Here is a 71718-nt window from a genome sequence, read left to right as displayed (position 1 = left end):
TGATGTGAAGCCTGTTTCTGAAAAAGTTTCCTTTAAATGCACCTTACTTTTTTTTAACCTCACTTTTTTTTTTTTTTTTTAGATTTTGTTTATTTATTTGACAGAAAGAGATCACAAGTAGGCAGAGAGGCAGGCAGAGAGAGAGAGAGGAAGGGAAGCAGGCTCCCTACTGAGCAGGGAGCCCCATGTGGGGCTCAATCCCAGGACCCTGACCTGAGCCAAAGGCAGAGGCTTTAACTCACTGAGCCACTCAGGTGCCCCTCACCTCACTTCTTGTACTGCTTCTTTAAAATGGCAGAAAATTGCCCTGAAAAATATTTTGTTTGAATATTCCATTTTTAATTTAAATGTTTTCTACTTTGAGACTTCTCTTTGTTTTAACTTTATGGTCACGTTTGTAGGATTCTATGAGAAAATAATCACAGAGGCTAATAGGCTGGATTTTTTTTTTTTTTAAGATTTTACTTATTTATTTGACAGATAGAGATCACAAGTAGGGAGAGAGGCAGTCAGAGAGAGAGAGAGAGGAGGAAGCAGGCTCCCTGCTAAGCAGAGTAATAGGCTGGATTTTTATGTGATTTTATTTTTAGCCCCAGAATATAGTTTATTCTTACACATCAGGCATTTGTTTGTACCTCCCTTTGTGAAGAATTAAACTTTATTTAAAGATGGTTTTATTCTCCCGTGTTAGTTTATCAGTTTAGATATTTAGGTAATATTATGACCTCTGGACCTTCATAAGACAGAAGATGTTTTTATTTTTGTCAGTGCTTAGTTCTTAGAGAAATTGGAAGTATTGATAAAATATTTGGTCATGCGCGCCTGGGTGGCTCAGTTCGATAAGCAACTGCCTTCAGCTCGGGTCACGATCCCAGAGTCCTGGGATCGAGTCCTGCACTGGGCTCCCAGCTCCATGGGGAGTCTGCTTCTCCCTCTGACCTTCTTGTCTCTCCTGCTCTCTCACTGTCTCTCTCTCAAATAAATAAATAAAATATTTTTTAAAAAATTTGGTCATACCATCTATTTCCCCACATCTGGGATTTTCTTTTTTCTTTCCTTCTTTCTTTCTTTCTTTTTTTTTTTTTTAAGACTTTTATTGATTTATTTCACAGAGACAGTGAGAGAGGGAACACAAGCAGGGGGATTAGGAGAGGGGAAGCAGGCTTCCCACTGAGCAGGGAGCCCCATACGGGGCTCTATCCATGTGGGGCTTGGGGCTTGATCCCAGGACCCTGGGATCGTGACCCAAGCTGAAGGCAGACGTCTAACAACTGGGCCACCCACCCAGGTGCCCCACATCTGGGATTTTCATATGCTTTTACCTACCCAGGAGAGTGTAGACAGAATATAGTCAACATGGATAGAATCTCTTAAGTTTGTATTCCAAACACATATACTTCATTTCTCACCTCAGGTTTCTCAGATGTTCATCCGAGTTGAGGAATTACTGCAAGTGCATTTCAATCTAATATTTTTTTGAGGGTCCTGTCCATATTTGATAATTTTGGTTAGTGATACTTTGAGATGTGATAATCAGAAATAACTTACTCTCTACTTTATAAAGTCTCATTTAGTCTGAACTAATAAAATTAATAACCACAAAATAATTAAAAAAGAGTTAGTGGCTAGATACTCAACCTTCAGTTAGCCAAGTATCCAGACCACATATCACCTTGGCACTTAGCAATGAGCAAATTCTGAGAGACCAGTTTTCAGATGTTGTAAGTAAAACAAATTTTTTCTTATAAAGGCTCTTTTTTCCTTAACAGTAAAACCAATACAATATGCAAGAAATGTGCTCAGAATGTGCAGTTATATGGAACGGTAAGTAGGGTTTCTCTACCTAACAGTGAGTACTCAGGTCCTTGGAACCTTATATTCTGTGGATTATTAATATAATTACTATATTTTTATTAGAACTTGTTATGTGTAAATTCTTTCTCAGTGAACTTTATCCAGTATTTGAGCTTTCGAGCTTAGCTAATAGTATTGAGAAGGTCTGTGTTTATGGTCATGATGGCAGGATTGTCATAATTTTCCTTGAGAGCTTCAGTAACCAGTGTGAAAAGAGGAGGAGAAAGATGGATCCTATGATGTGACCTCTTTGGTAGCATTTGACTTCATTTGGATGAATGGATTTTTTTTTTTTTTTTTTTGTCTCTCAGTGTTAGGGTTCTGGATATTATGTCCTTGCAGGGAATCTCCTAGCCTGTGATACAGTGATAATGACAAAGAGGTCTTTTGAGAAATTTGGAAGCACTTGCTGGTTTCTTCAAAGTACTCGTTCTGTTGAATTTCTCAACGTCCCAGCATATACATGAATGGGCTTTTGCTATTTGTTCATTTATTTGTTTTAAAATCAATAGTCTTGTGCAGAAAAACACCTTACATAGCGTTGGGAATTGGGCTTCATTCGATTGGTGTAGAAGGAAATTTATGAAGTTGGGAATACATTTTTACAGTGACTAATGAACAATGTAATAGGAATGATTGCTTTAAAAAATGCACTGGTATTTTATAATATACTCAGTTGACACTTTTTCTCCCTTTAAGCCCAAACCTTGCCAGTACTGCAACATAATTGCGGCATTTATTGGCAACAAATGCCAGCGCTGCACGAATTCAGAGAAGAAGTATGGGCCACCATATTCGTGTGAACAGTGTAAGCAGCAGTGCGCATTTGACAGGAAAGATGACAGAAAGAAGGTAAAGCTCTGTGTTTTTGTTGATTTTTTTTTTTCTTTCAGAGAAATTAAGGTGGGTCACTTATGTCAAAAAGACATAAACAAGGGGCACCTGCTGGGCTTATTGGGTGGGACCATATGACTCTGGATCTTGGGGTTGTGGGTTTGAGCCCCATGTTGGGTGCAGAGATTACTTAAAAATAAAATCTTAAAAAAAAAAAAAAAAAAGAGGGCGCCTGGGTGGCTCAGTGGGTTAAGCCGCTGCTTTCGGCTCAGGTCATGATCTCGGGGTCCTGGGATCGAGTCCCACATCGGTCTCTCTGCTCAGTGGAGAGCCTGCTTCCCTTCCTCTCTCTCTGCCTGCCTCTCTTGTGATTTCTTTCTGTCAAATAAATAAATAAAATCTTTAAAAAAAAAAAAAAAAAGAGAGGCTTCTGGGTGGCTTAGTCACTTAAGCCTCCGACTCTTCATCTTGGCTCAGGTCTTGATCTCAGGGTTGTGAGTTCAAGCCCTGACTTGGACTCGGTGCTGGATGTGGAGCCTACTTTACTTAAAAAAAAAAAAAAAAAAAAAAAAAAGACATATGACAGAGAAAAGAATTCTCAGTTCCTCTTCTAGATGTTATTGACCTTGAAAATTTTTAGCCTTTATTTTCTGCTTTTGCTAAATGTGGACCATTTTATTCTCTTTTTTTTAAAAAAATAGCATATATATTTTTTTAAGATTGTTTGTTTATTTAAGTGATCTCTATACCCAAGGTAGGGCCCGAACTCATGACTCCAAGATCAACAGTTGCATGTTCTTTTGACTGAGCCAGTCAGGTACCCCCGGAGCATTGTATTCTAGTATCTCATGAGTTAGTATTTCATGAGAATCTGAATTACAGTGATCAATAAATATCCCATGTAAGTGAAGTGATGACTGGCAAAAGTCTATTGAATTCTGTAAAGGAAAGATTGTGATTTAAGCAGGATGCATGACCAGTTTCACTATCTGACTCTAAGTGTTTCTATGTGTTGAAGTTAAAAAATCACAAGATGACATGGAAGAGAGCCCCATGTGGAGGGAGGGGATGTTGGTAGGATAAAAGTGGTTTAGATTTGTTCTGTTTAAAACCCAGTGGCTTTCAGCTGCACTTAGAATAAAGCCCAAACCCCTTCCCTGGCCTGCATGGCCCACACCTGCCTCTCAGTCTCATCTGACCTCATACCTCCCGCCCCTCACCTTGTTTCAGCCACGCTTGCTGCCTTTCAGCCCTTTAGACATGCCAGTATCATTCCCATCTTTGTGCTAGCTGTCGTTTTGGCTGATACATCCTTCTCCAAAGCATCTTTAACTGGTTCCTCATGCTCAGATGCCTCTTCTTCATAAAGACCCTTTACTAACTCCCTCACTCACCCCTTATCATATTACCCTGTTTTATTGTCTTCATAGCATGTAACATTGTGAGAAATTAATGTTGTTTATTTGCTTATATGTTTGTCAACCTCCACTAGAACATGAGCTCTGTCTTGTTCTTTGCCACATTTCCAGTGGCCTGGCATATAGTAGGTGTCCCCTCCAATATTATTATATATATAAAATATATGTGTGTGTATGTATATATAATATATATGTTACATAAATGTATATGTATATATTTAGATTGATAAGAGTTATACTTTATTGAGAAATAGTTCCTTTCTCTTTTGTTTTACCAAACATGGCCAAAATATTAGTCTGAAATATATCTCCAGCTTGCTGTTACTTACTGAGAAAAAGTTTACTTCTCATTTTCTACTTTTTAAAAGGTGACTGAAAAAGTGATTCTTTTATGTATCTTTTTATTTTTTATTTTTTTAATTTTTTCACTTTTTATTTATTTGACAGAGAGAGAGATCATAGGTAGGTAGAGAGGCAGGCAGAAAGGAGGAAGCAAGCTCCCTGCTGAGCAGAGAGAGCCCGATGTGGGTCTTGATCCCAAGACCCCGAGATCATGACCTGAGCCGAAGGCAGAGGCTTAACCCACTGAGCCATCCAGGCGCCCCTGTGTATCTTTTTAAATTGAGGTATAACATACCTTATATTAGTTTCATATGTACAGCATAACGATTAGGTATTTGTGTATATTGGAAAGTCATCACACAATAAATCCTTAACATCCATCATTATGCACAGTTAACAGAATTCTTTTTCTTGTGATGAGAACTTTTAAGATTTACTCTCTTAGCAACTTTCAAATATGCAATGTAGTATTATTAACTGTAATCATCATACTGTACATTATATCTCTGTGACTGATTTATTTTATAACTAGAAGTTTATACTTTTGACTACGTTTACCCATTTTACCTACCCTCCACTCCCTACCTCTGGCAACTATCAGTTTGTTCTCTTCAATAAATGTTCTTTTTTTTTTTTTAAGATTTTATTTATTTATTTGACAGAGAGAGATCTCAAGTAGGCGGAGAGGCAGGCAGAGAGAGAGGGCAAAGCAGGCTCCCCGCCGAGCAGAAACCCTACGTGGGGCTCGATCCCAGGACCCTGGGATCATGACCTGAGCAAAGGCAGAGGCTTTAACCCACTGAGCCACCCAGGCACCCCCAACAAATATTCTTTTAATGAAAGAATGCAGTACAGAAACTTTCAGTGTCCAGAGCTACTTTTTGGAGATGCTTAGGCTCACAAGAGCTAACTCTTACTAACCAAATCCCATTAATATACAATGGGAGGATGTAACTATCCAGTGACCAGAATACTCCTGCCTGCCAACGAGAGCACATTTTCCCTGAATCAAGATACTGGAGAAGCTGACTTAGGAATCAGGAAGTAGCACGTAATAATAGTTGGAGTATAAGCCTCGCAGTCCCATAGACCTGGGTTAGCTGCATGATCCTGGGCGAGTTAGTTTCATCTTTCCAGTGGGAAACAACAGTAGCTGCTTCACAGGACACAGGGAGATTTAGTTGAGGTAGAAGACTTGCCTAAGTTCACACACCTCATAAGTGGCAGAATTGGGACTTAACCCAGAGGTTCTAGCTCCCAGTACCTATATTCTGTAGTACCCATGTACTACATTCTCTTTTCTTTATCTTTGTCTCCTTGTCTTTCAGGTAGATGGGAAATTGCTGTGCTGGCTTTGTACACTTTCGTACAAACGAGTCCTTCAGAAGACCAAAGAGCAGAGGAAACATCTGAGCAGCTCTTCCCGTGCCAGCCACCAGGAGAAGGAACAGTATAGTCGACTGAGTGGTGGCAGCCATTATAACAGGTAACCCCAAGATGCGTAAGATAGGACTGGAAGTACTGGTTCGTCCGATAGAATACACAATTAGCGACGGGAGATACCATTTAGTATACATTTTCCTGGTCTTCTCTCTCTAGTTACTAGCCTCTACCACATTTTACAGTTCGTATATCTTCCAAGTGCCAGAGAGCTTTCCATAAGGTATCAGGATTTCCTGACTTCATTTGCACTGTCTGAAAAGTTTGTGGAACTTTCCCTGTAATGTTCTCCTCACCTTTGGAGTGGGCTATCTCCTTAGAAGTTTGGACATTTCACTTTCTGAGGAATGCAACATTTTTATGCATATTTGATCAGGAGGTTGATAGATGTTCTAGGTTTTTCCTTGTGGGATCTAGTCAAAAAGATGTCCTTTAGCTGTAGCCTTAGCTTTCTTTCAGAGTATCTGAAGTGTTGTTAAGTGAGTTCTGGGTCTGCTTTGAATCCCAGCTCTGTCTGGTTCTCTGTGTGGGATCTTGGGCAAGCTTTTTTCATCTTTAAAATAGGGAAATAATAGTATTACCTCATGGAATTGTTGTGAAGACAAATTATATAGTGCATGCATAGTGATTAGTTTTATAACTGGCATGTAGGAACCATTCACTATATTTTAGTTACTGTTTGTTACTGTTACCGTTATGATTTTGTTTGTTCATTTAGCAAACGTTATTAAGTACTCTCCATGAGCCAGCGACTCTGCTAGGAAGGCAGAGATGAATACAAGAATCAGGCTGCTCATTGAGAGTATGCAGTCTGGTAGGGAAGACAGACCTGTAATCCAATCATTGCAATATAATTCGATGAGCATGAGAAACATTGAGATACAGGCACGAGAGGCAGTAGTAATTAACTACCTTCGAAGGTCAGGCAAGAGAGCCTCAGAGAAGAGCTGGTGTTAGGCCTGGAGCTTAGGATGAGTTGGAATCCTCATAGAGGGAATGAGCAGAGGCTTCCTAGGCTGAGGGAATAGCGTTTGCTGAGACATGGAGGTTGTGAGACAACATGGAACCTGGGGAACTACAGGTCCTTTTATGTTGCTGGACCTTATGTTCGAGAGCCAGGAAATGGGAGAAAAGAGGGCTTTGCAGACATGTTAAGGAGCATGAACCTGAACCTGGCGTCCTTAAAAAAAATTAACTCTGATTATTGTGGAGAATACACTGGAAGAAAAAGAGACTAGGGTCTATTTAAGAAGCTTTTCATATGAGTCCACGATAAGAGATATTAATATTAGAATCTCAGCTGAGGCCATGGCACCGGAGATCAAAGAAGCAGATTCAGGAAGATAGTTTAGAGGGAGAATTATGAGAAATTTAGATAATTTGGTGAACAGGTAGAAGGGCAGGAGCTCTTCTTTAGGTTTCTTACTTGGGTGAATAGGTAGATTCTTAACTGAAAGAGAATATAGGAAGAAGAGAAGTTCAGTTTTTAAAAGTTGAGTTTGTGGGGCGCCTGGGTGGCTCACTTGGTTAAATATCTGCCTTCAGCTCAGGTCCTGATCTCAAATCCTGGGATGGAGCCCTGTATCAGGTGCCCTGCTCAGCAGGGTGTCTGCTTCTCCTTCTCCTTCAGCTTCTCCACCCACTCGTGCTCTGTCTGTCTGTCTCTCAAATAAATAAATAATATCTTTTTCCAAAAATTTAAAAAAAAATTAAAAGTTGAGTTTGCGGCATCAAGAAGAATTATTTTATGGGAGCTTAGCCTAGAACTGAGAAGAAAGGTTCAGATGTGGCCCATTGGTAGCAAGGAAGAGTCAGTGGGAATAGAAGTTGGTATAAAGTGTGGATTCCTGCTGCTTCACCCCAGACTTTAATTCATTGGGATGTAGGATAGAGTCCATGAAGCTGCATTTGGGGAATACCATTTCCAACCCATATGATAAGTAGTTGTTAAAACCATGCTCTTGGATGATGTAATTCAAGTTGGAGGCTGAGAATAGAACTCTGGAAGCCCTCAAGAAGGATGGAGTAGGGGTGACTGGGTGGCTAAGTGGCTTTAGATGGTGCCTTCGGCTCAGGTCATGAACTCAGGGTCCTGGGATCCATCCCCGAATCAGACTCTTTGCTCAGCCAGGAACCTGCTTCTCCCTCTCCCTCTGCCTGCCTCTCACCTACTTGTGATCTCTCTTTTTCTCTGTCAAATAAATAAAAATCTTAATTAAAAAAAAAAAAGAATGGAGTATTTGCAAACCATGTATCTGATAAGGGGTTAATATAGAAAATATATGAAGAGTTCATACAACTCAATAATTAAAAAAGCAAATCATCCAATTTAAAAATGGACAAAGAACCTGAATAGACATTTTTCCAAAGAAAACATACAAATGGCCAGTAGATACATGCAAAGGTGCTAAATATCACTAATCATCAAGGAACTGCACATCAAAACCACAATGAGCTATTACCTCACATCTTTTAGGATGGCTATTACCAAAAAGACAAGAAGGGTGCCGGGCTGGCTCAGTTGGTGGAGTGTGCGATTCTTGATCTCAGGGTCATGAGTTTGAGCCCTACATTGGGGATGGAGCCTTAAAATTTACTTAAAATTTAAAAAATTAAGAAGATTTCCTAGAAAAGTACTTTTTAAACCGTAATATGAATTATACTTCTTATTAAGATTTTATTGACTCTGGGGCGCCTGGGGGGCTCAGTGGATTAAGCTGCTGCCTTCGCCTCAGGTCATGATCTCAGGGTCCTGGGATCGAGCCCCGCATTGGGCTCTCTGCTCCACAGGGAGCCTGCTTCCTCCTCTCTCTCTGCCTGCCTCTCTGCCTACTTGTGATCTCTCTCTCTGTCAAATAAATAAATAAAATCTTTAAAAAAAAATAAAAAAGGAATCAGGTTGCAAAATTCTTAAAAAAAAAAAGATTTTATTGACTCTGTTCCCATAGTTATTAATAAAGCAGGTAATATTTAGTTAAAGCTAAGAATTTTGGGGGCCTATGAAAGAGAGCTAGCCATGCATTCAGGACCTATGAAATCAACACGTTGGTGGATTTTAATAATCAAGAATAGGGGCACCTGGGTGGCTCAGTTGGTTGAGTATCTGCCTTCAGCTCAGGTCATGATCCCAGGGTCCTGGGATCAAGCCCCACATTGGTCTCCTTGCTCAACGGGAGGCCTGCTTCTTCCTCTCCCTCTGCCTGCTGCTCCCCCTGGTTGTGCTTTCTTTCTCTCTCTTTTGTCCAGTGAGTAACTGAAATCTTAAAAAAAAAAAAACAAGGCCGATTAGCTCTTGTATAGAAGAGCTAGGATATCATGTTGGTCCCATTTAACAAACTTTTATTGTGATGTTTTATAAATCTTTGATTTCTAATGTGTGTCTCTCTATTTTTGCATTAAAAGCCAGAAAACACTTTCTACATCTTCAATTCAAAATGAAATCCCAAAGAAAAAATCCAAGTTTGAGTCAATCACAACCAATGGAGACAGGTAAGCCAGTTGGTGTGTGTGCTTCCGTTTGAGCTCCTGATCCAGTTCCTGAAACAGGACATTCCAGGGTATGCGTTGGACCTAATCTAGGGTTGTTATTGAGCCTCTGAGCATCATTACATTTAGCCGCTGGGTATCTTATCAATAAACGGTGCCAATGTTTGTTTATAACTAATCCTGTCAGTAAAAGACAAGCACATATAACTGGATTTAATAGCACCTGAATTCTGTAGTCCACAAATAACTTCCCCACACTGATTCTAAGAAGTCAGGAGCTGTATGCTTTTCACTGTGATCTGTGCCTGTGGCCTCCTCCAGGCAGGACAGGAGTTGGTCTTGAGAGGTGGAACAGAGACCAGTTAGAGTTAAGGCAGTATTGCTCAGTCTGTGAGGGGTAATCCAAGCTTCCTTAGTATGCAGAAAGCCAAGGCAGATACTGAATTAGCAGAGAATGAGATGCATTCAAATATTTTTACTTCTTTTAAACCTGTCTAAATACATATTTTTACTTAACATAAGCCATTTATAAAGTTTAAATGCTACAATTTTATACCAAATACTCCTGTGTTTATTTGCTAAAAAAAAAAATTTTTTTTTATTCTTTGCTTTCTCTTCTCCTGACCAATGCTTCCTCTTGCAAGCTGCTTTGTCCTAATATCCAGAATGCCCCATCCGTGTTGGTACAGTGGCTGATTCCCAGCCAAGTTGGGGCCACCCATTTTCCTGTTTCTGCAGGCCCAGGCATCCTGAAGTGAGACACTGACATACTCTTCCCGAGAATTCTTAGAATCATGTCCATTCTGAAAACTCCTAGTATCAGTTCTCCCTCCCAGCCAGTGGTGGGTATGGGAGTAGACTAGTACATAGGCTTACCAGGGCTGAATTTCGTTTAGGGGAGCACAAAGCATCTGTGAAATTTATTCTTTCCTGTTACCTTTTTTATTAACTTGATTTTAGATTCTACAAGGTGTCTACTTTTTTTTAAGATTTATTGATTTATTTGAGAGAGAGAGAGAGTGTGTGGGGTGGGGAGGGGCAGAGGGAGAGAATATCCAAGCAGACTCTCCACTGAGCGCTGAGCCCAACCCAGGACTCCATCCCACAACCGATAAGATCATGATCTGAGCCAAAACCAAGAGTCGGATGCTTAACCGACTGAGCCACCCAGTCACCCCTACAAGGAGTCTTTTTATCAGCTAGTATCACTGATTTATACTATTTGAAATGAGCCTTCTGGAAATGTTTAACTTAGATATTCAAATTATATGGGAGAAAGAACCATAAAGACCATCTTCTCTGGTCAACTTCACTGTTCTCTGAGCAGATATTCTGGCCATTACGAAGATTGTCCAATCACCTCTGCCAGGATGCATGATCCTGCAAAAACCATGTCAAGAGGTGAACCTTTCTGAGTTCCCTGCCTTTATAGAGGTCTAGACCAAGACCCACAGCCTTTTTAGATGCATCGTTTCTGTTTTGTGTTCACTTATGACCCAGACTGTATTTGAATGACCCCAAAGAAATTCATTTATAACCCTTAGTTGAACCAGCCAGTCCTTAAAGTCTACCTTCTTTTAGCTTATTTTGTTCTTGAGATACTGCCATTATTCTTGTTGTCCACTGCTATGAATCTATAACGTGAAACCTAAGTTTTCTGTTCAGAGTGTTTTCTTGCATCTGGTCACCAGTAAAGATAGTTTTCTCAATGCTGATCCTAACACGGTCTTGCACAATCTCCTCTGGAAAAGATCTGAAAAGATCACATCTTTCTTGAAATGTCGATGCTAATTTTTTAAATAACTTCCCCTAATAACTTGAACATTTGGAAAATCTGGGGGGGCCTGGGTGGCTCAGTTGTTGAGCATCTGCCTTCGGCTTGGGTCCTGATCCCAGAGTCCTGGGATTGAGCCCCACATCAGGCTCCCTGCTCAGTGGGAAGCCTGCTTCTCTCTCTCCCACTCCCCCTGCTTGTGTTCTCTCTCGCTATGTCTCTCTTTGTCAAATAAATAAATTAAATCTTTAAAAAAAATTAGGAAAAGTTTTCTGCTTCCACAAAAATTATTTTCGTACATGTATAAGTTCTGTTGTGTTTGAATGTTTGTGCATTAGCAGGTCCTAACTACCAATTCCACTTGTTTGCATTTCTTTTAAAAGTTCATGGCATAAGTTAAATTACATTTTATCCTTTTCTTTTTACTTTTTGTGAGGTTCTTTCTTACTTTTCTTTACTTTGAAAACATTTATTTTATTTTTTTTAATTTAAGATTTTATTTATTTATTTGAGAGAGAGACAGAGCACAAGTAGGAGGAGCAGCAGGCAGAGAGAGAAGCAGGCTTCCCCAATGAGCAAGGAGCCCGATGTAGAACTCGATCCCAGGACCCTGAGATCATGACCTGAGTTGAAGGTAGATGCTTAACCGACTGAGCCACCCAGATGTCCCCAAAACATTTTTTAAAAAAAAGATTATTTTTGAGAGAGAGAGTGTGCACATGCACATAGGGGTAGGTAGGGCCAGAGGGAGAGAATCTCGAGCAGACTCCCCGTGGAGTGGAAGCCCCACACAGGGCTGGATCTCACAACCCATGAAATCATGACCTGAGCAGGAACCAAGAGTTGGACGCCCAAGAGACTGAGCCACCTAGTCACCCCTCACTTTGAAGACATTCTGATAAGCCTTTTTTTGATGGTCCTTTTGTAACATCATACAAACCCGCAGTTCTTTTCCTGAGTATCTGTCTTGAATTCAGTTCTGTACCAGATGTTGGCAAGTCTCACTTGTGAGCTCTCTGTTGTAGCTGCTTCCCCATTTTCAGTTGACTATTTTCCTGGCCCCATGTTTAAAATATCCATGTATGCTCTTGTCCTTTCATTGTTATCCCCTCTTATCTTCTGCAGACTGCTGTCTAACAACTTTCCATTCATCTTGCTGTTCCACCACATTCTCCTCTCTTAGTTTTTAAGTTTTGACACATATTTGATGTTTTTTTCTCCTTTTTTCCTTTTCCATTAGCCTTCTGTATCCTGCAGAGAGAATGCATCACTTTAGGTTAGGTTTTGTGTTTTGTTTTATTTCCAAGATTTTATTTAAGAGACAGAGCGAGAGAGAGTGCATGAGCGCAGGGGGAGGGGCAAAGGGCGAGAGAGACAAGCAGACTCCCCACTGAACAAGGAACCTGACTTGGGACTTGACCCCAAGATCATGACCTGAGCTGAAGTCAGATGCTTAACCAACTGAGCCACCTAGGCACACCTAGGTTTTTTATAAAACCTTTTCTCAAATAATTTTATTTTTTATTTTTAAACAGATTTTATTTGTTTATTTGAGGGGAGAGGGGCAGAGGGAGAAGGAGAGAGAGTCTTAAGCAGACTCTGTGCTGAGCGCAGAGCCTGACATAGGGCTTGATCTCACAACCCTGAGATCACCACCTCAGCCAAAATCAGGTACTCAACCAACTATGCCACCCAGGTGCCCCCTCAGATAGCTTTATACTTCTAAAATAGTTTTTGTTGTTTTTTTAAAGTATCCTGCAGAATTCATAGCCTCCCTCTCATATTTTCTAGTTTGTTGAAATTGTAGCAAAAACTTTCCAATTTGAGGAAAATCTGAGTTGATTTCTAGCTTTCCTTCCCAGAGGAAATGCACCAGTTACTTTTTGGTCATATTTATTTATTGTTCTGTTGGTAATAAAAAAGTACCCTCAATGATGGGTGATGCCCAGGCATACCTTGTGGTTTATTGTTTCTAAAGGACATTCTTTTCCTTTCCTCGTAGGTTTTTGTTTTTGTTTTTTTAAGATTTTACTCTTTTATTTTTAAAGTTTTTTTTTAATTTATTTGACACAGAGGGAAAGATTACAAGTAGGTAGAGAGGCAGGCAGAGAGAGAGGGGGAAGCAGGCTCCCCGCTGAGCAGAGAGCCCGATGCGGGGCTCGATCCCGAGACCCTGAGATCATGACCTGAGCCGAAGGCATAGGCTTAACCCACTGAGCCACCCAGGTGCCCCAAAATTTTACTTTTAAGTAATTTCTACACCCAGCATGGGTCTTGAACTCAGGACCCTCAGATCAAGAGTTTCATCCTCAACCAACCGAGCCAGCCAGGCCCCCCTCCTTGTAGTTTTATTTCATTCTTCATTTGAAATATGCCTGAAAGAGTAGACTTGCTTTGTGTGGCCTTTGAGGACAGACCCAGGGCCAGAGAATGGGAATGACAGGGAGGCAGGTTTTGGCTTAACCTGAGGAGGATTATTCTTATATTAAAAGGTTTAGAAACGACAGGAAGCTTCCCAGAGAAGTGTAGTGAGTTCCCTGTCATTGAAGATATTTGAAAAGAGACTGGATCTAATTTTCTGCCTTGCTAACCTAACCATCTGTTTTCATTTGATTTCCAGCAGTTCTTATTAATCAAAAGTTAGAAAGTTAGAAAGGTCAAGCCCTAACACAGGCTAGACATGACTGGTTTTGTCAACAATGTATTGGAATGGGAATAATCCTCTCTTAAGCAGGTAGAGAAGAGCATTAGAAACTTTTGGGACCACAAGATCTATATTAGCCCATGACTCTGTTTCATTTGTCATTCTAGTTATGGGCTTACATAAATTCTTTTGGATCGAGGGAGGACAGTCCCTTGGCAGGTATTGAAACTGGTGGAGACTTTGATGGGTTCTGTCAGTATTTTCTCCTGCTTGCCTTGTTTTATCATATGGCATTTACTTTTTGTCACCCAGTAATTCTGCGTATTCATCAGTTATGTAAGCACAGGTCCATTCTTCTGACATGCTTCATGTAGACCAAGAGAGAATATTCTTATCACTGAACTGTGTCTTCTAGTCATAGAAATGTTTGACTTGGCAACCATGAGGCTGTCCAGTGATTCTGCTTGCTGTTTAGAGTTTCTGCCTGTGTAGAGGAATGCTGGTTATTAGATGTAGTTCAAGATGGAGGAAAGAACCAACAGCAAGAGGGACCTAGAGTCGTTGCCATATTGATTCAGGGAGCTGGGAATCAACACTCCGGTGTGTGCTTAGGAAAAACAGATCTGTGTTTTACTTTAAAGATTGCCCTGGGAAGAGTAAGAGCTTTCTTTGGGAAGTCTTTAGAGAAGGGCAGGATTTGACTCTCATGGCGATGATTCCTTAACTTGTTTTTGGTATAAGACATTTCTGACCAACCAGGGAAAGCTATGGATCCTCACCCTAGAAACCACCCATTGTATGTATACATTGAATTGTACATACAATTTCAGGGGGTTACAGATTCCCTGGAGCTGGGCTTGGTTAGAAGACTCTGCTAAGAGGACAGAGTTCACCTGGCACTTGGAAAAGATGAAGTGCTCAAGTGCTGTTACTGGAAAGAATCTGTTAAAAACCTAGGTTGTGGTGTGACTGGAATTTGCTAGAGTCTTTTCCCGGAGTGCTAGGATCGAGCCCCACATCCGGCTCCCTGCCCAGTGGGGAGTCTGCTTCTCCCCCTCTCTCTGCCCCTCCCCCTGCTTGTGTTTTCTCTCTTTCTCTCTCAAATAAACAAAATCTTTTTTTTTTTTTTTTTTTTAAGATTTTATTCATTTGACAGAGTGAGAGAGAGCACGAGCAGGGGTTGCTGTAGGCAGAGGGAGAGAGAGAAGCAGGGTCTCCACTGAGCAAGGACCCCCACCTGGGACTGGATCCCAGGAACCTGGGATCGTAACCTGAGCTGATGGCAGCCGCATAACCAAATGAGCCACCCTGGTGCCCCAATAAGTAAAATATTTTTAAAAACTTTCATCTTCTTATAATTTTTAAAAGGGACTGACTGCCCCGAGATGGAATGCAGCGGCTTTTTTTTTTTTTTTTTTTAAGATTTTATTTATTTATTTGAGAGAGAGAGAGAATGGAGGGGGAGGGACAGAAGGAGATGGAGAAGCAGACCCCCCCACTCGCCGGGAACCCAATGACAGATGCTAAACTAACTGAGCCACCCAGGCACCCCTGTGTAGCGGTTTCTTAGCAGCTGTACCACATCACAGTGCTTTGGGGCAGAAAATAAAGAACCAAAAGATGAACTCTATGGGGAGCTTTGAAAGAAAAATACATGAGCTTACAATTGATCATTTATCCAGATTCTAGGGAAATTAGTCACAAAAAATTGACCCTTTCACCCATAAATAATTGGGACTCTTCAGTGCACCTGAAACAAAATGTCCTTGACTCTTGGAGAATGCATTTGCTTTCACCTTGAATGTGAATGCTGCCGAAATGCTATGGGTTGTGGTTTGGTTGGTATAGTTAATCTCATGATCACCTTGCCTGTGCAGTTTCGCAAATGCTATTGAATCTGGCATGTGTGGAGTGTTGTGCTTACTGCTGGGAATTCAAATAGTTGCTCTTACCCTTGAGCTTGTCGTCAAGTGGCCTATGGTGTGTTCTCAAGGAGAAAAAGGTTTATCCCTCCAAGTTATGATTTTTTTCGCCCCTCCATGTTTCTACTCAGCTTTTCCCCAGACCTGGCTCTGGACTCACCAGGCACTGACCACTTTGTCATCATTGCCCAACTGAAGGAAGAAGTGGCCACTCTGAAGAAGATGCTGCATCAAAAGGATCAAATGATTTTAGAGAAAGAGAAGAAGGTACAGTTTTGTTAATGCCTCTCAGGCCAGAATGATGCCAGGGTAAGCATGTGTACCATGGGGCATGGTGCTGACTCTTGTTTAACTGGTATTTATTTGGTACTGACCACTGACGCTTTGAGAGATCCAGTGGCAAGGTTGGGCTATCCTGGGAGAGACTTACTGTCTGCCAAGATGACTCGTGATCTGGTATTACCATGGTGAAGCTACCTTGGTCAGGTGCGTTTAGCAAGTTGATTTTTCTCAGCATTTGGAGGGAACTTCTGCTTTTCAGGGAGAACTTGGGACTTGTGTTGACCAGGCTTACAGAGGTTATGTATAAAACTACAGTGCCCCTCGTAATTCACAGTGGGGCATACCTGGTTACCACTCTTCTCAGTGTGAGCTGCTTTGGAAGGTTGTAATCAGAAGGTGCTGAATGAGCACAGAGTCAGGACAAGAGGAGGTAGTTGTGTAACTGGAATTCTTAATGCTCTCAAGCTAAGAGAACCTGATGTCTCCATCTCTATTATTGGGAAAGCCATGTCTGTGGGACAGTAATACTCAAAATATGTGGGCCAGGTCTTCCTCCTTCCTGGACAGTGTTCAGGTAGGCCTTCCTCCATGACTCTTGTGTCACTTTGCTCCCATTACTTCCATTACTGACAACTCCCTTCCTGAGTGACCCATTCTTGAAACACATTAACACCTTCAGTAAAGTCTTACTCTGGTCTACCAGTTATCCTCCCTCTTTAAGGGAACTTTTTATATCCTTCTTCTGACTCAGATCTATTTATCTTATTTTTAGGTTCTTAAAGAATATCTCATTTTTCTCTTAATATATTAATAACAATAATAGCTAACTTTTATCAGTTAAGTACCTGACTGTTCTGCATGCATTCTATGTATTAACTCATTTGTCTTTATAATACCTCTTTGAGAGGGGAATTACTGTTAACATTATATCATAGTTGAAGATAACCTCCAATATTTTCCCTCTTAGGCTTCCATTCCCTTCACCTGGTTGGGTTTTTGTTTTTTTTTTCCTTGAAGCTAGATGTTTTTTTGTGCCAAGTTTGGAGTGCTAGCGTTCATTGTGAATGGCTAACAAAGGCATTTATAACATTAAAATATTTATATGCATTCTTTCCGTCTAGTTTCAACCTCATTTTATAGACGAGGAAATGAACCCAAAGATATTAAATGAAGTACCAAATCCCACAACCAGTAAATGGCAGAACAAAGTAATTAACTCAAACCTTTCTGACTCTGCTGTTCTTTCTACTAGCCTATGCTCTCTTCTGCCAGTAAGGTGGAGATTCATGGGGAGAGACCAGTATTTACTACATGGCTGTTGGAAGAAAGCTGACCCAAGTATATTTTCTTCATAGACTAGATCAGAATGGCACATAAAAGGATTTTGCAAATTAAGATTAAATGGACACTTGTTTTTACTGCTTTGCCAAGTTTGGGCTTTAAAAGGAGCAAAAACAGGGCGCCTGGGCGGCTCAGTGGGTTAAAGCCTCTGCCTTCAGCTCAGGTCATGATCCCAGGGTCCTGGGATTGAGCCCCTCATCGGGCTCTCTGCTCAGCGGAGAGCCTGCTTCCCTTCCTCTCTCTCTGCCTGCTTGTGATCTCTGTCAGTCAAATAAATAAATTTTTTAAAAAAATTAAAAAGAGCAAAAACAAATAGTAGATTGTTTCTCATCACTTTTAGAATCAAGGTGACACTTCTTGGCTTAGAACACAGGCCCTTCTACATCGTGCCTGCCTATCTGTAGTATCATCTCCTGCCACTCTCCATACTCATTTGAACAAGCTGTCAGTTACCTCGCACTCTCTGGCTGTGTCCATACAGTTTCCTTTGCTTGGATGCTCTTCTCCCTCTCTCATGTGCCAGTTGTAGCTAATGTACCTCAAAACTCAGCTCACACATCAGTTCCCTCTCTGTTCTTTGAATAATGTAGTCAGTAGAAGAAGGCCTGGGGTTTGAATTCTAGCTCTGACACTTGCTAACATGTATGATCTTGGCCATGTTACTTAACCCTTTCTAAGCCTTGGTTTTCCCATCTATAAAGTGGGAAAAATAATATTGCCCCCTCAAAGATTTATCATAGGATTGAATGAAAAATATAATCAATTTAGGGCCCCTGGCTGGCTCAGTTGGAGGAGCATGCAACTCTTGATCTCGGGATTGTAAGTTCAAGCCCCACGCTGAGTACAGAGATTACCAAAAATGCCAGAACAAAACAAAAACAACCACAGAGAGAGAGAGATTACTAAGCAAAAACAAAACAATTGTGTATATATTCAAACATTTTGCCTGGAACAGGGTTAAAAATTCAATAAATGCTTTTATTCTCCCGGCTTCTCTCAAACCGTTAGTCATATTGTATTATAATCACTGATTTATTTGGAGGATTATTGACATGTATTAAATACATAAAATTTTTATTTTTTTAAGACTTTTTTATTTATTTGACAGAGAGCGCTCACAAGTAGGCGGAGCAGCAGGCGAAGGGAAGGGGAAAAGCAGGCTTCCTGCTGGGCAGAGAGCCCAGTGTGACATGGGGCTCATGACCAAGCTGAAGACAGATGCTTAACCAACTGAGCCACCCAGGCACCCCAATACATAAAATCTTTAAAACCTGCCAGTGATGAAGTATCAGAAATGATATGTCAGGATTTTGCACAATTTTCAAGAAATCTTCTTAAAAAATAGGATACAGAATCTCTTGGCTTTGATGTAGTTATGGATCTTCAGGAGAGCCCTGGATTTCATTCATTTGGGAAACCATTTAGTTCTTTGGTACCAGAACATTTTTCATTGCACAGGTATTTCTTCTGGTCATTCTGCCTTTTTTTTACTTCCCTCAGATCACAGAGTTGAAGGCTGATTTCCAATACCAAGAATCTCAGATGAGAGCCAAAATGAACCAGATGGAGAAAACCCACAAAGAAGTCACAGAGCAATTGCAGGTGATTCTGCTTATTTTATGTGATAACCCTGGTGTATTTAGCTGATTGTATTTTAAGTGATTGTCCCTTAGATTTCTTTATTCTCAGGGTATTGACAAATTCACATTAATTCACCTTATAGCTGTCTTTTATTGTTTGACTGTTGGGTGTGTTCGGATCTTTTTCCCTAAAAAACGGTGTAAGTAATAAATGTGTATTTTGATTTTTGGAGAAGCCAGATGTGATTCCAGATGTCTGGATTATGAATTCTGTTTATCCAGCACATTAAGGCACTCCATGGTTTGTTTGTGTTGCACAAAGCACCTTTTGTAACTGTGGATCCCAGGAGGTTGTAGTGTGCTGATTAACCTCCAGCAAACACTGTTTTCCTCTGAACCAAGCCCTAGAGCTCTCTGTTGTTTTCTGCCTCAAGAGTTTGTTCTCTTCCTGACCCTCTATATTGTATGCCCTAACATCTGCATGAAAAACGTGTCCTGTTCTGTTAAAACATCCTTCTTGCACTGACTTTTTTTGTTTAGGCCAAAAACCGAGAGCTCCTGAAGCAGGCAGCTGCCTTGTCCAAGAGCAAGAAGTCTGAGAAGTCAGGAGCTATAACCTCTCCATGAGAGACCATAAGGAGGCTCCCAGCCAACAGCAGCGGGATTCCTGGGTTAGGCTTGGTGACCGGGCTATTCTCTGGGAATTGCAAGCTTTCTTAAGAAATCTCTATTTTATTACAGTTACTTTTCTTTGTGGGATTGCAGTGGGCTGAATGGAAACATCTGGTTAGTGCTGTGTCATGACTGCATGCTTGGATATTTGGGGTTCCAAGCTCTCTGTCTCATGCTCTCACTCCTCTTCCCCCCACCCCCACCCCCAGTACTACTCTCTGTCTCTCTGTCTCTCCCTTTTGGTACTACTCTTTGTGTGTGTGTGGTGGTCACTGCTCAGTGTTACGTGCAGAATGATTTTTTGTTTGTTTTGGTTTTTTTTTTGTCCATCATTGCATCCTGCCATACCCATGAGCAAATAGTTTGGCATTAATTACATATCACTGCCACCCTCTGAACTTTGAAAACTGCCACCTTAAGACTTGGTAAATGGAAGAGGCTTTCTCTCTCCAATAAATCTTTTGCTTCAGGGTATATTCTTGGGTTTTTTTCCAGGTATATTATGTATGAACTTTGTACTATGTATAGCCAGAGTTTTATTTATTTTTTAAAAAAAGAAACTTTTTCTTGATAAAGGAATAATGGTAGCCTAGCTTGTTCTTCTTGTAAAAGTGATGCCTCTTAAAAAAAAAAAAGTTCTACTCTCTACCTTTTTGTAAAGAAATAAGACATTTTCTTGTTACCTTGGAGTCTTAAAAACTGATTGCTGAGGTGAAACAATTCAATGCAGAAGTATGGAGTTAAGTGCCTTTTGGAGGATTTCTTGGAAGAGCATTTAAGAAGAGGATACTTAAGGGAGATAGCAAAGATTTGAACAGTCTGTCTTTTTAAGTAAGGGCAGAAAGAAAGGTTGTCCAGGTTTTACTGGACATTTCCCTCCCCTATCCCTTTCTTGATTGTTTTATGTGACTGATTTTAAATTCTCACACTGCCACTTCTTTAAAAAAAAAAAAAAAAAGCACCCTTATATCAGTTGTTATATTGGGCCATTGTCAGAGAACTTTTTTTTTTAATGAGCAGATTCAAAATGGGATGATACTCGAATTACAGAGCATTTTGAGAGTCAGTATGAGCTGCTCAAGTATGGACTCTGAATCCGATTACAAGAACTGATATCACTGTACCTTCTCCCCACTCCTCCTCATCCACCCCAGCCTGTACACTCCCTGCTTTGAATGGAAATATATTGAAAACAGGTGCTTATCAGAAGCAGCTTGGCCTCAGCCAGAATTGCTGTGTCCTATTTTCCCTTCTTGACCCAACAGGCACATGGATTTACTTTTCTAGGAGAGGAGATAGATTTGCACTTCTAGCCATTCTCTCAGGTCCTCTATGGGATGTTTGTGAAAGAAATGAGAGATGTGTAATATGCCGTGAAACACAGTAAAATCAACTACCTTGGAATCCTTAATGGAGAGGGAGGGGTGCTGAGGCTAGAGGTAACGAAGAGGGCAGATGACCTTTGCACCTCAGTGTACCAAAATTGTAAGCAGTCAGTTTAACTTGCTAGGCATTTCCTAGAGGCAGATGCTTATGATTTGTAATAATATTCTCACAAGTGGAGCCATGCACAGAATTGGATGGAGATGTGGAAATGGGTGGCTTTTTTTCTGAGAAGAGAAACAATGGACCATGTTGCTTCTATCTCACTCTAGTAGGGGAAGTCATTTTCCCTTCTAAGCAGGGGGAACGGCAGTGCTAAATAGTTTTGTAACTTTTTGAATGAGAAACTTTTAGGTAAAGATAAACTGTCAGATATTTTTCAGACGCATTTACATTTGACTATGGGGGAAAGATGGTGAAAAAAGTTACAGTCATGTTTTTTGGTTTTTTTTTTTTAATTTGGAAGACTTGAGAAATTCTGTTTCATGAAGTGATAATATAAAAACACATAGTTAGTTTTATACTAAATCTTTTTTTAAGGTCTTGGCATTTAATATAAAGCAGATTCACACATTTTCTAACTTTCCACAAGTTCCAAAAAGTGAAGGAAGAAACCTCAGTCTTAAAATTTTGGTTTTTAAAAATCATGACACTGTTTTACCATGAAATTGAGTAGCTAACTTTTGGTAACACCTTTTGTTCATTTGTATGTTTGTATAATGGACATTTTGAAACACAGGAATGTTTTGGTTTGTACAAACTTTCAAAAATGTGTGTTAATAAAAATTCAAATTGACCGAAGTATAATTGTTGGTTGATTGATTGATTGATGGCTGGTTTACCAATGGACATATCCCATGGTGCCCATCAGCCTAGAAAACATTTGTCTTGCTTGTAGACTTAAACAATTAAAAGCCTAACTGTGGTAACAGGGAGTTTCATATCTCCATCATCAGAGAATAAACTCTGTTTTATCTTCTACTTTATTTTCCAGTTTAAGTGCTTATTTTGTTATAAACACTATGCTAGACAATGAGGATACAGAAGTGAAGAAGATTGACAAAGTTACTGTCCTTATGGGCTTCCATTTAGTGAAATACTGGACAACACTAGTCTTGTTTCTTGATTTTGTATTTACCATTATTTTTCAAAATACAATATAGGATGAATCTTTATAAGGTAGGAGTGAAAGGATTTTGAGATACCATCTCAAGAAGGAGAGGAATGTTACCAGTTTGAAACTTTGGTACTGGTGGGTTTTATTTTTTTATTTTTATAAAGATTTTATTTATTTATTTGACAGAGTGGGAGAGACAGTGAGAGAAGGAATACAAGCAGGGGGAGTGGGAGAGGGAGAAGCAGGCTTCCCGCTGCGCAGGGAGCCTGATGCGGGGCTTGATCCCAAGGTCCTGGAATTATGACCTGAGCCGAAGGCAGATGCTTCACAACTGAGGTGCCCCAGTACTGGTAGATTTTAAAATTAATAATGGGTGCCTTTATATGTTTATAAACTGGAATGTTTATAGTCCCACAGTATCCAAACCATGGAAAGAAACTAGATGTCCATCAACAGATGAATGGATAAAGAAGATGTGGTATATATACAAGGAAATATTATGCAGCCATCAAAAAACAAGACCGCTTGCCATTTGCATTGACTGGATAGAACTGGAGGGTATTATGCTAAGCAAAATAAGTCAATCAGAGAAAGAATTATGTGATCTCTCTGATAGAATTTGAGAGGCAGGGCGGGGGTCATGGGGGGAAGGGAGGGAAAAAAATGAAACAAGGTGGAACCTGGGAGGGAGACAAACCATAAGAGACTCTTAATTTCAGGAAACAAACAGGGTTGCTGGGGGGTGGGGGGCGGTTAGGGATAGGGTGGCTGAATGATGGACATTGGGGAGGGTATGTGCTATGGTGAGTGCTGTGAATTGTGTAAGACTGATGATTCATAGACTTGTACCCCTGAAGCAAATAATACATTATATGTTAATTTTTTTAAAAACACATACTTTTCAGACATTGTCACTGTCACATCCTGATCATTCTATTCCATAGACTCAATGACAACTTACTTTCCCTAAATTGAAGACTGTTTTATTTTGTAGGTACCATGGTCTGAATGTGCCTCCCAAATTGATATGTTGAAAACTTAACCCCAAAGATTATAGTGTTAGAAGCTGGGACCTTCCTTTGGAAGGTGCTTAAGCTCTGCCTTCATGAATAAAATTAGAGATATCTTGCCTCTACCACCGTGTGAAGATGCAGCCAGAAGCCATGGAATGTAGACCGGAAAGAAGGACATCACTAGAATGTAACCGTGCTGGCACCTTGATCTTGAACTTCCCAGCCTCCAGAACTCTTGAGAAATAAATTTCTGTTGTTCAAAAGCAATGCAGTCTGCGATATATTGTTACAGCAGCCTGGAAAGACTAAGACAGTAGGCTATGTTTACAACCATCTTTATTGTGTGAATTAATTTATCCATTTACCCAGCCTTAAGAACTGCTTTAGGGGAAGCATACAATATAAACAGTTCTTCAAAAAGGTCTTCAGCCTCTTGAAATAACCCTCAGAATTTATGACTTTACAGTTTAAGATCATATGTTACCTACAGTACAGCTGTCTTCAACTGGTGGTTGGCTCAAGGGTCTTGAAGGAGGGGCCATTTTGGGGAAGAACAAAACTGTCAGGAGTTGCAGGGTATCCCGGTTATTATTCCTACATAAGAAACTACCCCCAAATTTAAATATGCCCAAGACCCTATTGATCAAGAATTTGGAAAGGGCACTGTGGATGACTGGCCTTTGTTCTATAGTGTCTGGGTCCTCAGTTGGGAAAATTCAAAAGCCGAGGAACGCTTCCTGGGGCTGGAATCATCTCTAAAGACTGTTTATCTGTATATGTAGTGCCTGTGCTGGGATGACAAGAAATCCAGTAATGCTGACTAGAGCACCTTACACAGGACCCCTCCATATGTAACTTGGCCTTCCCCAGTATAGTGGGTCAAGGATATCACACTTCTTCCATGGTGGCTCTAGAACTCCAAGCACAAGTGATCCAGTGAACAAAGCTGAAGATGCAGACGTCTTCTGATGTGTCCTCAGAGGTTACGTTACCTTACTTGTGCAGCACTCTATTGGTTGAACAGTCAGAACCCCGTCCAGAGTCGAGGGGAGGGAACATAGATCGCTGCTCTCTATGAGAGGATGACAAAGTAGAAGAGCATGTTGGATGGAAGCTATTGTGGTGGTTAACTTAAAAAATAGAATCTGCGGGGGCCCCTGGGTGGCTCAGTGGGTTAAGCCTCTGCCTTCCGCCCAGGTCATGATCTCAGGGTCCTGGGATCAAGCCCTACATCGGGCTCTCTGCTCGGCAGGGAGTCTGCTTCCCCCTCTCTCTGCCTACTTGTGATCTCTCACTCTCTCTCTCTAATAAATAAAATCTTTAAAAAAAAAAAAAGAATCTGCCACATAGGGAGTAGATTCTGGAACCAAACCAAATCCAAGAGAGCAAGGCAGAAGCTGCAATGTCTTTCATGGTCTACCTTCAGATGTGGCTCTCCGTCATTTCTGCAATACCTTACCTGTAACAGAGGTCAAATTACTGACACTATTCAAGGTGGAATGGTGCCACCCATGTGGAGGTAAGGATCATTGGGGTCTGTTTTGTGGGCTGGCTACCACATTGCCCTTTGGCCTATAGAACTGAGTAAAAATGATGTGAACCTCTAGATTTGGAAGCCAGAAATGAAAGTTGTCAGTTTGGGAGAAGTAGTTCATATTCCTTAGCTCTTTCTGTAATCAATGACTACTTTCCCTACCAGTGTCTGCCAGGTTGTTACTGCAAGAGATGATCAACTCTGCTTGAAAAGTGATACCGGTGCCATGCCACGGTTAACTTCGAAGTCAAGACGCCTGAATTTGAGTTCTGTCTCTACCTAGTTTACGGTTGTTGTGAAGATTGTCATATCTGTAGAAGTCGTTAGAACAGTGGTTGGCATATAGTATGCACTAGATTTTGTGAGCAATTTTTATGTGTGACTTCTATAGAATCTACATTTTCTATTTCCTGAGAGGGAAGGTAATAGAGTCATAAGTTGGAATAACCATGGATGTTCACTTGATTTGGTTTCCATAGTTACTGTATCCCAAGATCACATTTAGGCCCTCAGAACACTCATGCAACCCACAACTGGTATATCCTTTTTTTGACTCCAGTCTACCCATCTCGTGCATGGCACTTTATCACACTGGTTCTTAGGGTGTCATTTTTTTTTAGTTTAATAAGATATTGTTTGCATACAGTAAAATTTACCCATCTTCGTATATAGATCAAAGAGTTTTTTGGCTGTATACCATTGTGTAATCACCATAATCAAGATATAAAACATTTCTATCAACCTCAAAACTTCCCTTATGCCATTTGGTAGTTAATCCCCTTCCCCCAACTCCAGCCCCCGGCAACCATTAATTTGATTTCTAGCCCCGTAGCATTGCCTTTTCCAGAATGTGTCATAAATGGAATCATACAGTATGAAGGCTTTCATGTCCGACTTCTTTCATTTAACACATGCTTTCGAGATTTTCCCATGCTGTAGCATGTCTCAGTAATTCATTCCATGTTTCAGTAGTCTGTTCCTTTATTTTATAGCTGAATAGTTTTCCATCGTATGAATATACCACAGTATGTTTATTCAGTAGCTGATGGGACATTTGAGTTATTTCCAGCTTTTGGTTATTATGAATAAAGCTGCCTTGCACATTTATGTACAGATCTTTATAGAAACATGTGTTTTCATTTCTCTTGAGTAAAACACCTGGGGGTGGGATTGCTGGATTGCTGGATTGTATAGCAAATTTGTTCGATTCTCCAAGAAACTACCAAACTCCTTTCCAAAGTGGCTATTTGATTTTGCATTCCCATGAGCAATGTATGCTGAGTGCTCATTTGAATAGTCTTCATTGCAACCTACGTGAATATCTCCATTGACCCTTCCCTACCATTCCCAAGAAAACTTGCCATATTGGTGATAATGATACTTTATTTTTAAAATAGGAAACTTTTTGGGGTGCCTGGGTTGCTCAGTGGGTTAAAGCCTCTGCCCTCCACTCGGGTCATGATCCCAGGGTCCTGAGATCAAGCTCTGCATTGGACTCTCTGCTTAGTGGGGAGCCTCCTTCCTCCTCTCTCTCTCTGCCTGCCTCTCTGCCTACTTGTGATCTCTGTCTGTCAAATAAATAAATGAAATCTTTTTGAAAAAATAGGAAACTTGGGCGCCTGGGTGGCTCAGTGGTTTAAGCCGCTGCCTTTGGCTCAGGTCGTGATCTCAGGGTCCTGGGATCGAGTCCCACATCAGGCTCTCTGCTCGGCAGGGAACCTGCTTCTCTCTCACTCTCTCTGCCTGCCTCTCTGCCTACTTATGATCTCTCTCTGTCAAATAAATAAATAAAAATCTTAAAAAAAAATAGGAAACTTATTTACTGATGTACAGCATACTTCAGAAGAGGACACATCACATGTATATGACTTGATTAATTTTCAAAAAGTGAACACACCTATGTAATAATCATCATCCGAATCAAGCAGACTGCTACCAGCATCCTAGAAGTTCACTTCATGTGCCCATTCCCAGTCACTCCCTCTCTCAAAACTAACTACATACTGTCCTGACTTTTAATAATAATTTTGCTGGTTATGAATCTAATAAAAATGGATTAATACAGAATGTACTCAGTTTTTTCTTTTTCTTTCTTTCTTCCTTTTTTAATTTTTTTTAAAGATTTATCCATTTGAGAGACAGGGCGAGAGAGAGAAAGCATAAGAGGGGAGAAAGTCAGAGGGAGAAGCAGACTCCTGGTGGGAGCTGGGAGCCCAATGCTGGGACTGAACCCCAGGACTCCAGGATCATGACACGAGCTGAAGGCAGTCGCTTAACCAACTGAGCCACCCAGGCGCCCTGTACTCCATTTTTTCTGGCTTCTTTTGCTATACATTATGTTTGTTATTTTTTATTTTTTTAAAGTAGGCTCTATGCCCAACATGGGACTTGAACTCATAACATCAAGATCAAGGGTCAAGGGTCACATGCTCACCGACTGAGCCAGGCAGGCATCCCATAATGCATTGTTTGGATGAGTTCACCCACGTTGTTCACGTAGGAGTAGGAAATTTATTTTTGTGTTCTGTAATACTGCTACAATTTATCCATCCTATTGTTGATGGGCATTCAGATCGTTTCCAGGTTGGAATTAGTAAAAATAAATGCTGCTCTGGCCTTCATCATGATCGCCTCAAACTTGAAACAATTCAAATGTCCGTTGATAAGAGAATGGATAATCCAGGGACGCCAGGGTGGCTTAGCTGGTTAAGCGTCTGCCTTTGGCTCAGGTCATGATTCCCATACTAGGATCCAGTCCCACGTCGGGCTCCTTGCTCAGCAGGGAGTCTGCTTTCCCTCAGCCTACCTGCTCCCCCTGCTTGTGCTCTCTCTCTCTCTCTGACAAATAAAATCTGGGGCGCCTGGGTGGCTCAGCGGGTTAAAGCCTCTGCCTTCAGCTCGGGTCATGATCCCAGGGTCCTGGGATCGAGCCCCGCATCGGGCTCTCTGCTTGGCTGGGAGCCTGCTTCCTCCTCTCTCTCTCTCTGCCTGCCTCTCTGCCTACTTGTAATCTCTATCTGTCAAATAAATAAATCTTTAAAAAAAAAAAAGGAAATAAAATCTTAAAAAAGAGAGAGAGAGAGAATGAATAATGAAATTGTAGTATATTCATATGATAAAACAGTACTAAATGATAAAAAAAGACCAAACCACTGATATATGCAACATCATGGATAAATCCCAAAAATATTATGTTAATTGAAATAGGCCAAATCCTAAACAATACATAAAATTTGATTCCATCTCTACGAAGTCTAAGAACAGGGAAAATAAATCTGCAGTGGTAAAAATTGGAAAGTGATTTCTGGGGATGAGAGAAACTGATTACAAAGGAGCACAGCTTATTAGAGCAATGTGTACAAACCTGCAGTTCACAGGTATTTTCGTACAACCCTGACCCATTTGCTATGTTCCTTTTTCCCCCCCTATAAAGTATGTGATAGAAAGGAGCATAGGTAAGGAAACTTCCTTGGGTGATGATTAAATGGTCTATTATCTTGAGATGGGTAGTAGTTCTATGGATGTATACAAGTGTCAAATTGAACGCTTAATACCTGTACATGACACCGAATTGTATGTCAATTTTAACTCCATCAAAATAATTAATACAGAAAAATTCTGCTTAGTCCTTAAAAATGCTATTATGAACACTCCTATACTTGGTTTTTGGAACACATAGGTATTCATATCAGTTGACTATTTAGTTAGGGGTAGAATTGCCTGGTCATAGAATATGTATGAATCACGGCTTTGCAACGTAACAGCTGTAGAGCACTGGGCAAGTACCCAGGACCTCTAGAGAACACCAGATTCCTTATGTTACCAAGGAGCTAATCTCCCAGTGATGGGTGCAAACCAAGAAAACTGTTTTTGTCGGTTAACAAAAGGACATAATGCTGAGAAAAATCACATATTTTCAATTCGAAATATCAGTAGGAATGGAATATTCCACTCCTGCCTGGAGGATTTGAGTTACTTTGACACAGAGGAGCAGCCTCAATTTCCAATCCAGGTGCAGAGCTTCAGATAAGGGGTTTCCAGATACAACAGTCCACATTTATCTTCACGTTGTAGTTTCCAAGGAAACAAGATCCTGAGTCCTCTTGTTAGCTCAGGCCTGATGATAATCCCCTTACATGTTAGCCTGGTGTGCTTTGAGGCTATCAAAACACTGCTTCTTTTAAATTTTACCTACACTCCATCTTTTCTCCAAATCCTAGGGATAACTCTATCTCCTCCTGTGCTTGGTGAGACACCCCGTGATTCCTCTAGCGTGCAGTCTCCCTTGCAGCATTTAGTTAATAAACCTATGTCAGACCACAGGTGGTCTTTATCAGATAGGTTTTATCTTGGGGAATAAGGTTCATAAAATGTGTTCACATTGCCTGGCTAGGCATTTAAGAAATGGCAGCTATTTTTTACTATTCTTGTATAAATATAATAAATGTTCATTTGACATCCAGTATTTGCAAGACACAAATGTATTGCTATGACAGCACAAGATAGCACAAGGCACAGATGGAAAACCACTTTTATTTTAGATGGAGAAAGAAAACAGTAACAAAATCTCATGTCTTCAATTCCTAGGAGAAAAATACCTTTACTGAATTTCACTCTAAATAGAGTCAAGTGTAAATGAAAAAATACTCAAGACTTATAGGTAAAAAAGTACAACTTACATGATTAGCTATAAGATTTGATATAAAACTATGGATTCTAAGAAATGGTAGCATTTTAATAACCAGAATGAGAGCTCCCAAATGTCATCTGTCCCTTTCTATAGAGAAAGAAATGCCCTTAAAAATGCCACAACGAAAATATAAATAGCTTTGCCTACAAAATCTCTAAAGCTCTTTCCCTCATTTGGGGTCTCCTCCCAAATAGGCAAACAGCTTTCTCTCTTGTCAGTCCCCAGAGATTGCAGAGTAGGCAGGGGTGGGGTTGGGTGGAGAACACAGGAAATAAACATTGCCAGTTTCCCCTTCACTTCTCCCTATCTAGATCTCTTCCAAAATCCAAATCCTACCCACGTCTGTCCGTTTACGATAAGCTCACAAAATGCAGTCTTCTATGGGAACATTGAGATCATACAAATTACATGGGGGAAATTACAAATTACAAATCTGCAAATTACTTGGGGAATGATTTTTTCCCCACCCTCAAGGGAGTGATTTTTAAAATTTGAGAGTGTAGTTTAAAAAAAATCCTGGTTTAGGATATATAGTAAAGTAAGAGGCTGTTTGGGAAGGATTTAGATGGAGAATGAGTTTGGGAATGTGAGAATGCGTTTAGGAAAATATCGAGATGAGTATGGAGTTAGCTTAGTGTTTGGGTTTGCAGTCAAACTTCAGAAAAGCAAGTTAACCACTGTGGTCTTAATTTTCTCAGGTTTGTAAAAGGGAAAATAACTCTTGTTTTGTCGAATTACTTTGCTTCAACAATTAAAAAACCGATTTTCCATTATCTATTCTGAACGTAAAAATATGGTTAGACCACTGTCCTTTGCTATGATAGAGCTTATGAACAAAGGAATTGCAAATATACATAGTATATGCTCAATAAATATTATTATCATCGCTTTATTGTTTAGATTAGAAGAGGGGTGGAGGAAGAAATGAAAGCGATCTGTGAACCATAAAAGCGCTCTGCAATTACTACAAAGCCCTACAGGACGAAAGTTGAGTGAAGAATTTCAGGAGTTTGGTTACCGATCTGAGTTTCAGGGTTGTCGAATTCTCCCATATTTGGGCCTGAATTCTCAGACTAGAACAGAATAGGCTGTCAGGGCTGAGATCATCTGGTACAATTTTATGCTAATCGAAAATTCTTGCCTCCTGTCACCGTGCTCCGGCGAGAAACAACACTACCACACCAGCTCCTCCAATCCGAGCCCCGACCGTGTGACGTCACACCCCGCCCCGTTTCCCCAAGGCCAAGGCGTCCAGTCTCTAAGCTACGGTCCCCAGCACCAGTTCCAGCGGCGCCTGCGCACTGGGGGGCGGTGCGCGTGCGCGCGGCGTGGGGGCGGGGCTAGTGCGCACGCAGCACTAGTCCCTTCCCCCGCCCTTTCTCTTCTCGGTTTCCCCGTCAGGCTGCGGGTTCAGTCTGGCGGCTGCTTCCGGTAGGAGCTCGGTGCAGCGGGAGTCGGTCCCAGTTCCTCGTCATGTCCTACGGTCCCTTAGACATGTATCGGAACCCGGGGTCCTCTGGGCCCCAGCTCCGGGACTTCAACAGCATCATACAGACGTGCAGTGGCAACATCCAGCGGATCAGCCAAGCCAGTGAGCTGGGGGACCGGGATGGGGGGCAGGGGCTGCCCCAGGGACAGGCCCGGGTGAGGTTGTCGGGATGCGGAGCCCGGCCGAGGCTATGGCCAAAGCCACACCTGAGGCCGTCTCGGGCTCTCCAGTGCGGGGGCGGCGGCTGCCATCCTCGAGTCTGTCAGGCCCAGGCTCCCCGAGGGTCCCGAGCCCCAGCTGAAGCTTGAGTTTCTTCTCAGGTGTACTGCCCTCATGGTATGGGGGCCAAAGCAGCAGCCTGACAGCCTTAGGGTGGGAGGGGTATGTGTGTCATCTCGGGAGCAGTGAGTGAGTTCACTTGGCGCAGTGGTCAGCCGAGTTTTTCCTGTCATCTGCCTTACCCCCACCCACCTCTCTTTCCTCTCTGGCCAGTTTGGATCGGGAGTTGTTTACTGATCTAGACTTTAAGTTACATTCTGCTCAGCTTTTTGCTCCTTGGAAGTCAGCAGCTTTCAATTAAGGGAAGTGGAGAGTGCATGTGTTTGGTGACTTAATTCCCAGCTCTTCCTGTAATGAATTTGGAAGTCAGATACAATGACATGTATTTGAGGGCTAAGATGACTTCTGTTTTAATAAAGAGAATTCACCGAAAACATTCCCATTACATGGTTTTGTCTTTTGTAGCAAAAGACCTGCATATATTTTTGGATTTCAAGCTGATGAAACTTCTGCATTCCTTCCCTGTTCAGCAGCTTTTTTAAACAAATCTCTTACGCAGAGAAGTTCAGGGACGTGGCCACAATCACATAGCAAGCAAGACATGGTAGAGTTGGTGGTGAATTTCAGAATGTCTTTGCTCATCTTAAAACTAACCCCCACCCCATCACTAAGGTCTGAGTAAGACTGATTGAGCTGATTGAGTCAAATATAGGCAGTTTCTTGTGCCTGAAAATCATCACAGAGCCTTATAAACAGGTCAGTGGCACAACTTTGCTTGGAAAGAATGGTGACGAGCATCCTTGTTTGTTACCGTGTTTTTGTGAGCTTGGCTGTACTCTGTTAATAGGTAGAGCTCAGTCCTGAATTATAATTATGTTCTATATAAAGAGGGGGAAAGTTTCTGATGAAGAGTGTGAGACTGGATGAATTAGAAATGGAAGGAAGATGACATGGCCTGCTATGTATAAAAATTAAAAAGAAAATTAATGTGACCACTGGTTTGAAAGTATAGTAGTTTGTGTTCCAATATATCCTTTTGTGAGGGAACTGTAGTACCAGTTAGAAGATTCTGGTTCAAGGCTGAAAGTTTATTGTTGAGGCTAAACCTAACCTTAATGTCTGTCTGTGAAATATTCTACATGTATTTGTTTGAGTATTAGGCATATGAGTATAGGAACTGGCATGGCATGGATTCTTTCAACAGGGAGCCCTTGGAGTACATAACAACTGAAATATAAAGTTGAAAGGGTTCGGTACTAGAGAAGAGATCTAGCAGCATTGAGTAGGTATTCAGGGGAGAAAGATACCGTTTTCACTTGGGAAGGATCTGGGGGGTGGGGTGAGGGAAGGGGCAGAAGGAGAAGTAGGCTCCCCACTGAGCAGAGAGCCTGACTCAGGGCTCCATCCCAGGACTCTGAGATCATGACCTGAGTCGGAGGCAGCTGCTTAACTGATTGAGCCACCCAGATGTCCCTTGGATTTAGTTATTTAGAAATGTATAAATTGAAAAAAAAATGTATAAATTGAATTGGAAGGAAGAGACTGGAATTAGAGACACCAGTTAGGAATTGTGAAAATGAAAAGGAAGGAAAGGAAAGGCTTCTTTGGTGACAGAATTAAATAAGATTTAGCTGTTGGTTGGGTATCTGGCTCAAGGGATCATTGGAGTCAACCATTAAGAACACTAATAGAGGGGCGCCTGGGTGGCTCAGTGGGTTAAGCCTCTGCCATCAGCTCAGGTCATGATCCCCGGGTCCTGGGATCGAGCCCCGCATCGGGCTCTTTGCTCAGTGGGGAGCCTGCTTCCTCCTCTCTCTTTGTCTGCCTGCTTCTCTGACTACTTGTGATCTCTGTCTGTCAAATAAATAAATAAATAAAATCTTTAAAAAAAAAAAAAAGAACACTAATAGATAACATATTGAGTACATACTGTGTGCCAGGCAATGCGGGAAGTGCTTTATATGCAGTATCTTACTTAATCTTTTAACAATTCCATTAAGTAATTACCAATATTATTTCTTTTTATGGGTTAGGAAACAGGCTGAGAAGTTTTATTTTTTATTTTTTTAAAGATTTTATTTATTTGACAGACAGAGATCACAAGTAGGCAGAGAGGCAGGCAGAGAGAGAGGGAAGTAGACTTCCTGCTGAGCAGAGAGCCCGATGCAAGGTTTGATCCCAGGACCCTGGGACCATGACCTGAGCCAAAAGCAGAAGCTTTAACCCACTGAGCCACCCGGGCACCCCAGGCTGAGAAGTTTTAAATAATTACTGAGCAAACAGGTGTCTGGGTGGCTCAGTCAGTGAAGCATCTGCCTTTAGCTCAGGTCATGATCCCAGGGTCAAGGGATCGAGCCTGATGCTGGGCTCCCTGCTCCGGGGACAGTCTGCTTCTCCCTTTCCCTCTCCCTCTGCCTCTCCCCGTGCTTGTGCTCTCCCTCTCTCTCTCTCAAATAAATAAAATCTTTTAAAAAAATTACTGAGCAAGGGGTGCCTGGGTGGCTCAGTGGGTTAAAGCCTCTGCCTTCAGCTCAGGTCATGATCCCAGGGTCCTGGGATCGAGCCCCACATCGGTCTGTCTGCTCCGCAGGGAGCCTGCTTCCTCCTCTCTCTCTGCCTGCCTCTCTGCCTAGTTGTGATTTCTCTCTGTCAAATAAATAAAATATTTAAAAAAAATTACTGAGCAAACAAGTGGCAGTGCCTGAATTTGAAACCAGGTCTATGTCTTATGATCAGTAATTAGTCTTTTTATAATTTTTAATTAATATTACAGTATTGTAGCACCTGGCAGTTCAAGTTAGAAGTGACTTGGTTTTTTTTACTCTCCATAAGAAACTGGGGAAAACCTGAGGCTATAGAACTTTCTCATATGGTGTGTCTAACCTCTGCTGCTAGATTGTTAGCTTCTTTCATGAAGCATGGGGCATGACTTACTCATTTTTATAATTTCTAATACTTATCTCAGTCGCAAATATATGATAGATTCATACATTTACTATTGTTAACAGATAACTCTTTGAGCACCCTCTGCACTGGGGTTGGAGTCATGAATAAGAGACAAATTCACTGCTGTGAGAGTGTGTGTGAACATATGTGTTTGTATACAGATATGTGTGTGTGTGTGTATATATATATCTCCAGTAGTAACAAGTGCTGTGAAGAAAATGGCAGGGTAAGGGGATGGAGGTGAGGAGAGAAAGAGGGTGGGTGTGTTTTATTTTAGATCAGATGGTTAAGGAAGGGCTCTGTGAGGAGACATTTGAGTAGACATCTGAGTGAAGTGAGGGAGAGAGCCATGTGAGTAGCTGGGGGAAGGCATTCTGGGCAGAGGGAATAGCAAAAGCAAAGATCTTAGTGTGTTCCTCTTCTTCTTTTTTTTTTTTTTTTTTAAAGTGGGCTCAGTGCCCAGTGTGGAGCCCAACTCAGGGCCTGAACTCACAACCCTGAGATCAAGATCTGACCTGAGACCAAGAATCAGAGGCTTAATCAATGGAGCCACCCAGACGCCCCTGAAAATTTATTTTTAAGTAATCTGTACACCTGATAGGGGGCTTGAACTCACAACCGTGAGATCAAGAGCTGCATGTTTCACCAACTGAGTCAGCCAGGTGCCCCCTCTAGGCTGTTCAAAGAATAGCAAGGAAGCTAGTGTGGCTAGACTGCAGTTAAGACGGGGAGCATACTGGGGCGCCTGGGTGGCTCAGAGGGTTAAGCCGCTGCCTTCAGCTCAGGTCATGATCTCTGGGTCCTGGGATCGAGTCCCACATCGGACTCTCTGTTCAGCGGAGAGCCTGCTTCCCTTCCTCTCTCTCTGCCTGCCTCTCTTGTGATTTCTCTCTGTCAAGTAAATAAATAAAATCTTAAAAAAAAAAAAAAAAAGACGGGGAGCATACTAAGAAAAGAAGTCAGGGAGGTAGCCAGGGGTCATATCATTTAGGGTCTTGATGCTTACTAAATGGTACATTTGAATGAATGAGGCTTTTCTACCATTTGGAGTCTTCCTGCCACATTCTTCCTATACTATGTGGTAGCTGTCACATCTTAGGACCTTAGGTGGTGTCAGTTGGAATTCTTCCTGAGGGTTGTTTGGTGAGGAATTAGGAGTTTGCAATTAGCAGGGTTACACTGTTTCCACCATGTTATCAGGTTCATGACTTTCCCCACATCTCTCCAAGAGCTGGTTGGTGGTCATACGAAGTATCCACTCTGAATGTGAGCTCACAGACATATACCTGCTGGGAGTATGTATCCCTTGAGAATTTGAGAGGATAATTGTTCTTTTTTCCCCAGCTGTTCAGCCACAGATGTGGGTTTGAAATTGCTGAGTGTATCAGCTGAAATACAGCAGACCACCACTTGGGTTGTTACGGGTACAGCTAGGGTCGATTGCCGGGTACAAAAAGGGCTGTTATCAGTATGGGTGGGGTACAGAAGAAATGTACTTGACTCTGCCTATTATGGAGTGGGGGTCCGGGCAAGTATTACTGTGTCAGATACAGGAAAAAACCTAATAGCCTCCAAGTTATCTCTGAAGAGATTAAAGAACAGCATTTCTGTTCTTTAATGTTGCTTATTTATTGCTATGTTTTTTTTTAACTAAAAAAAAAATGAAAGGGAATTGAATTTTTAAAACCAATTATCATGAAGTCCCATAGGCTGTTTTTTCAAAGTTATTTTCACATCTGCGATTTGCTTTTTTTTTTTTTAAAGATTCATTTATTTGACAGATAGAGATCACAAGTAGGCAGAGAGGTAGGCAGAGAGAGAGAGAGGAGGAAGCAGGCTCCCCGCTAAGCAGAGAGCCCGATGTGGGGCTCGATCCCAGGACCCTGGGATCATGACCTGAGCTGAAGGCAGAGGCTTTAACCCGCTGAGCCACCCAGGTGCCCCTGCGATTTGCTTTTTATTTCATTGCCATCTCTTAAATCTTCCTGGTCTCAGCATCTGTATCACAGCAGCAAACTCTCAGTGTCTCTGTTTCCATTCTTATTCTTCCTGGGAACGCTCTCAGTAATAGTATGTCTAAAATCCTGTTTCATTATACCACTCACCTTTTCAAGAGCCTGCCGTGGCTCTCTCTTGTCTGCTGCATCACTTTCTACCTTGTTTTCATTCTCTGTCATCTTTTTTTCCCCCTAATATTTTATTTTTAACCAATCTCTATGCCCAGTGGGGGACTCAAACCTACAACCCTGAGATCCAAAGTCACACACTCTACCTACCGCCTGAGCCAGCCAGGCGCCCCTCACTCTCTGTCATCTTAACCCAGATTAGCCCGATTGTCTCTACTTCTCTGCACCCTTTGCCACAGGCAGGCTATTTTTCTTAACATCCTTAAACACTGGTTTTTGCTCCAAGTTTTTGCTCCTTCTGTTCCTCCTTTAATATTTTTCCTTAACTCGCTAGCTCTCTAAATTATACAAATCCTCTGAGTTGTGCTTCAGTCCTGCCCTTTGTAACTATTTACGGTCTGTAGATAGTTGTGTATACACAATATGCATTGTGTAGATACAATGTGTAGATTTGATTTTGAAAGAAAATCAAGTCAGAAAGACCATGGGTTTTAGGGTCAGCAGTTCTGTGACTGAGTCCTTGCCCCTCTATGCACTGTTAACCTTGGGCAGGTCATTTCCCCTTTTTATGTATAATGCTATCTGTAAAATGAATAGAATTGTCCGTTGTTGTTGTTGTTTTTAATATTTATTTGTGTATCAGAGAGAGAGAGCACACTAGCGAGTAGGGGAAGGGCAGAGGGAGAAAGAATCACAAGTAGAGGCCCTGCTGAGCCTGGAACCCCACTCGGGGCTCGATCCCAGGACCCTGAGAGCATGACCTGAGCCAAAATCAAGAGTTGGCCACTTAACTGTCTAAGCCACCCAGGTACCCCATGAGTAGAATTATTAAAGTGGGGTGTTTGAAAGTAGAGTGACTGGCACATAGTAGACATTCAGTTAATGGTAATATTATTGTTTGAGTCTCTTGCCCTGCTATGGTTGAGTAATTAGGTGAGCAGGCTCAGGAGTCAGACTGTCTGGGTTTGAATCCTAATCTGCTTCTTACTACCTGTGTAAACATATCGCTTTACCTCTCTAATTCTCAATTTCCTCATCTATAAAGTAGAGTTAAAAATAATAGGTACTTCATAGGGTTTTGAGAATTAATTAAATGATGTAGTTGTGTAAAGTGCTTAAAACAGTGCCTGCAACATAGTAGATGTTTAAGAAATGTTGGTCATCCTTTTGTTGTTGTTTCTTTGAATTTGCAAGCACTTTTTTTTTTTTAGAATATTTATTTATTTATTTTTTTCAGCGTAACAGTATTCATTGTTTTTGCACAACACCCAGTGCTCCATGCAATACGTGCCCTCCCTATTACCTACCACCTGTTCCCCCAACCTCCCACCCCCGACCCTTCAAAACCCTCAGGTTGTTTTTCAGAGTCCATAGTCTCTTATGGTTCGCCTCCCCTTCCAATTTTTTTTTTTATAAACATATAATGTATTTTTATCCCCAGGGGTACAGGTCTGTGAATCGCCAGGTTTACACACTTCAAAGCACTCACGATAGCACATACCCTTCCCAATGTCCATAACCCCCTCCCCCTTGCAAGCACTTTTCATTCACAGTTTAGCACTTTTCCGGTATTCTTTAATTAATTTTTTTGACCTTGTCATTCTGACCAGGGAGATTATTTTTCGTTTTCTGGGGATAGAGACCGCATGCATTGTATGGTTAGTTCTCTTCAGCTCCAGTGCCTGGCACAGCAATGGATATGTAGTTGGCATTCAGTATGTACTTAATTGATGTTATCTTTGCTAAATATATTGTTCTTGGTCTTGAGTTTGATAATACCTATCCTTGATTGAGTTCTTTTGTGTGCCAGACACTGTTCTGAATTTAGCTCCATATTATCTCATTTTATCTGCTCAAAAACTGTATGAGAGTTCTCTTGTTACTCCCATTTTTAGGTGAGGAAACTGAGGCACAGAGGAGCGAAGGCTTTTGCTCAAGATCATAAAGCTAAGTTGGATGCCTGGCTGGCTCAGTCGTTGGAGCATGCAACTCTTGATCGTGGCGTTGTGAGTTCCAGCCCACATTGGGTGTAGAGCTTACTAGAAAAAGGATCATAAAGCTAAGAAGTGGTAGAACCAGGAATAACACATAGGCAGTCTTAATTCAGAGTATGCTCTTCACCATTACATATGCTGTTGCTGGTACAGTAAATGGAAGATTGTGCCTTTGATATTTAGTACTCATGTTTAGTAGAGCCTTAATATACTGTAATATAGTGGCTACATTTTTCAAGTCAGGTCATTTTCACTGTAGCTATATGAAAACAATATAAACCTGATTTTCAGAGTAAGATACTGAGATGACTTCATTGTCATAATCACTGTATAGACTATCCTTTTCCCGTTTGGAAATTTTCATTTGGTGTAAATAATGTTTTTTCCTTTGAAAAAGAAACACTGTCATGGTAGTTACTTTGATAGGACTAGACTTTGATTTGGATTAAGGTTTATTTGGAGATTCGGGCGTGCCTCGGTGGTTTAGTCAGTTATGCATCCAACTCTTGATTTCAGCTCAGGTCATGTTCTCAGGATCATGATCTTAGGGTTGTGAGATTGAGCCCTGTGTTAGGTTCCATGCTCAGTGCAGAGTCTGCTTGAGATTCTCTCCCTCTACACCTGCCCCCAAATAAATAAATAGATAAATAAAATCTTTTTTTTTAATTTGATTTAATTTTTTTTTCAGTGTTCCAAAATTCATTGTTTATGCACCACACCCAGTGTTCCATTCAATATGTGCCCTCCATAATACCTACCACCAGGCTCACCCAACCCTCCACCCAATAAATAAATAAAATCTTAAAAAAAAAAGTTCATTTGGAGATTCAGATTCTACTTAAAGCTGGTATCAGCTAAAAGCACATAAGGAGTGTTCAATTTAGAGTAGTTCATAGTGTGGATATCAGCTGTAATGTACAACAAATTGATTTGTTTTGTAGTCTTAAAAGTTTTAGCCAGGACATGCTTTTAAAAATAAGAGGTCAATGATAGAAATTGAAGTCTAGTTTTAAAAATAACAAAATTGTTTTTATAGAACTTAAGGACTCGTCTTTATATTTGGCCTAGTCATCTGGTTTCCAGGATTATGTAACATTAAATAGACTATTATTTTCATCCAAAATGTTGTAACAAGTCTACCTAAGGTAAAAGTTTTATTTACCAGAGTGCTTAGAAAGGGAGTTTTCTCACTAACCAAGTTGACCAGAAAATCCTTAAAGATTCAATCCATTTTTATAAAAATCTTTCCAAAAAGTATCACTTTACTTCATTGTAAGTATACTCCAGTGAAAATAACTGTGTATAGGAACAACCTATTCCTTTCTGGGCTTTAGGTTTACTAAGGGATAATTTTCTTAGATATAGATGGGTCATTGAGTCACTGTTTTTGAATAGAGCCCTAATGTTGGTGGTTATGGAGGGTAGTACACAAAATATTCTGCTTCTTTGGATTCTAGTAAAGTAAGACACTACTGTCCTTATGATTTGAGTTTTGGGGTATCTGTTACCTGAGTCTTGCTGGAAACTTTTAGGAAAATATCTTAATATTCAGAAATTTAGTAGGAGTTGATGGAGGCTTGGATTATTTCTGGTGCTTAGTTAGGAAATGACTCTGTAAATCCCCCTTCCCCGAACTTTTGTAATCAGCTCCCCCCACAAATTCAGGTAACCTCAACAAACAAAAGAAGTCAGAAAAGTCTAGATGAAGAAAGTTCTCAGTTGAGAACACACAAAGAATAGCTGATTTTTAATGATTTTTTTTCCACGCCCTATAAAATACCCATTGCTCTCTAGGGTGTTTATTTATTATTATTATTTTTTAAGATTTTTTTTTTAAAGATTTTTTTAATTTATTTGCTTGACAGAGAGAGAGATCACAAGTAGGCAGAGAGGCAGGCAGAGAGAGAGAGGAGGAAGCAGGCTCCCCGCAGAGCAGAGAGCCCGATGTGGGGCTCGATCCCAGGACCCTGAGATCATGACCTGAGCAGAAGGCAGCGGCTCAATCCACTGAGCCACCCAGGCGCCCCTTTTTTAAGATTTTTTATTTTCTGTATTTGACAGAGAGAGATCACAAGTAGGCAGAGAGGCAGGCAAAGAGAGAGGGAGAGGCAGGTTCCTTGCTAAGCAGAGAGCCTGATGTGGGCCTCGATCCCAGGACTCTGAGATCATGACCTGAGCTGAAGGCAGAGGCTTAACCCACTGAGCCACCCGGGCGCCCCTCTAGGGTATTTGATACAAAAAAAATTTTTTTTTAAAGATTTTATTTATTTGACAGACAGAAATCGTAAGTAGGCAGAGAGGCAGGTAGAGAGAAAGAGGGGGGAAGCAGGCTCCTCGCTGAGCAGAGAGCCCGATGTGGGGCTGGATCCCAGGACCCTGGGATCATGACCTGAGCCGAAGGCAGAGGCTTTAACCCACTGAGCCACCCAGGCGCCCCTGATACAAAAAATTTTTAAGTTTATTTTTTTAGTTAATCTCTATACCCAGTGTGGGGACTGAACTCACAACCCTGAGTTCAAGAGTCACATGTTCAGGGTTTCTGGGTGGCTCAGTAGGTTAAGGGTCCGTCTTGAGCTCAGGTCATGATCTCAGGGTCCTGGGATCTAGTCCAGCATCCTGCTCTTTGCTCAGTGGGGGAGTCCGCTTCTCCCTCTTCCTCTGTACCTCTCCCAGCTTGTGCTCGCTCTTGCTCACTCTCTCAAATAAATAAATAAGACCTTAAAAAAATGTCACATGCTCTTCCAGCTGAGCCAGCCAGGTGCCCTGGGTATTTAATAACTTTTGATAGATGATTATTGATACCTTGATACTTTGACATGTCTCTATAGAGTTTCTAAGGAGGGTACTCTGTAAAGGTAGTCAAAAAGATAAGATCTGTTTCCTTGAACTTTTTGTAAGACCTGCCTTAATATGTCTTCATATATTCAACCAGCTCTTTTCTGGGGGTGTATATGTGTGTGTTGTTACACAAATTCAGAAATGAGTAGAATGTGGCCCCTCCCCTCCTGGATGGGAGGATAAAGCACATACTTCATCCACTCCCATTTGTACGCAGGTGGAACCTCTCTAAGCCAAACTCTGGCTTGCAAAACACACTCCTTGATTACACAGCATCACTCTGGGACTAGAGCTTATTTATTATCATTTTAGCACCAAGCAGGATGGGAGGGCTCAGAGAACATTTATTACTCACACAGTTGTAAAGATTTAATGAGGAAAAAGTAGTGTAGATGGTAAGTATTGTAATAGTAGTAAGTGCTCAGTATGTGTTAGTTAAACCTGAATATCACATACAGTTGGTGAAAAGAGACCCAGCAACATGAAATGACTTGCGTGGCACCATGCATCGAGTTAGTGGTCAAGTGTGGCTTAGTGGTCAGGTCTCACTATTCCCAGCTCATGTTCTCTCATATCTTCTGCCTTAAAGAAAGTGTCATGATATAAAAGGGAGGTTAACTCAACCAACAATGACTTATGTACCCACTGGGTGCCTGGCACTCGGCTGGATTCTGGGGAGTACACAGGAATGTTCCCAAAGGTGGGAGGGAGTTGGGGAAGAGAGCAGGTTAGAGCAAGGACATCAGCCTACCTGCGCCAGAGAGCTATTGAGTTAGGGAGGTATCAGATAAGCAGGGTGGGGCTAAGTGGAACACTGGAATTGAGGCCTGCCCTGTGTCACTTGGTTCTATTTCCTTTAAGCCTTAGCCTTTTGAGAAAACATAACGTGGCACAAAGAATATAGCCATTGGAATTTGCCCTGGGTTTGAGTTCCGCGTTATTATGATTCTACGTGGCTTCCCATTTCACTCCAGTTTGAAGTTCTTGCTCTAGTTAAGAAGGCCCTATATGATCTGGCCTTTACCTCTTTGGCCACTTCTCTTACCCCTCTCTCTTGCTTGCTCTACTGTAGCCTCATTGGCTTTCTCACTGATCCTCCTTCACAAGAAGCACTCTTGCCTCGGGGGTTCATTTCATACTCTGTTAGAAAGCTGTCCCACGCCCCCCCCCCCAAAAAAAACACAAGCAAGCAAGCTGCTTCCCCATGTCTTTGTATGGCTTGATCTTTCACTTCCTTTCTATCTCTTCTCTGTGTCACGTTCTCAGAGAGGTTTTCTCTAACCACACTATGGAAGCTAGTATACTCTCCCCGCCCTGTCTTTCCAGCCTTTACCTGAATTTCTTTTTCTTTTTCATTTTTTAAAAGATTTTATTTATTTATTTATTTATTTGATAGAGAGCATAAGCAGGGGGAGCGGCAGACAGAGACAGAGGCAGAGGGAGAAGCAGGTGTCTGGCTGGACAAGGAGCCTGATGCGGCACTGGATCCCAGGACACTGGGATTATGACCTGAGCCGAAGGCAGATGTTTAACGGACTAAGCCACCCAGGCACTGTTATTTATCTTTATAGTACTTAATCACCACCAGAGATACATGCCTACTGTCTCTTTTCTTTAAAATGTTAGCTTCTTGGGTGCCTGGGTGGCTCAGTTGGTTAAGCAACTGCCTTCTGCTCAGGTCATGATCCTGGAGTCCTAGGATCGAGTCCCACATTGAGCTCCCTACTTGGCGGGGAGTCTACTTCTCCCGCTAACCTCTCTCCTTTCAAGCTCTCTCTCTCCCTCTCTCAAATAAATAATAAAATCTTTAAAATGTTAGCTTCCTAAGAGCAGTTGTCTTCTAGAGCATAGGACCTGAAGAGTAGGTACTCTGAATGAATGAATGAATGAATGAGTGAGTGAACTAACGAATGAATTCTCAGTCATGAGCCTCAGTGTACCCATCTATAATACTGAGATAATAATGTTTATTTAAAGGGTTGTTGGGATCAAATAAAATCATGGTTATCAAGTATAAAGGAAGAATACTCCTGTTTTTCCTCTACTTCAATACTTCTGACATTAGATGTGTGGGTTTTCCACACACCAAACAATTCTGAGATTCTCCAAACACCAGTTAGACATCCTGCAATTTAACCCAATTCTGACACTTCTACCTGGAGTTAGTATCAGATGCCACAAGGGCTGAGTCCCATGTAAACTAACTATTCCCCTTCAGACACCAGTTGCATCCGGTTGTCACTTGTGCTTCTGACCACTGGACTCTAAATCAGAGATTCCCACGAACCCCTCCTTGGGTTTGATTAATTTGATGGAGCAGCTCACAGAATTCAGGAAAACATTTACTTAATTACAATATCAATTTATTATAAGAGGACATAATTCAGGAACAGCCGGATAGAAGAGATGCCCAGGGCAAGGTGTGTAGGAACTAGCTTGGACACCCTCCAACACCCTCCCTGTATGTTCGCCTGTTGATCAACCCAGAAGCTCATCAAATGGTGTTCGCAAGTGTTTTTCTAATGCTTAGTCTCAATCTGCAGCGCCTATCATCCCCGCCCCCTACCGCCATTTCCCTAAAGTCAGTGGGTGGGGCTGAAAGTTCCAGCGTAATCACTTGGTAGTTCTGGTGACTAGCTCCACCCAACCTAAGGCTGTCTAGCTCTACCTCACCGAGGAGCATAAACTCAGTGTGTTCAGAAGGGGCTCTTTATGGGGTACCTGGATGGTTCAGTCCCTTAAGCAGCTGACTTTTCACTTTGGCTCAGGTGGTGATCTCAGGGTCCTGAGATCGAGCCCAGGGCTGTGCACTCAGCGAGGAGTCTACTCAAGATTCTTCTTTCTCTCTCCCTCTGCCCCACCCCCTGGTGCTCTTGCTCTCTCTCAAATAAATGAATAAATCTTTAAAAAAAAAAAAAAAGGGAATCTTTATGAATAACAAAAGACAGTCCTATTACACACAAAATTTCAAGGTTTTTAGGTGCTTTGTGCCGGGAACCAAGGACAATGACTATATATATATATATATTTATATATATATATATTTATATATATATATTTAAGATTTTATTTATTTATTTATATATATATATATATATTTAAGATTTTATTTATTTATTTGACAGAGACACAGCAAGAGAGGAAACACAAGCAGGGGGAATGGGAGAGGGAGAAGCAGTAGGCTGCCTACTGAGCAGGGATCCTGATGCAGGGATCATCTCAGGACCACCTGAGCCCAAGGCAGATGCTTAACCAACTGAGCCACCCAGGCCCCCCCCAAATATATTTTTTATTATAGCATGTCAAATACCTAGCCATGTCTGGCACATAATAAGTGATCAATTAATGCTAATGTCAGCCCTCTTATAAATTATTTGGCTAGCCAGCTGATAGCTCTGTTGGTATCCTGATTTTAATTTGACTTAGATAAGAGGGGAAATTCCACATGTTAGTAAGGAAAACTTACTTATAATCTTACAGAATGTTGTCTTAGCAAAATACATTCATTATAGTGCTTGCTTTTTCCTGTGGAACCATTAAGCTAAAAGTAACACTTAATAGGATAATTAATCTATTTTAAGAGAGTTGGTCAAAAGGCAAAATTTAAATCACTTGAACACTATATTTCCATTATAAAATTGAAGTAACATTTTTGCTAAACAAAACAAAAACATGGTCTCAAAGTAAGATAAAATCATAATTTGAAGTGCTACAAGTTTATATATTCGTTTTTTTTAAGATTTTATTTATTTATTTGACAGACAGAGATCATAAGCAGGCAGAGCAGCAGGCAAAAAGAGAGAGAGGAGAAAGCAGCTCCCTGCCAAGCAGAGAGCCCGATGCGGGACTCGATCCCAGGACCCCTGACCTGGGAATCATGACCTGAGCCGAAGGCAGCGGCCTTAACCCACTGAGCCACCCAGGCGCCCCACAAGTTTATATATTCTTGACTTTGCAATTTTTTTGTTTTCTAACACGCATGATGTAGTGATTTTGGCTAGACAGAAATAACTTGTATACATTTCTCAGGACTAGGTTGTTCATTTTCTGCTTATGAGTAGAGAGTCACCAGCAATCAATTAGATTTTGCTTCATCATTGTTTCTTATCAGACTTAGAGGCTATTAATTCATCTGTGTTTGTGTAAGGTAACTTGGTATTTAATAAACTTCAGCTTGCCTTTTTACTACTCTCTCTTTTTTTTTTTAAAAGATTTGTATATCTGTTTTAGAGAGAGAGCATGGGGGATGGGGGAGAGGGAGATAGAAGCAGATACCCTGCTGAGTTCAGAGCCAGTCTACAATCCTGGGACCCTAAGATCATGACCTGAGTCAAAATCAAAAGTTGGACTTTTTTTTTTTTTTTTTTTTTTTAAGATTTATTTTTTGACAGATAGAGATCACAAGTAGGCAGAGAGGCAGGCAGAGAGAGAGAGAGAGAGGAGGAAGCAGGCTCCCAGCCAAGCAGAGAGCCCGATGCGGGGCTTGATCCCAGGACCCTGGGATCATGACCTGAGCCGAATGCAGAGGCTTTAACCCGCTGAGCCACCCAGGCGCCCCCAAAAGTTGGACTTTTAACTGGCTGAGCCACCCAGGTGCCCACTTCTTTGTTACTCTTGGTGGCCAGATTAGGAGCAAGATTATGATTTACCCTCAAATTTTATTATTTTAAGGAACACCCTGTCATAAGTTTGAATAACTGAAGGTCTTTTTTTCTTAGTGGACATGGAAGCACTGTATGTACGTTGTCCCTGTAATATATACAAATGATGTAATATATATTGATTTCCTCCTCAATCCTCCACTAAGCCAGTCATTTAGCAGTCTGATACCTCACAAGTGAAACTTTGGCATTAATGCTGAGAGAATAGGAAAGGCCTTCACAAAGGAGGCTACGTTTTGGCTCAAAGAGTCATACCTATTGTGTTATGTTATCTCTTGAAGTTCTAGTGAAACTTGAAGATAATCGTGTTTCCTCTGGGCAGGGAGTACCCTGTTATTATGTTCTGTACTCCAGCAACTTGGAATAGAAGATAGTGAATGCTCTTCAGAAGCAAGCAAGCAGGGGCGCCTGGGTAGTGTAGTCGGTTGAGCATCTGACTTGGTTTCGGCTCAGGTCATGATCTCAAGGATGTGAGATGGAACTCAGTGTCAAGCCCCATGTCAGGCTCTGGGCTCTGCATTCCTCAGAGTCTGCTTGGAATTCTCTCACCCTCTCCCTCTGCTCCTCTGCACCCTCTCCACCATTGCACACGTTCTCTGAAATACAAGAAAATTCCAACCTCTACAAATGAATGAATGAATGAATCTAACTCCTTCATCCTCCTCGCCAGTCAGGAGAACAGAAAGCAGGACACAAAAGAAATTAAAAGGTCAACTGCACTTCAGAAAAACCCACCCCAAACCCAAAAATATTTAGAATAAGAAAAAAAAAAAAAAAGGAAATCAGGGCTCTATTTCTGGTGCACAAATCAGTGAGGTCCAGGGCTACTCACATTCCCAGGCAAGCTGATGTTGGAGTGTTTTTCCTTATAAGTAGATGATCAGTTTCTCTGGACCTCTGCTTTCCTAGTCCAGGGCTAGAGGCCTAAACATCTAGAATTCAAACATGACCATCTTAGCAAAATATCTAGGACGTTATCTGAACAAAACCATATATTTGACTGTAGACAACATAGTTTTAAGGACATAGGCCTTGGAGTTCAATGTATCTGGGATTGAATTTTTTGCCCTGTTACTTAACCATTGTGTACCCTTGCATAATTAACTTATATAAATTTAGCTTATATAACTTACCTAAATATATTTCCTCATCGGCAAAATGAAGACATACCTACTTTAGACTGTTGCTGTGAAAATTAATAAAATAATGTATATGGAGCTCCTAATATAAAAGCTCCTGGCACATGGAGGTGCTCAGTCAATGGTAATTTATTATTATTAATTTTTCAATTAGCAGTAATTGCACCTTGGATAAACCTCATTGGCTACGATACTGCCACTGCACAAAGCTTATTATTATTATTTTTTCTAATGGTAATTTATTATTAACAATGAATGTACATTGTCTTTTCAAAAATGTTTGCTATAAAAAAATTACTGTGAAAAAAAATTATTGTGTATTATGAATTTAAATTTCATTGTTGCAAGTTGATATTTGGTAGTAAGGCCCTTGCAAAGGTGTTGAAATTTTAAACCAGCACCATGGGAAGTCTGGAAAATTTTGGAAGTTCTTTGGGAATGATGAACAAAACTGCCACCCTCTACTTGGTGACATAGTTATCTGTAGGAGAAAGGTGAACCTCATGATTAGTTTTAGAAGGAATAGACATGCTGAAGTTTTGATCATAGCATGCTTTCTGTTAGTTGCATGAACTTATTCAGGATGTGGACGAGAGAACAGTGATCTGACAAGTAGGATGCTCATGATGAATGTATTTTTCTCTCTCCCCCACTCCCCAGCTGCTCAGATAAAGAATTTGATGAGCCAACTAGGAACTAAGCAGGACTCAAGCAAGCTACAGGAAAATCTGTGAGTAGCTTCCTAATGTGGTTGGGTTCTGTGAGGCCCTGTGAGAACCCTTTTGAGGACACACCCACTGTCCTTGCTGCGTGGCAACTTAGGTTTCCAGGAAAGCCTATGGAGTCAGCATGACAGGCAGTGGGACACGAAGTAATGGGTGGATCTAGAGGAGGGGCAATAAAATATATTCATGGGTTGTGATCTCTGCTGCCTTTCAAAATCCTTGAACACAGATTCTTTCTTCCCTTGGGCTGTTTAGCAGAACCCTCTGAGGAAGTAGGGAAGGGAACTTTGACCACTATTAACCTGTAGTCTGCCAAAATGAGCCTCCTTATTGGCCCAGGACTCCCAATGATCTGCAGAGCTCATCTAGTCTAGTGGGATTTCCAACTGTAAAAATTAGAAAAACGTATTCACAGTGATCTGAGGGGTGTCTGAAGGGGAGGAGAATGGACTGGTAGTAGGGACTCACGACTCTTTTTATTACATCCTTCTTGATCCCATTTCTGCTTTTAGAAGTTCTTTCTTCATCTTTAAAATATACTGAGCAATATTCTTTGTTTTCTGTCCTCGACAGTGTGAAGTGAGAGAATGACTTACTACTTTGAGCTTTTTCCAGGGAGATGTGAAAAACACATCTTTGGATGTGTTAGTACTGTCTAGGAGGTATAGGCTCCTGATTGCCTCCTTCTTGTTTTTGACTCCCTCATTTTTTTATCTTGGAAGCCCCTTTGCAATGAAAAAATAGTAATGATTGAGTAGTATGGTTTCTCTATCCTCCCTTAAAACCTCTGTAGAAATGGCCACAGAGTAGAGGAAAATCATGACCAAAAGGGGCTCTTTTTGTGTTTCCACTACTTTCCAATCCCACTTAATATAATGCATATTCCTCCTTTTTTAATATTCTTCCCCTTATACTCCTTATATGTTTTTATGCAGTACAGGGCTTCTTTGTTTTGGAGGGAGGAGCCAGAAAGTCAAGCATGAAGGCCGATAGGGAGCCAAGAATAAAGCTGAAAAAGCACCAGCTTTAAGCAGGAACATGGGAGTAGATCTTCAAAGATTGTTCCTTAGGGTAGAAGCTGTGCTTTTAATGCACGTTTCATCCAACCCCCAGTGTCTGGATCCCAACTCCGATCAGTGCCTGTGACAGACAGCAGCTAGGCAGAACTGCCGGGCGATGGACGGGAGAGTTTTGTGAGACCTTGGTGTGTTCAGACTATCAGATTTAGATGTGGGGGCAGTTGCTGTTATATTTCTATCAGAACTGCTGATAGGCCTTTCTTTTCTTCCCAAAGACTTAAAATACCTATCAGGAGGCTTCACTGAGGTAGGTTCTTTCTTCTCAGTAACATGGAGATGCCTTGCAGTGGGTTTGACTGAGTAGTATTTCTGGAATTTTTTTTTTTTTTGTGAACCTGGGCCTCTGGGAGCCCATTCCTTCAAGCACCCCCTTTATTCCTTGCACTGGGGCACTCTGAGAACTAACTGTACTAACTGTAACAGCTCTCGAGCCGTGGAAATATCCTGAAACATGTCTTTTCTCTCTTAGGCAACAGTTACAGCATTCTACAAATCAGCTTGCTAAGGAAACGAATGAATTACTGAAGGAATTAGGGTCCTTGCCCCTTCCCTTATCTGCTTCAGAACAGGTTGGTATTTTCTGGTGTGTGTGTTCATTTAATAGGAAGGGACTTTGTTTTAGTGGGAAGGCAGTGTGTGAAACAAATATAACTTGGCCTTTGGTGCTAGGTAGACCTTCTCTGACCTTCAGTTTCCTTATCTGTAAAATTGGGCTATGTGACTATTGTGACAGTATAAAGAATGTATGCACCAGGTCTTGCAAAGTGCTCAGCATTCAGTAGCTACTCAGTATCGGCTGTTATTATTCATAATAACATACTGTTATGGGTGCCTGGGTGGCTCTGTTGTTAAGCATCTGCCTTTGGCTCAGGTCTCCTGGGATCGAGCCCCACATTGGGCTCCCTGCTTGGCGGGAAGCCTGCTTCTCCCTCTTCCACTCCCCGTGCTTGTGTTCTCTCTCTTCCTGCATCTCTCTCTCTCTGTCAAGTAAATAAATAAAATCTTAAAAAAAAAAAACAAAAAACCCCATACTTACATATTGATAAAATTAGTTTAATTAGTAAAGAACCCTAGTGTTTGCATCTCTAGGGTTTGGCCAGCAGCTTTATGTTGCAGGTTAGGTCCTAGTTTGTCTTGTCAGTTTCTATAAATCTCAATCAGATGTTTTTGCCTTCTATCTGCAGTCACTTTCATGTCCCATCATGAGTCATTCATAGGTCTCAAGTTGAAGAAATACCCAGGGGAAAAGATTTCTCTTTTCAAGTCATTTTATTCAGTGGTCATTGAAATCCTTTAAAAAACACAATTTTTAACTGGAGTTCATTGTTCCCTTGATGTGCCAGGCCTTTTCTTCACACATTCCAGAAGTCAGTGTGCCTCTGCCTTTATTGTGGCTTCACCTGTTTTAATTATTATTCATAGTTCTACCTCAAAACATCTCTCTTCCAGGGAAAAAATCAAAAACCTTCTCCATCTACATTAGCCTACTGTGATTCCATTTTTCTTTAGCTTCTCTACCATTCCTAGGAGCACTTGACTTGTTTTCCTTTTTATTATTGAATTTTTTTCTGATGATGTCCTATCTCTGATGGCTATAAAGACAAAGCCTACAACTTCCCCATTCTGGGTTATTTTTCACTCTGTGAGTTGTGCCTGGTTGTAACATGAAATAATTTTAGTATACTGTGATCATCATTAAGAAAATAAAATAGAGGGGCGCCTGGGTGACTGACTCAGTGGGTTAAGCCTCTGCCCTCGGCTCAGGTCATGATCTCAGGGTCCTGGGGTCGAGCCCCGAAATTGGGCTCTCTGCTCAGCAGGGAGCCTGCTTCCTCCTTTCTCTCTGCCTGCCTCTCTGCCTGCTTGTGGTCTCTGTCTGTCAAATAAATAAATAAAATCTTTTAATAAATAAATAAATAATAAAATAGATAGGAATATCCGAATGCATACCATGCAATAAAGGAAACTATTCTTACAGGAAGCTTTCATTTCATACATATGTGTATATATGGTACTAGGTCAAGATGTCACATTATTTCTGCATGTCTCCATCAAAAAAGTTTGACAATGTTAGTTTAACCCATACTTGGCAAGCTATTTAATGAAGCACATGTTAAGTCTTTGGAGTTTTGGCGCCCCCTTGCACAAAAGAGAGGAACCAAGACTAGATGCTTTGTCGTCATGCTGCAAAGTAGCCCTGATAAAAAGTAATCTTAATGTAATCACCTTTAGTGGTCCGTAGGTGTGCTGTTACTCATGCTGAAATTTCACTTAGAGACCAGTTCCCCTTGCCGTCCATTATCTTCAATAAACATCACCCCTTTTGTCCTCCCAGCTGGGAGTTAGGGAATACACACTTGTGAATGGTTTTTAGTTAGTAACAAAAAAGGAGTTTAAGGGTCTTGATGAAAGCAGAATGTTGAGAGTACTTAAGAGTTAATAGTAGCCTAAGAAAAAATAAATAGAAAGTTAAATCTGCTACCAAAGAGTGAGAGAGAGAGAGAGAAGGATTTAATGTAGTCCAAAATCAGACAGAAGTTATTTTTGGGTCATGAATGCTATTGTTCCCTTCCATTATCTTGGATCACTAAAAACACGAAATAGATCTGCACATAATTCCTTGATCCCTGCCCTGTTGTGCTAAGTACCGTTTGCCCTTTCGATTCTTTCTTCATCTGGTCAATCTTAGTCTTACCACCATCTTTTTGCTGCTGTCCTCCTGTATATCAGATCATATATCCTCCTTTCAGTCTTTCGTACTTATGTGCTATCATCAGTGATCTTCTTGCTGCCAAATCCAGTGGGCTTTTTTGAGCTTTTATTCAATTTTCTGTCTCATTTGAAACAGCCCATCCCATCTCTACTGAAACTGTCTTTTTCTTTCCATGAACCCCTTTCGATATGTCTTCCAACTCTGGGATCCCTTGCTGGCCTCTTTTCTCTTTCCCCAGGTGGAGTCTCAGCCTCCTTCTCTGACTCTCGGTCTTCCTAGAAGTAAACATGTCCCAAGGCTCTGCCATTGACCTCTCATTTTCTTAGTCTCTGCATTTTTCCCTCGGGAGGCTTATCTCTTTTTATGAGTTTACCTTTATGAACATGACCCCAAGACCTTCTCCTGGCTCTAGCCTCTAACCTCTAAAGACTAGGCCCATATTGTCAATTCTTACTCTAATATCTCTTCTTGAATGTATTGCCTTCATCTAAAATTTAATGTGTTGTCTTATACAGGATTCCTCCCATTTCACTCATATCCCTAACTAAGCTGATTGATAATACTGATTGTCTTTTTAAAAAAGTATGTGTTTTTTGACCTAATATTCCCATTCATGAAAATTTGTCCTAAGGAAAAAAAGTTGGAAGAAAAAAACTGTAATCTGGAGCTGGATTTCCTATATTTAAATTTTACCCCTTATACTTACTGACTGTGTGATCCTAGGCAAGTTACTTAACTTCATTGTGCCTTGGTTTTCTGATCTGTAAAGTAGGGACTATAATATAGGTTGTTGTATAAGTTAAAGTGAGTTATTATGTTGAAGTACTTATAACTGTATTGGTACATGATAAGTACTGTATTAATATTAGCAATTACAATGGGGCTTCCATTAGCTTTATTTATAATAGTTCAGTAGTTAAAACCTAGGCATAATCTAGAAGGAATGTTTACATAAAATTTCCTAGATCAATTTGATAGGATATTATGTAACAAAGACCATAATTGTGAAGAGGATGATAACATGGGAAATGTTTATGATATACTTAAAGATAGTATTTTTTGTGTGGCACCTGTCTGGCTTAGTTGACGGAGCATGCAGCTCTTGACCTCAAGGTTGTGAGTTCAAGCCCCACATGGAGTCTACTAAAAAAAAAAAAAAAAAAAAAAAAAGTGTTTTTGAATAGTGAGATTAGGGAATGATGGTTTTTCCCTCTTATTGTTATAATGTTAATGTGAAAATTTTTAAAAATTCCAGCAAAAGAGGGAAATGTTCCTTGTGTAAATTTGCTCTCAGGGGTACCTGAGTGGCTCAGTTGTTTAAGCGTCTGCCTTAGGCTCAGGTTATGATCCTAGAATCCCTGGATTGAGCCCCACATTGGGCTCCCTGCTCAACAGGGAGTCTACTTCTCCCTCTGCCCTTTACCCTACTTGTGCATGCTCTCTCTCTCTCTCTCTCTCTTTCTCTTCCAGATAAATAAATAAAATCTTAAATTTTTTTTTTTCTTTTAGGGTGCCTGAGTGGCTCAGTTAGGCATCTGCCTTTGGCTCAGGTCATGATTCCAAGTTCCCAGGATCAAGTCCCTCATTGGACTCCTGGCTCAGTGGGGAGCCTGCTTCTCTCTCTCTCTGCCCCTCCCCCCACCATTCATTCACTCACACACTCTCTCTCTCACATAAATAAAATCTTAAAAAAAAATAAAATAAATTTGCTCTTAGTATTACCATAATTCTCCCAGGTGTGATATTTGAGTCATTCTTGACTTTAGCCCCGTTGCAGTCCTATAGGCAGTTGCTAAGTCATAATGTTTCTTAAATTCATGTCTTTGGGGTTCCCATTACTGACACAATGTCCTCCTGACCTTTAACCTAGAATATTGCAATAGTCTTTTTGACATGTTTCTTTTTTCCATCCTATCCTGTACACCATCACAGACTACCTTTTCTAAATTATCATTTTGTACCCATCATGTTTCCTGCTCAGGAATCTTTGTTGTTTTTTGTTCCTTAGGGATTAAATCCCAAACTCATTAGCTTAGCATTTAAAACCTGCTCCAGTCATCCCCTTCTCTGTCTTTCCAGTTCTGTCTTTTAGCTAGTCTTATGAAAAAAGCTTTTGTTCCAGCCAAACTATCTCCTTATAGATCGTCTTTAAATATTTACTGCCATGCCTTTGTTCACACTGTTTCTTTGACAAATTTGCCTTACTCCTTCCATCTGCTTATTCAGACCTTTCTCTTCCTTCAGTGTCTACTTTCTCTTCCTTCAGTGTCTACTTTCTCTTGGCCTTTGTGGCCACTTGAGTTCTTACTGATTACACCTGCCTCCAAACTCCTATAGTACTAATAGGATATAGCAGTTATTTATAATGACTTGTAATTTGTGTGTCTATATTCCTTATCTATAAGTAGTTGGTAAGCTGTTTGAGGTCAGGGATGAGTTTTTACTTCAGTGTTCTCAGCACATAGCAGGTGCTCTCAGCGTGTGTTTTTTGAGACATAGTATCAGTAAGCGTAGTAAAGATAGCCTGTAATAGTTTTCAGGTTCTCAAAGATTTTAAATCTCATTACAGTGTATAAAGGAAAATGATTCTGTAGTTTTCAGGGACACTATGAACTCAGTGTGGATGAATATTTTTTAATATTTTAACATAAAACAATCTCTTTTGGGGTTCAGTCTGAGTCTAAAGTTATTTATTCTGCTTTTAGATTCTCCAGGGAACCAAAATTCTCAATTGCAATTCCTTCTGAGATTACCTTACAAGGTAAATGACACACAGTTCCCAAGTTTGTCAGATGAAAGAAGGAAAATTCAGACTTGGTCTATGGCATTAATGAGGGATTTGAATTAGCAAAGAACAAATTTATTAAGGAAGAGGCTGTTTATAGTAATTTTCCTGGTTAGAAATCTTTAGGGGGAATAATTTTGTTTTTAATGGGAATTAAAACCAAATGATTCAGGGTTAATATGAAATTTCAAGTCCTTGTTTATTTCCGTAGCGCCAGCAGAAACTTCAGAAAGAACGCCTCATGAATGACTTCTCTGCAGCCTTAAATAATTTCCAGGTTGTGCAGAGAAGGGTATCTGAAAAGGAAAAGGAGAGCATTGCCAGAGCAAGAGCTGGATCTCGTCTCTCGGTGAGTTGATTCCGCAAAGAAGACCCTTGCAATTGCAGGATGTTCTTTCCCACATTGTTGGGTTGTTGTTGTTTTTTTTTTTTTTCCCTCCTATTTCTGACCATTTTGACCATTAACTTTTGTTATTATCTGCCCCCCTTAATAATAATAAATATAGTCATTAGCTGTTGTGGAAATGCCAGATTGGCACAACTGATATAAAAAATACATATGCAAGGTACCTGGCTGGCTCAGTTGGTAGAGCATGTGATTCTCAAGCTCAGGGTCTTGAGTTCAAGCCCCATGTTGGGCGAGGAGCCTACTTAAAAAAAAAATTTTTTTAATAAAAATAAATTTTAAAAATATGTATGCCTGTGGTCTAAGACTAGAAAAGAATATGCATGAAGATTTGAAAAAGTGACAGAATTATGTGTAATTTTTTTATTACTTTATTAGCCTTTTATTAAAAAAACTTAAAAAAAAGAAACAATTTATTTCCTAGAATAGGGCAGGCTAGATTATTTGCACTAGACCTCTCTGTGAAACAAATTAACAAATACTAAATTTTAACAACCCAACTTCTCAAAAGTATCAAAGAGCCATGAAAATATTAAGGTCAAAATCTAAGAGAAGATGAGAACCCATAGAGAGGTAAGCTGAGCACTGAAACTGCTTGTACATGGAGTACATTTAGTGAGGGCAAACTTGAACTTCAGTTTTGATGTCCTTATGGCATGAGGGGGAAGAAAAGCCCAGAGTTCACACAAAGCGGAAAATATAAAAGAAGGTGTTCCTCCAATTAAACTGGACCCCAAAAGACTATATCCTTTGGGTATGGGTAAACCAAAAGTAAACCCTTCTTTCCTACAAAAAGATTGCATTAGCACTGAACTAAGTAGGAGGTAGAGGACAGGAAGAGAGAGGGAAAATCCCGACCATAACTTGTACCACAGAGAAACCTTGAGGCAAATTTACTGCCCAAATTCATACTACATGAATGATCCAAAAGTATCAAGCTAGGTGCCAGACAGAAGCAAATACAAATAAATTCTCTCTGGTTAGACACATTTATCCTAGCCCTGAAAGAATACCGTCAAACAATTTTTGAAGTGTTGTGAGCAGCACAGGGTTAAAAATATCCAAGGACACAAAGAAACAAATAACTCTAAGTAAGAACAAATAGAAACAACAGTGCGGTGAAATAGACCTACTTCATGTATTAGAATTATAAGACAATTGTCCTTACTGTATTTAAAGAAAATCTTGAAAACAACTGCAGGAAGCAGGAAACTACCAAAAAAAAACTTTGGAAAAGAGTCAGAATACTTTCTAGAATTGAAAAATATAATATGGAAACTAAAAACTTAATGGGTAGGTGATTTAACTTTCTTAGAAAATAGAAAATATTTTCTATCTCACGATATTATGTATCAACATGTAGGACAAAGGGTTAAGAAGTTCAATAGGAAGAAAACTTATGAGAAAGGGAGAATGAAGAGAAAAGGATCTGACCTAGTTTTTATTGGAGTTTCAGAATAAGAGTGGAGCAAACAGAATAGAGGGGATATTTGAAGAGATAATGACTGGTAATATTTTAGAACTTATGAGAGGCACTCATTTGCAGTTTCAAGAAGCCCAACAAATCCCAAAAAGAATAAATAAAAAACTCTTATCTAGATACATTAGAGAGAAACTTCAGAACACCAAAGACAAAGAGAAAGTCATAAAAGTAGCCAGGGAAACAAGAGATTACCTTCAGAGACACAGTAGTTGGATTGGCAGTTGACTTCTCAGCAGCAACAGGGGAAGCCAGTTGAGGGCCATCTGTAATATTCTAATAGCTGCCTACCTGGGAATCTAAACCCAGCAAAAGAAGATATACAGAATGAGAATTAAAGACATTTTCAGGGGTGCCTGGGTGGCTCAGTGGGTTAAAGCCTCTGCCTTCGGCTCAGGTCATGATCCCAGGGTCCTGGGATCAAGCCCCACATCTGGCTCTCTGCTCCTCGGAGAGCCTGCTTCCTCCTCTCTCTGTCTGCCTCCCTGCCTACCTGTGATCTCTCTCTCTCTGTCAAATAAATACATAAAATCTTAAAAAAAAAAAAAAACATTTTCAGTCAAAAGTGAGTTAGCTGTCAGCACACCTTACTTAAGAACATTCTAGAAAATATACTTCAGGCAGAAGGAAGGTGATCCCAGATAGGAAGTCTGAAAAGCAGAAAAGAATAAAGAGCAAAGAAGGTGGTAAATATGTGAAAAAATAAACTACAAACAGGGAGAAGATACTGTTGTAAGTATAATTAGCAAGGGACTAGTAACCAGAATAGATACAGAACATACAAAGAATTCCTGTGAATCATTATGAAAAATATACAACCCAATAGAACATGAGTTTCTCAGACTTTTTGATCTCAGGACCCTGTTACACTTAAAATTATTAGAGACACCAGTGAGCTTTTTATTTGTATGAATGGCATATGTTGATATATATTAGAAATTAAAACTGTGAGGTTTTAAAAATGTTTATTCATTTACAAATAATAATAAACCCAATATATAGTAATATAAATATAAATGACATTTTAATTAAAAATAACTTCTTTTCCAAGACAAAAAAGAAATTAGTGGGAAGAGTGGCATTGTTTTCATTTTTGCAAATCTTTTTAATATTTGGCTTAACAGAAGGAAGCTGGATTTTCATACCTGCTTCTGTATTCAGTCTGTTGTGATAAGTTGTTTTGGTTGAGGTATCTGAAGAAAATCAGCCTTACAGGGATATGCAATTAGAAAAGGAAGGAGTATTTTAATTAATCTTTTCAGATCATTGTTGATATTATTCTTTGATACTAATCAAAACTTGACAGAAGTTAGTGGAATTGTAGAGTATAAAACTGTATTAATGACTTTTTCAGACTCTGCTATATCCAGATCTATTGGTCTTATGTTTTGATTGGATCTTTTTTCCATGTGATTTTTGTATCATAAATTTATCTTTTGGAATATATTGATTTCCTGAGTTATGCAGGTCTTCCAAATGTTGATATATTTCATTATACAATATCAAAAGGTAATGTAGTATTTTTAGTTTTATCAGAAAAGTCTTTAGATATTTTAAGGGGGGTTGTGAATCTCTTAAGTTCACAAGTGGTGCCACCCAAGCACCCCTTATTTTTTATTTTTATTTTTTAAAGATTTTATGTATTTATTTGAGAGGGAGAGAGAGAGAGAGCAAATGAGGACAAGCAGGGGAGGGGCTAAAGGGAGAGGGAGAAGCAGACTCCCTTGCTGAGCAGGGAGCCCCACTTGGGGCTCAATCCCAGGACCCCAGGATCATGACCTCAACCAAAGGCAGACACTTAACCAACTGAGCCACCCAGGCACCCTGAAAGCTAGATTTTTATCATTGGCAACATACACTGTCCGTTGTTTTCCTTGATGTGACAGGCTTACACTGTTTATTTTCAAGAGCTTATCTGCCAGGGCTGTCTGCGTGGCTTAGTCTGTTAAGCGTCTGCCTTTAGCTCAGGTCCTGATCCTGGGGTCCTAGGATTGAGCCCCCAACTGGGCTCCCTGCTCAGCAGGGAGTCTGCTTCTCCCTCTGCCTTCTAGTCCCTCTTCTTTTACTCTCTCTCAAATAAATAAATAAAATCTTTTTTTTTAAAAAAAGCAGGCTTACATGGAGCCTGATTGGGGGGCTTGAGCTCACAATCCTGAGATCAAGTTCTGAGCCGAGATCAGGAGTTGGATGCTCAGTGGTCTGAGCCCTTGTGTTTTTGTTCCATGAGTGTAAACGTCAGCACAGTGAAAATGGCAGGTAACGTCTTCGTATTATTTTGAATAATAGTCAAACAAACGGAAAAGTGCCCAACTTCTTTAATCATCAGGAAACTGCAAATTGAAACCACAGTGAGGTAGTATTTCATGTCCAGATGTGGGGCAAAAATGTAAAATTCTGTGAACACTGAGGGTGATTGTTATAGATATGATGCAACAAAAACTTTCCTACCTGGCCAGTTAGAGTATGAATTGGGATAACCACTGGAAGACATTTTGCCTGTGAACTTCAGAACACATCAGTTCTACCCTAGAGAAAACTGGAAACGTTTGTTTCAGGATATATATATATATATATACGAATGTTTATAGCAGGGTGCCTGGGTGGCTCAGTGGTTAAACCTCTGCCTTCAGCTCAGGTCATGGTCTCAGGATCCTGGGATCGAGGCCCACATCGGACTCTGCTCAGCAAGGAGCCTGCTTCCTGCCTTCTCTCTGCCTGCCTCTCTGCCTACTCATGATCTCTCTTTCCCTCTGTCAAATAAATAAATAAATAATCTTAAAAAAAAAAAAAAAAAAAAAAGAATGTTTATAGCAGAGGCACCTGGGTGGCTCAGTGGGTTAAGCTGTTGCCTTCGGCTCAGGTCATGATCTCAGGGACCTGGGATCGAGGCCCCCATCAGGCTTTCTACTCAGCAGAGATTCTCTCCCTCTGCCTGCCTCTCTGCCTACAGAGACAGAGAGTGATCTCTCTCTCTCTCTGTCAAATAAATAAATAAAATCTTAAAAAAAAAAAAAAAGAATGTTTATAGCAGCATTATTTGTTGGAAACATCTGAATGGCCATCAGTAGTTGTGTAGGTAAATGCATTATGGTATATTCACATAATATCATACAGCAGAGAGAATGAATGAACAACAGTTACATTCAGCATCAGGAATGGATCTGGCGCAATCTGGCATGATCCAGTGAAAGCATGGAAGAGTACAAACAATGTAATTCCATTCATGTGAGGTTCAGAAGCAGGTAAAATGATATTAAATAAGGATACATGTCTATATTGAAAATACGAGAAAATGATCATTGGAAAGTCAGGATAGTGGTTACTTTAAGGGCAAGGGGGGTGGTGTAATTGGAGAAGGGGATAGAGGTAGGCTTGAGGGCACTACCAGTGTTCTGTTTCTTGAAAAAATAAAAATTTAAAACAACAGTAACAACAAAAAACCTCACAATATTCCTCTGGGTGGGTAGAATTTTGAAATTTTCCTCATTTTGCTTGTTCTGTTAATTACTGCCATTATAAAAAGGGAAAGACTTATTTTTTAGTGGGAATAGATTGCTCTTTTAACATTTTTTTCTTAGCTTTTTAAAATACATACATTAGACTGATTTTTTGAAATGAGTCTGTCACTTTAGTGCTTAATATGCCATACATGTCCTTTTTAAAAAAATCTTTACATGTTCTGAAGATTTGTTTCCCTGCAAGTTTTCCACTTGTTCCCTTATTCTGCCTCCCTGCAGATTGTAAATAGGTGATCACTATTACTGTTGTTTACTCCTCTCTCCGACCCATGTTCCTCCACCCTATTCCGTAAGGTTACCATTCTGAGCCCAGATTTGCTTTGAACTACTTCACGCCCATTTTATAGTCCAGAGAGATTGCCAGAGCCCTCTGTCGTCTTACAGATCCCATTGGAGCCAAGGGATGTTTCTTCTTTATACTGTAGCGACAGGAAGCCATTGTTTTTTGTGTCTGTCTGTGACATGTTTCTGGATAACAGCAGCAATAATGCCATCTGCTTTCTAGGCCGAGGAGAGGCAAAGAGAGGAGCAGCTCGTCTCATTTGATGGGTAAGGAGTTATCCATACAACCCGCTGGCTTGTTGAGATGGGATTCTATACTTTCTACTTAATTATAATTTTAAACATCAGTGTGGAGAAGAAGGAAAAATAAAGGCAGACCTCGGGTGGGTGACTTATAATCCACCAAGTAAAATAAAAAAGTCAAAACCTTGTGCTTTTCCAAGATCTTTGAATTAGGGAAGAAACAATCTCAAGGTAAATTAAAAAGCCAGAGAAATCCCCGATGTCTTTGTGTTGGGGAGAGGGCTTGGCTCGCTAGGAATAAGTACGAATCTGTCAATCTACACATTAGGATTTTATCTCTAATACCGATTTAAGTTTTTCTAAGTTCTTGGGTGTCTGTTTACCCATCTGTAAAACTGAGGCAACTCATTCTTTTAGGAGTAGTACAAGAAAAAGCAAACAATTTGCCTCTGAAAGACAACTTCTTTCTTAACTTCTCCACACTGAGTTAACTGATTCCATAGAAACGTGTTGGTGTTATTAATTCAGAACTTAAAATGCTTTATCATAGTTATGTATCTCTCTCTTCCCACTACACTGTGAGCACCTCAAAGGGGTGCCTGATGGGCTCTACCCTACTCCATTTTGTGTCTCCAACGTGTGGAAGAAACTCTTTAAATACTGTGGAGATGATGTCTGATTTATGCATACTGTTGGAAAAATGCTTAATACTGGAGTTTCAAAATGTTTTATGTCTAGCATCATATGTAGTATGCCTTTCTTCTAAATGTGGTACCTGAAAAGAAGAGTTACAGCTTTTCACTAGCTTTTTTACTTTAGTTTTCTCTTAAGAGGCATTTAACCCAGGAGCTCCTGGGTGGCTCACGTGGTTAAGCATCTGCCTTTTTTTTTTTTTTTAAGATTTTATTTATTTATTTGACAGACAGAGATCACAAGTAGGCAGAGAGGCAGGCAGAGAGAGAGAGGAGGAAGCAGGCTCCCTGCTGAGCAGAGAGCCCAATGCGGGGCTCGAAGGCAGAGGCTTTAACCCACTGAGCCACCCAGGCGCCCCTAAGCATCTGCCTTTGACTCAGGTCCTGATCCCAGGGTCCTAGAATGCGGCCCTGGGGCAGGCTCCCCGCTCAGCAGGGAGTCTGCTTCTCTCTCTTGCTCTGACCCTTCTCCTGCTCATGCTCTTACACTCTCTCTCTCTTAAATGAATAAATAAAACCTTAAAAATATTTTTTATAAAAGAGGCATTTAACCCAAAATATAATCTCAAGGAATGTTCTGAAAACCAGAAGATGTGATTCTGTTAGATTAATTGGGGGGCACTGACAGGTCATTTAGCTTGCTTTCCTCCACCCACTTAGTACGCAAGAGACCAACACAGCTTACTCTCTGAGAGTGCTCTAGAAGAGGATGGGCCAGTGTGCTCCATTGACTTGAAGTCTCTGTCTGCTTTCCTTGTCTAGCAAGCCCTAGCAGGATTGCAGAGTGTACCCCTAACTAGAAAACAGCAAGGAGGCCCATCCCTTATAACCATGCTTCATCTCAGTTTTGCCAGGGAAGCTGAGACTTTGTTTTCTCGTGGTATTATCAGCTCTTTGCCTCCAGATATGAAGAATGTGGCCCTTAAGGACTTTGTATTGATGCCAGAGGGGTTGGAGCCCTGGTAATGGCCTTGGATAGGCTCTGCTGGTAGTAGAAATGTTGTGGGTGTCTTGTGCACACCTTAGAGGGGAGGAATCAACTAGTGTGCTTGTCTCCTTGCAGCCATGAGGAGTGGAACCAGATGCAAAGCCAGGAGGATGACGTGGCCATCACCGAACAGGATCTGGAACTTATTAAAGAGAGAGAAACAGCAATTCGGCAGCTGGAGGTAAGAGCCAGGTCATGTCTTTTGTTTGACTCAATGTATCTGCCACTCTAGTCCACTTGGATGTTCTCTCAACCATTAGGAAAAAGTATGAAATGAGTCCTTATGTGATTTTCATATTATGTCTCAGTGTAATCATGGTGAATTTGAACTACTTTTATGATGGTACTAGTCATGGTGCCCAAGAAGATTCAAATCCTTTCCTCCATTACTATATCTTACGTGGTCTCTGGGAGAACAGGGATGAAGAACAGAGCAAGGCAAACAAATATTTTATTCCTCATTAAGACTCAGTCAGTTGGGCATCTGCCTTTGGCTCAGGTCATGATCCCAGGGTCCACAGCAGGCTCCCTGCTCAGCGGGGAGCCTGCTTCTCCTCCTTTCTCTCTGCCCCTCCCCTGCACTCATGCTCTCTCTCCCACTCTCTCACTCAGGTAAATAAATAAAATCTTAAAAAAAGGAAAAAAAAGACTTTGCCCTCAGACCTCCAATGCCAACTTCTAGATTGGGTGGGATTTGGCCCAGTTGGTTAAATGTCTGCCTTCAGCTCAGGTCATGATCCTGGGGTCCTGGGATCAAGCTCCATGGCAGGCTTCCTGCTCAGTGGGGAGTCTGCTTCTCCCTCTGCCCTTTGTCCCCACCCCCACCCCCCCACTCATGCTCTCGTTTCTCTCTTTCAAATAATAAAATCTTTAAAAAAAAAAGGGGGGGGTGGCGCCTGGGTGGCTCAGTGGGTTAAGCCTCTGCCTTCGGCTCAGGTCATGATCTCAGGGTCCTGGGATCGAGCCCCGCATCGGGCTCTCTGCTCAAGCGGGGAGCCTGCTTCCTCCTCTCTCTTTCTGCCTGCCTCTCTGCCTACTTGTGATCTCTGTCTGTCAAATAAATAAATAAATAAATTTTTAAAAAAATCTTAAAAAAAAAAAAAAAGAAGAAGAGAGAGCCCCTTTGCTTAGTAGCTCAGAATAAAGGCAGACCAAAAAGGTTGCTTAATTTTTGTGCATCCCAAAGTCCAATCCCAAGTTGTGGATATGACTTCACTACAGGAAAACAGGAGCAGTTTTTAGGTGGGGGTTGAGGTGAAGGTCTCGAGGCCTTTCTTTTTTTAAAGATTGATTTTTTTTTTTTTTTTTTTTTAATTTGACAGAGAGAGACCACAAGTAGACAGAGAGGCAGGCAGAGAGAGAGAGAGAGAGAAGCAGGCTCGCCGCCGAGCAGAGAGCCCGATGCAGGACTCGATCCCAGGACCCTGAGATCATGACCGAAGGCAGCGGCCTAACCCACTGAGCCACCCAGGCGCCCCTCGAGGCCTTTCTTACCTGATTTTCCAACTTTAACTTTATGTAATGACCAGCATATGCTAAACCTGAGTAGTTTTCTCCTCCATGCAGCCAGAAGACTGCCATCCCTGGGGCGGGCAGCGAGGAGGGTGGGGTTGTAGAGAGAGAAACTTGGAGCTCCTCCATGACCTTCGTCTGTGGCAGGGGCTCTGGACTCTTACTATACCTTAGAGTCACTTGGAGATTTTTTTTTCCAGATGTCCAGCTGCTCTCCTTCCCTTGCAACTATTAGTTTGGACTATGTGAAATTCCGAATTTTATGTGGGTTAAAAATGAGCAAATATCCACAAGATTTTTTTTTTCAAACTTCCCAGGTGATTATAATATGCATTCAGGATAGAGACCATCAGTGTCTATGTTTAGATGGAATGAGCCATCCTCAAATTTGATGATTTTATTGCCTTCAAAGATGCTATGTCTTTCTTTTTCATCTACTGCAACTAACCATCGACTTGGTTCTCTAACGTTAGAAATACTGTTCTAGCAGAGAGCAGAGAGAAACACAGAGCTAAGGAAAGGATTCTCTCCATAGAATCCCACCCAATCCAGAAGTTGGCATTGAGGTCTGGGGGCAAAGTCTTTTTTTCTCTTTTTTTAAAGATTTTATTTATTTACCTGAGAGAGTGAGAGAGAGAGAGAGAGAGAGAGCGTAGGAAAGAGAGAGCATGAGTGCTCTTAGCTCCTTAGCCCAGGAACATAATGGGTGTGTCAGATTAAGTCCAGATGGTTAGCTGGGACTGGATTTTCATATCCCGTCATTTCCTACATCTAATATACAAGCCCTATTCTAATGGAAGAACAACATACTGTTGTGTCTCCTCGACTCTCACATTGGGCATCTGACATTTCTGGCTACCAAAATGTGTGGGCCTTTTCCACATCAAGCAATCCTTCGACACCAGCGAGGTGTTTTATAACTTAACCCAATTTAGATACTGTCTATCTGCAATTAGCTTCAGATCCCACAGGTTAAGGGCACAGTCCCACAAGACCGTACCCTCCCCCCAACTTGGGAAGCCAGCTAAGTCTAGGTTGTTACCTACGCTTCTGACTGACAGGCTGTCAATTGGAGGTTTCCATGACCCCCTCACTGGGTTTGATTAATTTTCTAGAGCAGCTCAGAACTTAGGAAAACAGTTTATTTACTAGGTTACTTTTATTATAAAAGGAAACAACTCAAGAACAACCAGATGAAAGAGATACACAGAGCAAGATATGTGGGAAGGGGTATGGACCTTCCGTGCCCTCTCCACCTGTACGGCTCTCCTCGACCTCCATGTTCACCAGCCCAAAAGCAGTCTCAGTCCTGCCATTTAGGATTTTTATGGAGTCTTCATTATGTAGACACAATTGGTTAAATTATTGGCTCTGGATGGTTGATTCAGCCTCCAGCCCTCTGATAACAAGGTTGGTTCCCCTGGCAACCAGCCCCCATCCTGAGGGGTTGTTCTTTAAGCTCAGGTGTGGTTGAAAGGAGTTTGTTAGAAGTAACAAAAGCTAATTTTCTCTCTTTACCACTTAGGAAATTTCGAGTATTTTAGGAGCTCTGCTCTAGGAATGGGATGAAGACTAAATATATATTTCTTATTATAATCACAGTTTCACACCCCTCTTATAACCAAGCTAAGCTATTTGCCCTTTAACTCAATTAACTTTTTGTTTATTTGGCTTCTCTTTCGCTTTAAGGTACAACTCAAGTCTTGCTGCTTCTGAGAGCCTTCCTCTGCACACCTTTGTATACCATTTACTAGTCACTTCCTCTGTAATGACTTCTTATTTATCTTACTGTGTGCTCATCCCACCCCCGTTAGCTAGTAAGCCTTTTTGTATCCACAGCAACTAGCAGACTGTCCCAACTACAGAAGACTCTTAGCAAGTAATTAAGGTTTTGATGTGCTGGTAAGAACTAGTCTTGCCAAGCTATGATTCGGAAGTCATGGTTTTCAAGGCATTGTTGCTGACAGTAGCGTTCTGAGAGGCAGTGTATTGTAATCCAGAGAGCATGGGCTTTGGAGCTATTCTGGCTGCAATGCTTAGTTTCCTAATGGACCAGCTTTGTAACTGGACAGTTATATAACCTCTCTGAGCCTTATTATCCTCAAAAATACTTGACTTCATAGAGTGACTGAATGATTAATGTAAATATCAAAGAGGCCTAGTAACATTATGAAAACATCGTGAACTTATAATTCTCAGCTCTGCCACTTGCTAGCTTTGAGACCTTGGGACAAGTCATCAAACCTTCCTGAGCCCCAGTTTTCTCTTCTGTACGATGGGGATGATACATGTTTCATTGTGTTGTCATGAGAACCAACTATATAATGATTAATCATAGCTGATACATGAAGTGCTTATTGCGCAGTTCCAAGAACTCTACATATATCAACTTACTTAGTGTTTCTGCACTTTAGTATGAGGTGGGCACTATCACTGTCCACATTTCAGAGGAAACAGCCAGAGGGGTTCTTTTTTGTTTGTTTGTTTGTTTATTTATTTGACAGACAGAGATCACAAGTAGGCAGAGAGGCAGGCAGAGAGAGAGGGGGAAGCAGGCTCCCCGATGAACAGAGAGCCCAACGTCGGGCTTGATCCCAGGACCCTGGGATCATGACCTGAGCCGAAGGGAGAGGCTTAACCCACTGAGCCACCCAGGTGCCCCAGGCCAGAGTGGTTCTTAACCTACAATGGTACAACAAGACTGTGGAGGATTAACCTCACACAGCAAGACTATCTTCTCCAGCTGACTCTCAGGCCCCAAGAGTCTGTTTAATTACCTACTTGGTATGGTTCTTGGCACATAGTAGGTACTAATTAACTTTATTTTCATTTTCAGTTTATGGAGAAAGCATGATTTATAAGCCTTAGAAACACAACTGTTATGTTTAAAGCCAAAATTTTAGCTAAGTAGAGGGATCATCTAAAATGTTCCTTTATGTTTGTTATTTTTTGTGTTCCCTAGGCTGACATTTTGGATGTCAATCAAATATTTAAAGATTTGGCCATGATGATCCATGATCAAGGGGATCTAATTGGTATGTATCATTGATACCTTAAACCTCGAGGTGAGTTGATAGCAGTACTTGTGTGTGAACAAGTCAGTAAGACATATCTGAAGAAATTAGACATTTAAAAATTATTAAATTCTTTTTTTAGTCCCCTTTTTATATTGTCAAATGTAAAAACTGAAGTGAGACCTCTGTGATTGCTCAGGTCCCTTGCCATTAGCCTCCTGCTAAGTCTTTGGCTGTTGAGGGAAATAGCTGTTGGCTTCCCAGCTTTTATCCCCAGAAACTTACACAATTTGGGGATTAGTAACCTTTTTTTTTTTAAGCTTTTATATTTGGAAATGATTTCAAGTTTAGAAAAGTTGCAAAAATAAAAAGACTACAAGGAATTCCTTTGTAACTTTTACCCAGATTTACCTCTTGTTAACATTCTACCCCATTTGCTTTAGACTTGCTCCCTCTCTCTCTAAATATACGTGTGTATGCATAATTTTTTCTGACCCATTCATGGATAAGTTGCATACTTCACAAAATTTTCCGCTAAAATAGTTCAGTGTTTATTTCCAAAGAATAGAGCTATTGTCTTACCCAGTTAGTAACTTTTGATTCCATGTCTGGATAGTTGGAATGGTGGTGGTAAAACGAGGATTAACATCATCAAAAGTGTGTTTAATTTGCAATCTTGAAACATCCGATTTGGTAAAAACATCCACTGCCCTCCTTTTTTTTTTTTTTTTTTTTTTTTTGCAGATAGCATAGAAGCCAATGTGGAAAGCTCAGAGGTACACGTAGAGAGAGCAACTGACCAGTTACAGCGAGCTGCTTACTATCAGGTAAGAGCACGTACCCAGGAAAGTCACTGGGCTGCCGACTTCACGAGCCATCACAGCTCATTGACACACTGAGAACAGCTGCAGCCTTTGGCTTAGGTTTAAGCTAAGGAGGCCGGTGGTCGTAGTGCTGTGATGGTCCATTTGTAATATTTTCCTCTGCAGAGAAATCTGCAAAAAGACATCAGTCCTTGAATAAACTTTTATACAGAAGCCTCTTAGCTACAAAGCTAACCCGTTAGCTGGCATGCTACCTAAATCTGGTATAAAGCTAATTTTATATTATGAACAGTTAAAATTTGTTTCAATTAGTATAGTAATAGGTACAAAGTAAGACTTTGTGGATACTTTATGTTGACTATGGCCACAGAGGATGAACATAAAACCAGTTCTAACTGCTATTTAGTTTTTTTTTTTAAGATTTTATTTATTTATTTGACAGAGATCACAAGTAGGCAGAGAAGCAGGCAGAGAGAGGAGGAAGCAGGCTCCCTGCTGAGCAGACAGCCTGATGTGGGGCTTGATCCCAGGATCCTGGGATCATGACCCAAGCCGAAGGCAGAGGCTTTAACCCACTGAGCAACCCAGGCGCCCCTCTAACTGCTATTTGTGAATAAAGAGGGGGCTCTCATTTTTCTATGAATAAATGGGAGTTAATCGTTCTACTTCGTATGAAGTGATTTTTTTTTACGTATTAGCTGAAATGCTGGTTTTGTGACTTTACCTGGGTCTTCATCTCAAGTGTGCAAATACTGTAAATGAGGTCCTTTTCATTTCCTCTCCATTTGGTACTGTATGGTTTTTTAGGTATAAACAGCATTTTAATCATTTTCCGTGTTCCTAGGATAGTTGTATTTTACCTGGAAATGTTCTTAAAGAAATTTGTACTTAATAATAGTGTTTCCTTTTAAAAACTGAGTGATGACGTTAGTGTCAGACAGTAAAGGAAATATGAAGTAAATTATATACATCCACTCAATATTATGTGGGAATTAAAAGAGATGTTTATAATAACAACAATTTTATGCTAAAATATTAAGTGAGAAAAATGTCAGACATCATACAGTGTGATCCCAATTCTGTCAGATAATAATATGCGTAGATAAAAGATCATGAGAAAATACAATCAAAATGTCAGCAATTTTATCTGTAGGTAATTATTTTCTTTGTATTTTGTAAGATGAACACAGAATTTTATAACTGGTATAAAACCTTTATTAAAATACATATGCACAAATAACTTACTTTATTACAAATAATGCCCAGCATTATAGGTATGAACAGTTCCTTTGCAGAAGTGTATTAGGGGATGTGGAGTTAGAACTGGCACTACTGCCTCATGCTGGTAACTGTTGAGATTTGGGGAAGGTCTCTGAACATTCGTGCACAGGTAGAGTTAATGCTGGATTATGAGGAGGCAGATTTAAGAAGCACTCTTGGAGTCTCAGATAGCAAAAATTTTACTTGTCTTATGAGTGTCTTCTTTATCTCTTTTTCTCCTCAGAAAAAATCTCGCAAGAAGATCTGTATTCTGGTGCTTGTCCTGTCTGTGATTATCGTAATCTTGGTACTTATTATCTGGCGAATTTATAAATGAAGTGATTGCCTCTGAGCCGCCTTCCGCTGAGCTGTTTTCAAGGGCACCTGCTTCCTGGAGTCTTGCCAGAACAAACCGATCACAAGAAGAGAGCATACACCAGAATGTCCTGTAATAATTTAGTTAGAAAATAACTACTAACTAGTCCTTTGGAATTAGTGACCGTGGAGACAGTATTTATCAATTTGTGTATACGTTTTACTGATTTCTCAAATTAGGAATTAATTTATGTGGATTTTGCTTTCTCTTGTATTCTGATTGCCCTTCATCTCCAAATGTTTACTGAAGATTCCATTCTAGACATTCTTGTTTTGACAGGTGACACTACAGTCTTGTAAGATTGTCATTTTATGTGTATACTAGATTCACCTTTTTACTAGCCACTGAGATAGAATTACTTTCTGACAGCCAGCACATTTGTCAGAAACCATATAATAAGCTGATCCTTTTTATTATTTAACATTTTAATTTGAATTTCCAAGAAGCCTATTCTCTATCTGCTTTGAAAGATTTTGGCAACGTATTTAACGAGAAAGTAAAAAAAGGCACATTCGATCCCAATTAAAAGTATCTATTTGAGCTGGCCAGTCGTCAAGGTACCCATTAACGGGGTTTAAAGTTTACCTTATTATCTGCTAGTGTCATCCATGGCCGTTCATCTGCACACACACTAAACCATCTTGTTCACTTTTTTAAGAGGTTAATTTAATTTAACATTATGCTCTCTGGGGTCCCTCTCCCCCTGTCTGTATAGAAAGGGAGAATTAGACAAAGCATGCTTTTGGAAAGCAAATAGGAACTGTTTGGAATGATTTAAACTTTTTGTTGTTGTTCACTTGTGGTTCTACATTCCTGGTGAATGATGAATATTGCTGTCAAAAGGCTGCCCCTTCCCCGTAAGGGTTGCTGGGCATTTGATGGCAGGAAGATTTTAAAAGCTAGACTGAAGTTGGTTTAAAATTTAGTTCTGTGAACCTGTGATAAAGCGAAGAAAAGGTTCATTTTTGTAAATACTGATGGTTTGGAATAGTGATGTTAGACTTACCCTAATTTATGAACAAGAGATTAATCTCCATGCATAGTTTTAGACAAAAAAAAATGTTTCAATAAAAGATTGCTGTCTTGTAATAGAAATGTTGTCCACTTCCCTTTTTCACACAGGTCTAGAGCAGTTAAAGGGAATATAATTTCTGTAGGCTCACACGTAAGTGTGAATTGGGCCAATGATTTCAGTTCATCCTTTAGTGAATTAGAGGACTGGACTACCCTGGATATATTTATAAGTTCATTTCTTCCACTCTGTTTAGTGTTAATCTCCTTTTTACCAAACTAATGTGAATAGTAGGGAAACAAGGGCCCAGATGCCTAAGTTTCTTTGTACTCTTGCACCATTCCACTCCTTAATACAAATAAACATTTTAAAAGCTTTTGTAGTAAGTTTTTATGAGTTAACTTGTGGTAGCTATTGGGTAATTTGCTGTCCTGAGAAAAATTGAACCTGGCAAGAAGACTGGAGGTCAGTTGATTGGTTTGGGGGTGGAATAAGGGCTGCTGCTGCCCTCTCCTTGAAAAACAGGATGACACCCTATTGGGGTGTCACAGTGGCCCAAGCAGCAGCTTCAGGGCTCATTCCTTGGTTCTACAATCATGGCCCCCTCAGCTCCAAAATTGCAGCTGGACCTGGGTACATCATTTGTAACATTTCAGACAAAAAATTCCTGATTGTGAAAAATGGTTTCAGTTTGGGTTAAATGAAGCTATTCATAGTTCTGTTCTATAATACTGTGTAATCCAGTGGTGGTGGTGGTAATAGTGGTTGTGGGTAGCAAATTTGACCTTGGCTTAGAATTCGAATGGCCTGGAATTTAGGGTAGTTGCCACGAGCTTCTGCTAGATGATCTTAATAAACCTGTTCACAGAATCCTCCTTATCTGTGCTTTGTTTGTCTTTGGGGGGAAAGGGGACCATGGTCTAGGACAGTGGTTTTTAACCATGGCTTCACATTAGAAACTAAAAAAATACTGATACCGGGGCGCCTGGGTGGCTTAGTGGGTTAAAGCCTCTGCCTTTGGCTCAGGTCATGATCCCAGGGTCCTGGGCTCGAGCCCCGCTTTGGGCTCTCTGCTTGTTCGGGAGCCGCTTCCTCCTCTCTCTGCCTGCCTCTCTGCCTACTTGTGATCTCTGTCTGTCCATTGGATAATTAAAAAAAAAAAAATCTTAAAAAAAATAAAAAAATACTGATACCTAGGTGCTCCACCACAAGATTTTAATTCAATTAGTCTGGAGTATATAGACTGGGCATGTAAAAGCTCTAGATAATTCTCATGTATAACCATGGTTGAGAGCCATTAAGGCTGAAGAATCTTGGCTCTGCCATTAACGTGCCATAGGTATTTGGATAAGTCATTTAACCTATAGGCCCCAAGTTATCCCAGTAGCTCTCTTCTAGCTATAACATTTTCTTTTTTTTTTTTTTAAGATTTTATTTATTTATTTGACAGAGAGATCACAAGTAGGCTGAGAGGCATGCGGGGTGGGGGGGGAGGCAGGCTCCCCACTGAGCAGAAATCCCGATGCAGGGCTCAATCCCAGGACCCTGAGATCATGACCTGAGGTGGAGGCAGAGACTTAACCCATTGAGCCACCCAGGAGCTCCTCTGTAACATTTTCTGATTATAAGGATCCGTAGGGGTTTGGTCTGAACATACGGATTCTATTTGCCTTGGTATTTCTTTCCTTTTCCCCTTTCTCCTTCCTTTATGGAATGTTCTGGAAGCACTAAGCAGAATTTCCATTCTTTTCAAGTAAATTAAAACTATAGTACTATATAGGGTAAAGTAGATATGTCATTGTGGGCCTTTCCTCTGGGAATGTTCCAGAACAAGAACTTGTAGCTGCTAGACTGATGCTCCCAGGGCAGGTTTTGTCTTACCTGCTAAGGGGTGGTGATACACACTGCCTTATACCACTGGGCAACATTATCAAATTGGAATTACCATTGCATCAGTGCAAAGTTAAACACCCTAAGCCACCTCCATTCATTTTTTTAATTGCAGTATAAC

The 71718-nt window shown here is 40.7% G+C and overlaps 2 protein-coding genes and 1 pseudogene across 2 annotated transcripts in view; 2 read left to right on the top strand and 1 right to left on the bottom strand.

Moving 5' to 3' along the window:
- Positions 1–21773, top strand: part of FAM76A (family with sequence similarity 76 member A) — a 24936-nt gene extending 3163 nt beyond the window's left edge. Inside the window, exons 3-9 of the mRNA XM_046028110.1 lie at positions 1770–1824; positions 2554–2706; positions 5777–5934; positions 9291–9377; positions 15846–15981; positions 18838–18939; positions 19458–21773. Of these exons, the coding sequence (XP_045884066.1) occupies positions 1770–1824; positions 2554–2706; positions 5777–5934; positions 9291–9377; positions 15846–15981; positions 18838–18939; positions 19458–19544 (778 nt within the window). The 3' untranslated portion in view covers positions 19545–21773. The remainder of the gene's footprint in view (positions 1–1769; positions 1825–2553; positions 2707–5776; positions 5935–9290; positions 9378–15845; positions 15982–18837; positions 18940–19457) is intronic.
- Positions 21774–30688: 8915 nt separating this feature from the next.
- On the top strand, positions 30689–70578 carry STX12 (syntaxin 12). The gene is made up of 9 exons (XM_046027336.1): positions 30689–30917; positions 47459–47528; positions 49072–49171; positions 54312–54449; positions 60010–60053; positions 61785–61890; positions 66184–66256; positions 66980–67062; positions 68564–70578. Exons 1-9 carry the CDS (start codon positions 30800–30802, stop codon positions 68654–68656), a joined length of 825 nt encoding a protein of 274 aa, XP_045883292.1. The 5' UTR covers positions 30689–30799; the 3' UTR covers positions 68657–70578.
- On the bottom strand, positions 46843–47009 carry LOC123927898 (annotated as a pseudogene).
- Positions 70579–71718: the final 1140 nt, after the last annotated feature.

Source organism: Meles meles, chromosome 1 (genome assembly GCF_922984935.1).
Source record: "Meles meles chromosome 1, mMelMel3.1 paternal haplotype, whole genome shotgun sequence".
NCBI classification, from domain to species: domain Eukaryota; kingdom Metazoa; phylum Chordata; class Mammalia; order Carnivora; family Mustelidae; genus Meles; species Meles meles.
The sequence above is the reverse complement of the archived record's forward strand: the minus strand, read 5'-3'. Positions and strand labels throughout refer to the sequence as shown.

What these genes read in the sequence shown, in the direction of transcription:
- STX12 (XM_046027336.1), top strand. Translation starts at nt 30,800, where the DNA reads ATGTCCTACGGTCCCTTAGACATGTATCGGAACCCGGGGTCCTCTGGG. An exon ending in AGCAAGCTACAGGAAAATCT is followed by an intron (nt 47,529 to 49,071) that starts GTGAGTAGCTTC and finishes TTTCTCTCTTAG; the next exon opens with GCAACAGTTACAGCATTCTA. An exon ending in TGATCAAGGGGATCTAATTG is followed by an intron (nt 66,257 to 66,979) that starts GTATGTATCATT and finishes TTTTTTTTGCAG; the next exon opens with ATAGCATAGAAGCCAATGTG.